The sequence below is a fragment of the Choloepus didactylus genome, chromosome 17 (assembly GCF_015220235.1).
Source record: "Choloepus didactylus isolate mChoDid1 chromosome 17, mChoDid1.pri, whole genome shotgun sequence".
Classification (NCBI taxonomy): domain Eukaryota; kingdom Metazoa; phylum Chordata; class Mammalia; order Pilosa; family Megalonychidae; genus Choloepus; species Choloepus didactylus.
The window spans coordinates 53,808,604-53,879,677 of NC_051323.1; the positions used below are offsets into that span (position 1 = coordinate 53,808,604).

A 71,074-nucleotide genomic window follows, 5' to 3' on the forward strand; every position below is an offset into this window, starting at 1 on the left:
GCGGTTGCTGCTAGCCTATTGTACACGCTTGCGTACTGCCAGCACATTGGTTGTAACTATTGTATATAAGAAATTACCCGGGCTAGCCTCGGGGAGACAGCCCACAGGGAGCCGTGCCTGACGGCCGCATAGAGGTTGTTCTCCCACGGGGTATAGGGCCTCGTGTGGAATATGTAACAGAGAAAATTTTCTTCCTGGCTCCAGTAAAAGGCTTGCATTCACTGCCATTGCGTACCTCAAGTGTCAGTTTGTCTGCGTCTCTCCCTCTTTCCCTCTGTTCTCCTTGCCGGCCGAGGACAGGACGCGCGGGACCGAGCGAGAAGGCGCCGGACATTCAAGTATGCTTCCTGTAGTGCAAAGACTGGTAAGCCAAAAATTGCATCATCCAGACTCTCTTACTGCTAAGTTTCATGCCCCCATGCAAGATTTGGAAGACTGTTTCTGCTAATAGGCATAGTTGTGGAGGCATGGTTTTATTTATTTATTTATTTATTTATTTATGTATTTATGTATTTATGTATGTATGTATTTATGTATTCCTTCTGTAGCAGTTGTACCAGAGTTCCTGGTGTTCAGTCATCAGTCATCAGCTTTGTGGATGTCAGGAAGCTTTGTGGTGCATCCATTTTGCTGGTGCAGATTACCTGCAGTCAGTATGGTGTGCTGGAGCTGTGAAAGTGGCAGCTTCGTGGTCTTCATGGCTTCCAGACTGTGGCTATGGTGGTATGGTTCTAGAGCTGTCAGTTTCTTGGTGAGGAAGAGCACAGCTCTTCTGGTATCCCAATTACAAGGTATGGTTTTGGGAGTCATTCTTTTGGTCCTCTCAATTATTTTTTAAGTCATTTTAATACTTACTAATTAGAGTGGATTCTGTTCCCTGCAACTGAACTTTGATATCATCTGTTCTCCTTGTTTTCAGGATCACTCATGTAGTCATTGATTTATTTAGCAAATACTTATTGAGGGTCTTCTATGAACAAGTGTTGAGATATACAGTGGATAAATATTCTTTTTCAGAAGTGAAAGACCATAGTTTTAGTTCACATGAATTATCAGTTGATACCTATTTATCCCCAACTAGGAAAGTAGTTCCATCCAATCTAATTGGCAAAGAAAAATTAAAAATTCCAGTTCCAATCTAGTCAGCATAGATAGTTCATATGTCCTCACTGGTATAGTGAAAAGAAGATGGGAATTTAGATATGAAAGATTGATCTTTTCTAAACTTCCATTTCTTCTGCCAAATGGAGACAGTAAGGACCGGTTGTGTCTACCTCATAAGCTTTCAGTGAGAATCAAATGAGGCAATGTATGTGAAACTGCTTTGTACATAGTAAAGTGCTGTACAGTGCTGGTTATTTATTTACAATTAGTAGTAATAGTAATTTTATTCTATAAAATTTTCAACATCAAATGCTTATGATAGCACTCTTTTTTTTATTTACTTTTTTTATCTTCATTTTATTGAGATATATTCACATACCACACAGTCATACAAAACAAATCGTACATTGAGTTGTTCACAGTACCATTACATAGTTATACATTCATCACCTAAATCAATCCCTGACACCTTCATTAGCACACACACAAAAATAATAATAAGAAGAATTAAAGTGAAAGAGAGCAATTGAAGTAAAAAAGAACACTGGGTACCTTTGTCTGTTTGTTTGTTTGTTTTCTTCCCCTATTTTTCTACTCATCCATCCATAAACTAGACAAAGTGGAGTGTGGTCCTTATGACTTTCCCAATCCCATTGTCACCCCTCATAGGCTACATTTTTATACAATTGTCTTCGAGATTCATGGGTTCTGGGTTGTAGTTTGATAGTTTCAGGTATCCACCACCAGCTACCCCAATTCTTTAGAATCTAAAAAGGGTTGTCTAAATTGTGCGTAAGAGTGCCCACCAGAGTGACCTCTCGGCTCCTTTTGGAATCTCTCTGCTACTGAAGCTTATTTCATTTCCTTTCACATCCCCCTTTTGCTCAAGAAGATGTTCTCCGTCCCACGATGCCAGGTCTACATTCCTCCCCGGGAGTCATATTCCACGTTGCCAGGGAGATTCACTCCCCTGGGTGTCTGATCCCACATAGAGGAGAGGGCAGTGATTTCACCCTTCAAGTTGGCTTAGCTAGAGAGAGAGGGCCACATCTGAGCAACAAAGAGGCATTCGGGAGGAGGCTTTTAGGCACAGTTATAGGGAGGCCTAGCCTCTCCTTTGCAGCAACCGTCTTCCCAAGGGTAAAACCTATGGTAGAGGGCTCAACCCATCAAACCACTAGTCTCCTATGTCTGTAGTCATGTTAGCAACCATCGAGGTGGGGTAGGCCAATACCCCTGCATTCTCCACAGACTCCTCAAGGGGGCACTACATATTTTTTTCCTTTTTTTTTTTTTTAACTTTTTTTTTCTTTTTTAAATCAACTGTATGAGAAAAAAAAAATTAAAAAAAAAAACACAAAAAACAAACATACAATAAAAGAACATTTCAAAGAGACCATAACAAGGGAATAAGAAAAAGACAACTAACCTAACCAACTTGTTCCTACTTTACCTCAAGAAAGTTACATAATATAGCAACATTTCTGTGAACTTGCTCCTACTATATCCATCAGAAATTAACAGACCATAGTCATTCCTGGGCATCCCCAGAACATTAAATAGCTTATCTGTTCTTGGATTACTGTTCCCCCTTCCTTAATTGCTCTCTATTGCTAGTTCCCCTACATTCTACATTATAAACTATTCGTTTTACATTTTTCAAAGTTCACATTAGTGGTAGCATATAATATTTCTCTTTTTGTGCCTGGCTTATTTCGCTCAGCATTATGTCTTCAAGGTTCATCCATGTTGTCATATGTTTCACGAGGTCGTTCCTTCTTACTGCCGTGTAGTATTCCATCGTATGTATATACCACATTTTATTTATCCACTCATCTGTTGAAGGACATTTGGGTTGTTTCCATCACTTGGCAATTGTGAATAATGCTGCTATGAACACTGGCGTGCAGGTATCTGTTCGTGTCACTGCTTTCCGATCTTCCGGGTATATACCGAGAAGTGCAATTGCTGGATCGAATGGTAACTCTATTTCTAGTTTTCTAAGGAACTGCCAGACTGACTTCCAGAGTGGCTGAACCATTATACAGTCCCACCAACAATGAATAAGAGTTCCAATTTCTCCACATCCCCTCCAGCATTTGTAGTTTACGGTTTGTTTAATGGCAGCCATTCTAATCGGTGTGAGATGGTATCTCATTGTGGTCTTAATTTGCATCTCTCTAATAGCTAGTGAATCTGAACATTTTTTCATGTGTTTCTTGGCCATTTGTATTTCCTTTTTAGAGAACTGTCTTTTCATATCTTTTGCCCATTTTATAATTGTGCTGTCTGTACTACTGTCATTGAGTTGTAGGATTTCTTTATATATGCAAGACATCAGTCTTTTGTCAGATACATGGTTTTCAAAAATTTTTTCCCATTCAGTTGGCTGCCTCTTTACCTTTTTGAGAAATTCCTTTGAGGTGCAGAAACTTCTAAGCTTGAGTAGTTCCCATTTATCTATTTTTTCTTTTGTTGCTTGTGCTTTGGGTGTAAAGTCTAGGAAGTGGCCGCCTAACACAAGGTCTTGAAGATGTTTTCCTACATTATCTTCTAGGAGTTTTATGGTACTTTCTTTTATATTGAGAGCTTTCATCCATTTTGAGTTAATTTTTGTGTAGGGTGTGAGGTAGGGGTCCTCTTTCATTCTTTTGGATATGGATATCCAACTCTCCCAGCCCCATTTGTTGAATAGACCATTATGACCCAGTTCAGTGACTTTGGGGGCCTTATCAAAGAACAGTTGGCCATAGATCTGAGGGTCTATCTCTGAATTCTCAATTCGATTCCATTGATCTATATGTCTATCTTTGTGCCAGTACCATGCTGTTTTGACAACTGTGGCTTTATAATAAGCTTCAAAGTCAGGGAGTGTAAGTCTCCCACTTCGTTTTTCTTTTTTAGAGTGTCTTTAGCAATTCGAGGCATCTTCCCTTTCCAAATAAATTTGATAACTAGCTTTTCCAGGTCTGCAAAGTAGGTTGTTGGAATTTTGATTGGGATTGCATTGAATCTGTAGATGAGTTTGGGTAGAATTGACATCTTAATGACATTTAGCCTTCCTATCCATGAACATGGAATATTTTTCCATCTTTTAAGGTCCCTTCTATTTCTTTTAGTAGAGTTACGCAGTTTTCTTTGTATAGGTCTTTTACATCTTTGGTTAAGTTTATTCCTAGGTACTTGATTTTTTTAGTTGCTATTGAAAATGGTATCTTTTTCTTGAGTGTCTCTTCAGTTTGTTCATTTCTAGCATATAGAAACATTACTGACTTATGTGCATTAACCTTGTATCCCGCTACTTTGCTAAATTTGTTTATTAGCTCTAGTAGCTGTATCGTCGATTTCTCAGGGTTTTCTAGATATAAGATCATATCATCTGCAAACAATGACAGTTTTACTTCTTCTTCTCCAATTTGGATGCCTGTTATTTCTTTGTCTTGCCGGATTGCCCTGGCTAGCACTTCCAGCACAATGTTGAATAACAGTGGTGACAGCGGGCATCCTTGTCTTGTTCCTGATCTTAGAGCGAAGGCTTTCAGTCTCTCACCATTGAGGACTATGCTGGCTGTGGGTTTTTCATATATGCTTTTTATCATGTTGAGGAAGTTTCCTTCAATTCCTACCTTTTGAAGTGTTTTTATCAAAAAGGGATGTTGGATTTTGTCAAATGCTTTTTCAGCATCTATTGAGATGATCAATTGATTTTTCCCTTTCGAGTTTTTAATGTGTTGTAATACATTGATTGTTTTTCTTATGTTGAACCATCCTTGCATGCCTGGAATGAACCCCACTTGGTCATGGTGTATGATTTTTTTAATTTGTCTTTGGATTCGATTTGCAAGTATTTTGTTGAGGATTTTTGCATCTATATTCATTAGAGAGATTGGCCGGTAGTTTTCCTTTTTTGTAGCATCTTTGCCTGGTTTTGGTATTAGATTGATGTTAGCTTCATAAAATGAGTTAGGTAGTGTTCCCTTTTCTTCAGTGTTTTGAAAGAGTTTGAGTAAGATTGGTGTCAGTTCTTTCTGGAAAGTTTGGTAGAATTCCCCTGTGAAGCCATCTGGCCCCGGGCATTTATTTGTGGGAAGATTTTTGATGACTGATTGGATCTCTTTGCTTGTGATGGGTTGGTTGAGGTCTTCTATTTCTTCTCTGGTCAGTCTAGGTTGTTCATATGTTTCCAGGAAATTGTCCATTTCTTCTACATTGTCCAGTTTGTTGCCATACAGTTGTTCATAATATCCTCTTATAATTTTTTTAATTTCTTCAGGATGTGCAGTTATGTCACCTTTTTCATTCATTATTTTGTTTATATGGGTCTTCTCTCTTTTTGATTTTGTCTGTCTAGCTAGGGCCTTGTCAATCTTGTTGATCTTCTCAAAGAACCAACTTTTGGTGATATTTATCCTATTTTTTTTTTTTTTGTTCTCTATGTCATTTATTTCTGCTTTAATCCTTGTTATTTCTTTTCTTCTACTTGGTTTAGGATTGGTTTGCTGTTCATTTTCTAGCTTCTTCAGTTGATCCATTAGTTCTTTGATTTTGGCTCTTTCTTCCTTTTTAATATATGCGTTTAGTGCTATAAATTTCCCCCTCAGCACTGCTTTTGCTGCATCCCATAGATTTTGGTATGTTGTGTTCTCATTTTCATTCGTCTCTATATATTTAGCAATTTCTCTTGCTATTTCTTCTTTAACCCACTGATTGTTTAGGAGTGTGTTGTTTAACCTCCAGGTATTTGTGAATTTTCTAAGTCTCTGATGGTTATTGACTTCTAATTATATTCCACTGTGGTCAGAGAATGTGCTTTGAATAATTTCAATCTTTTTAAATTTATTGAGGCTTGTTTTATGTCCCAGCATATGATCTATTCTGGAGAAAGTTCTGTGAGCACTAGAAAAGTATGTGTATCCTGGTGATTTTGGATGTGATGTTCTGTATATGTCTGTTAAATCTAATTCATTTATCAGATTGTTTAGGTTTTCAATTTCCTTATTGGTCTTCTGTCTGGTTGATCTATCTATAGGAGAGAGTGATGTGCTGAAGTCTCCCACAATTATTGTGGAAACATCAATTGCTTCGTTTAGTTTTGCCAGTGTTTCTCTCATGTATTTTGTGGCACCTTGATTGGGTGCATAGACATTAATGATTGTTATTTCTTCTTGTTGAATTGCCCCTTTTATTAGTATGTAGTGGCCTTCTTTGTCTCTCAAAACATCCCTGCATTTGAAGTCTATTTTATCTGAGATTAATATTGCTACACCTGCTTTCTTTTGGCTGTAGCTTGCATGAAATATTTTTTTCCATCCTTTCATTTTCAATTTCTTTGTGTCCCTTTGACTAAGATGAGTCTCTTGTATGCAACATATTGATGGTTCATTTTTTTTGATCCATTCTGCAAATCTATATCTTTTAATTGGGGAGTTTAATCCATTTACATTCAACGTTATAACCGTGAAGGCATTTCTTGAATCAGCCATCTTATCCTTTGGTTTATGTTTGTCATATATATTTTTCCCCTCTCTCTATTAATATCCTTTATTGTACCCATACCGAATCTCTTTAGTACTGAACTCCAAGTCTCTCTGTCCTTTCTTTGTTTCTCTGTCTGTAGGCCTTTCTTTAGTATCTCCAGTAGGGCAGGTCTCTTGTTAGCAAATTCTCTCAGCATTTGTTTGTCTGTGAAAAATTTAAGCTCTCCCTCAAATTTGAAGGAGAGCTTTGCTGGATAAAGTATTCTTGGTTGGAAATTTTTCTCACTCAGAAATTTAAATATGTCATGCCACTGCCTTCTTGCCTCCATGGTGGCTGCTGAGTAGTCACTACTTAGTCTTATGCTGTTTCCTTTGTATGTGGTGAATTGCTTTTCTCTTGCTGCTTTCAGAACTTGCTCCTTCTCTTCCGTGTTTGACAGTGTGATCACAATATGTCTCAGAGTGGGTTTATTTGGATTTATTCTATTTGGGGTTCGCTGAGCATTTATGATTTGTGTATTTATGTTGTTTAGAAGATTTGGGAAGTTTTCCCCAACAATTTCTTTGAATACTCTTCCTAGATCTTTACCCTTTTCTTCCCCTTCTGGAACACCAATGAGTCTTATATTAGGACGTTTGATAGTATCTATGATATCCCTGAGATCTGTTTCGATTTTTTCAATTTTTTTCCCCATTCTTTCTTTTATGCTTTCATTTTCCATTCTGTCATCTTCCAGGTCACTGATTCATTGTTGAAGTTCCTCTAGTCTTGTACTATGAGTGTCCAGAATCTTTTTAATTTGGTCAACAGTTTCTTTAATTTCCATAAGATCATCTATTTTTTTATTTAGTCTTGCAATGTCTTCTTTATGCTCGTCTAGGGTCTTCTTGATATCCTTTGTATTCCGTACTATGGTCTCATTGTTCATCTTTAGTTCTTTGAGTAGCTGCTCTATGTGCTGTGTCTCCTCTGATCTTTTGATTTGGGTGCTTGGGCTTGGGTTATCCATATCGTCTGGTTTTTTCATATGCTTTATAATTTTCTGTTGTTTTTGGCCTCTTGGAATTTACTGAACTTGATAGGGTTCTTTTAGGATGTGTAGACCAATTGAAGTCCTTATCTCTAATTTATCAGATCTACAGCTTTGTGGAGTACACTTTCTCTAACTAACCAGCAGGTGGCGTCCACGAGCCACCTGTTCTCCACAAGCCAGTTCTCCCCTGCTTAGCCTTTGTCGTGAGTGGGGGAGTGAGTCTTGTGGGGTCCAATTGGTGTACCAAGCTTGTGTGTGTAGTTGGTGTTGCCCGCCCTGTATATCGGGCGTGTTTCTGGGTGGTCAGGGAGGGGGGTGGCTCTAACAATCAAATCTCCCTGGTGATCCTGGAGTTTCAAAGCTGCTGCAATAGTCTAATCCTTCAGTTCAGTCCTGCCACAGTTTGTCTCTGTCACTGACCCACAAGTCCTTGGTATTGGCATATGGCTCCTGAGACTTGCGAGTTGGTCCCTCTTCTAGGCCGTGCACCCCCTGGTCCTCTGTTGAGGGATGACTGTGCTATGTCACAAGTGAGTGCCGTCCCCCCAGGGCGGTTCTGGGCTGCTGGGCTGTGTAGGGAGGCTCCCAGTCTGCTGAAATGATGGCTGAATGGGGCTTTGTTAATTCACACTGCTCCACCTTCCCAACTCTGGGACAATCAGCTGAGGTTGCAGGGAAGGCTAATGTCCATGCCCAGTTTTGTGGAGTGTGCCTGTTATTTGAAGCACTTCCGTCACACTGGGTTGTGTGGGGCAGCTCTGGGCTATGGGGCTGGCGATGGGCAGGAGTGTTTCCTGTCCACCAGGATGATGGCTGTGAGCGGATACCCCCCTTTTCTTGGGAAGTTGTGGTGTTTAGTGAAATTTCTCAGCCACTGGATTATTGCCTTTTGTCTCAGAGCTCTCTTAGTTCTGCTCTTGTCTTGACCTGCCCAAATTGCAAGTCTTTGAAGCTTTCTGTATTGGGCTTCTTAGAGTAATTGTTTTAGAAAAAGAAAAAAGGATTTAAAAAAAAAAAAAAAGGGCCCTCCTCACAGATCTAATGGGTTATTGAAATGCTAAGAGACAAAGCAATTAGGGCCATTAAGGAAAGTTCCACAGGGCAGAGAGATCAGCTTTTCTTCGGGATTTGCATATGAGCCTGAGGGCCTGAGCTCTGCCCTTCCCCTTTCTATGTTCACCAGAACTTCAAAAATCCTCCGCTTTTATTTTGGAGTTTTTCGTGCTGTTTTTTCTATGTCTGTCTCCTCTCTGCTGTGCTGGCTGCTCTCAGATTCTCTGGTGTCTGGTCTCAGTCTATCTATGGTTGGAGTTTGGATCAGTAGAATGAGTTTCCGATAAGGGCTGCCACTGCAGTTCTCCCTTCTCCTTCCCGGAGCTGACAGCCCCTCCTCCCACGGGACTGAGCCTGGCAGGGAGGGGCGCAGGTCCCCTGGCCGCAAAAACTTACAGATTTCGCTGATCTCAGCAGTTCCACGTTTTCATGAGTGTTGTATGAAGTATGCCCAAAGTCAGATTGGTCTGTTGTGTCCAGTCCACGCAGTTCCTGGCTTTCTACCTACTTTCTTGGAGGAGTAACTAAAACATACAGCTCACCAGTCCGCCATCTTCCTGAATCTGCCCCTGATAGCACTCTTAAAGAAAACTATTTTTGTTTGCCTAATTCCTCACTTCAGTGCAAATTCTGATCTTCATATAATGGTATGTTTAAAGGTAAATCAGAGTGACTACTCACTTTGCAAGAAAAATTTTTACTTCTGAAAAATATCTACAATAGGGAATCTTCATTAAATCTGCCTCTTCCACATTTAATACAATTGGTTGATTTACACATTTAAATTATACACATTTTGGTATATTCCAGCACATAAAACAAGCCATGCCTTTAGTTTAGTTTTTTGTAAAATGGAAATATATTTTTAAAATGATCTCATTTCAAATATGGGTGAAGACTGAGGCTCAGCGCTAGAGCTCAGCAGCTATGAATGTCCATATTACCTCATACAGCAACTGTTAAAAAAGATGAAAAAGAAATCAGACTTAAATTAGAGATATGGATGAAATGGATCTGGTGAGGACTAAGGCAAATCAGGCCAAAGGGTAAAGGTTGGTATTGACTGTGTTTTAAACCTTCAACTTCTGTGTGAGAAGGGAAGAGATGTTTATTTGATGCAGGATCTATATTGTCTGTAGCACAGTAAGTAATTTAACTTGTACGGTCAGTTTATTCAAACACCATAATTACATAGAACTTTGAATAGGAAGTGAGATCTGGTAGGTTTGTATAGGGTAGTCTGAAGTTCCAATACATCCCAAAATAATTTGGGCAGAGAATATAAATGTATTTGCAGGCCTCCCTGAGGAACTGGGGAAAAATTGGAAATATTAAACTTTGCCACCTGGGGAATCAATGATATTCTCACAAGCATTGGGAATTACCAATTTAGATGGCCAAGCCCTCAATCTTGGGGCTTACTCTTATGAAGTGTGTTGCTGCAAAGGAGAGGCTAAGCCTACTTATAATTGTGTCTTAGAGTCTCCCCCAGAGAACCTCTTTTGTTGCTCAGATGTGCCCTCTCTCTAAGCCAACTTAGCAGGTAAACTCACTGCCCTCCTCCCTACATGGGACATGACTCCCAGGGATGAGCCTGGACCCAGCATTGTGGAATTGAGAAAGTCTTCTTGAACAAAAGGAGGAAGCGAAATGAAACAAAATAAAGTTTCAGTGGCTGAGAGATTTCAAATGGAGTCGAGAAGTAATTCTGGAAATTATTTTTATATGCTCCATAGATATCCCTTTTAATTTTTAGAGTATTGGAATAGTTAGAAGGAAATAACTGCAACCCAATAGCCTTGATTCTTGAAGATGACAGTATAACTATGTAGCTTACACAGTGTTACTGTGTGATTGTGAAAACCTTGTGGCTCACACTCCCTTTATCCAATGTATGGACAGATGAGTAGAAAAATGGGGAAAAAATTAAATGAAAAATAGGGGAGGATGGGGGGAATGGGATTTTTAGGAGTTCTTTTTTACTTCTATTTTTATTTTTTTGGAGTAATGAAAATGTTCAGAATTGTGGTGATGAATGTGCAACTATATGATGGTACTGTGAACAGTTGTACAATCTGGATGATTATATGGTATGTGAATATATCTCAGTAAAACTGAATTTTTTAAAAAAAGAATACAGGTTATAGAATGCAGCTGAAGAATGGGGAGCTGTTGCTTATTATGTGCAGAATGTTTAACTAGGTTGAACTTAAACATTTGGAAATGGATAGAGGTGATGGTAGCACATTATTGTGAGAATAATTAACAGTGCTGAATAGTGTGGTGAATGTGGTGGAAAGGGAAAGTTTAGAGTCATGTATGTCATCAGAAGGAAAGTTGGAGGTTAAAGAATGGGATTGTATAACACAGTGAATCTTGTGGTGGACAATACCTGTGAGTAACTGTACAAATATTAAAAAGTTCTTTCATGAACTAGAATAAATGTACACTATTGCAAGGAGATAACAGACAGGTATATGTGAAAAAATGTACCTATTGCAAACTATGGACTATAGTTAACAGTAATATTTTCATATTCTTTTATCAACAGTAACAAATGTACCACACCAATACTATGGGTCAATAATAGGGGAGGAGAAGGGGTGCACGAAGATTTGGGTTTTCTTTTTTATTTTTATTTCTTTTCTGGAGTAATGAAAATGTTCTTAAATTGATCATGGGGATGTATGCACAACTATGTGATGATACTGTGAGCCAGTGATTGTATAGTTTGGATGGTTTTTATGGTGTATGAATATATCTCAATAAAATTGCATTTAAAAAATGGGTGAAGAGCAAATCAAATTACAGCTCAGTGTTTAAGATACCTGCATAGATATAAACTGAAGTTTCCAGGTCTGTGTTGCATGCTTCTTTTTCTTGAGTCATGAGAAAGAGAAGCTTAATTTCAACAAACACCTAGTTGGTGTCTACTGTGTTTCAGGCACTGTTCTAGGCATGAAGACACAAAGATGAGTGACACAGTCATTTCCTAAACTATGGTCCAGTCCAGGGGTGTCCAATGCTGTAGCAAGTTATACTTGTGGCTGTTGATCCCTTAAAGTGTAGCTAATGTAAGCAAGGAACTGAATTTAAAATTTTATTTAATTTTAATTAGTTTAAATTTAAAGAGTCATATGGGGGCTTGTGGTCACCATATTGAATAGCTCTGTTCTAGGCCAAACCTAAGAGCTGACTTGTGGTTACCAAGGAAAGGATATGTAGGCAAAACACTTTTCTTCAGTCTTAAAGTAAATGTGGCCTATTAATTTCCTGGTCTTAGGGATGGGGATGGGGAAAGCACTGCAATGGTTTGGGAAAGTAAATAGCAATAAGAGAAACAATTATAGAATTCTGCTAAAATCTGTTCTCTTTGATTCAAATGTCCCCTGACATATTCAGAATGCAAAAGCATTTCCAGGCCAAGAAAGCTGAAGACATAAAGGTGAAAAAGCTGAGGTCTAAAATAACTAATATATGTGTTATCTTTAACATAAGTCATTTTTGTAGCAGTTTCCTTGGTCTTTAGCGTCAAAGACCAAGAAAGTAGGAAGAATGAGTTAATAACTTGCTTATCAATGATACTTCTTTGATGGAATGGGAGTGGGGCATTTCCAGTATATTTGTATTTTGCCCAATTTAAGAAAGATAGAAAAGAAGAATCCAGAGCTTAAAACATCGAATTCTTTTTCTTTAGGAGAAACAAAATGAATTGAGTATTCTGTGAAATAACTGGGAGTGATCAGTACTTAATACCTTTTGTTGTTAAGTGTGAGCAACTTAAGTATTTTAGTTTTATTTTATCTATATTTTCATATGCAAGATGAATTTACTTTGATAAGTTCTATTCACTCCTGTTGACAGAAATGCTATGACATTACTTTTATTGATTAAAAGTATTTTAAAATGTCTAAAGCACTAGAAATTCACATGAGCAAGAGAAAAAAGTGAAAATAATTCAAATATTATTTCCAAGACTAAGGGCAAATGATTATAACCAATAACAAGAGTCTGCATTTTACCTGTCGTTATCTGGTGTGAGTAAGCACTTTGAGGGGTAATCTTTTAGTTTTGCAGGTTGATCACAAATTTTCTTTTTACTTTTTAGAGGTGCCCAACATCATGGCAGTTCAAGCCCCAGGGCAGATGTGCATTATCTTAGCACGGAAAGAGTAGACCGCTGTGGTTATACATGACTACCCAGGGAGGTAATAGTGCTCAATGCACTTCCTGCAGGGCTTATCTTCCTGGAACGGTGGCTTTTCACTGTATCTAACCAAATGTGGGGTTAAAGTAAAGGGGCTAGTTTGGGCAACAGTGCCACAGAGCTCTTTCTTAGTGATCTCTGTCAAACAAGGAAAATGGTATAATCAAAAACAGTGTGCTACGGATTTAACAAAGTTTTAAAGGAACTAATTGTTTCTGAATAACCTGTGTTCTAAGGTGGACTTCATGTTAAACACGTTGCCCTTGATTATGATGCACCTCAACAGTTCTAATCCTTTGGAAACGTGGCTCACATGTAAGGTGCACGTGAAGGTTTTATTCTACTTTTGCAGGAGCTGAGCCAGGAAACAAAAGTTTAGTATATATGATGAAATAGCAGCAATACTGAACATTGAGTTTGGGTATGAAAAACAATTTGCATTGCTAGTCATTCAAATGATGAAGCCATCAGAAAATGCTGACAATTTTCACACGATTTCTAGGCCTTTTTAAAAAATAGGTATTAAATTTAAAAATTAGCACTAAAAGAGTGGATAAACAAAATGTGGTATATACACACAATGGAATACTACGTGGCAGTAAGAAGGAACGAGGTTGTGAAACATATGACAACATGGATGAACCTTGAAGACATAATGCTGAGTGAAATAAGCCAAGCACAAAAAAGAGAGATATTGTATTTTACCAGTAACATGAACTCTGTGAAAATGTAAAATAAATGATTTAGAATGCAGGGGACCTAGCGATAGACAGCAAATAGTGAAGGGGGACTGATAATCTAAGAAGAACAGATAAGTTATGGAAGGTAAACTTAATGTTATAGGAATGCCCAGGAATGACTATGATTTGTTAATTTTGGGGGAGTATGGTAGGAACATGTTGGAAGCAATGTAGTTATTTTAGGTTATTTGTTTTTTTCTTATTTGTTTTGGTTTTGTTTGAAATGGTTTTTTTATTGTTTGTTTTTTAATTTTTTGATAAAGTTAAAAAATAATGCTAAAATTGTATTTCCAATTTCTTATGGAGGTGAATTGAATTTTCATATACCAGTGAAAATGATGACAACTATAATTTATTTACCTCTTCCCAGAAGTAGAGCTGGATAAACCCTGGTAGAAATTAGTGAATTAGTATCATGATAAGATGCTATAAATTAGATTTATATGTTCATGGCAGTAAATACACAATAATTTAATCAGCAGCTGAAAAAATTCTTGAAGCTTTAGGACACATACCTGAAATAAGTGGAAACTTCAATGAACAGGTTGTTAAGTTAATAGAGATCTCTTGTTTCCAAAGGAAAAGTGTAGAATAAAGTAGTTTTGTGTCATTAGGAAAATGAAAGACTGCACACAACATATACCACATTCTAGAATGCTTGTATTTATTACCAGGGTCATCCTTAGAGGTGAGTGGCCCAGGGAAACTCAACCAGGGCTAGGTACCCGAGATGACTGTACTTTCAAGGAGACCCCACTGTGAGCATCTTCCATAGGACCCTTGAGATAATCTTAAAACCATTTTATTTTTAAACTTATGGGCCCATCATTAAACTGGGAATCCAGAATCCATCAGCTCCTTACATGAGCCAGATGAAAGAGCAAGGGAGTGAAGCATCGTGAATTAATAACTTCTCATAGCCCCTCAGAACTGGGCCCCTAGAGTACAGGGAGGACGAGCTTATTTTACACATATCTCTCACACCCCCCATCTATAAATACTATTGAATTCTTAAGAACTTTTCATTTGAATTTGAAGAAAGCTTAAATGGGGGCTCCTCTAAATGTGATTCTAACATGTCAGCTGTTTGGTCACAAGACAGACATTTTAATGATTTTAGAAAAGAGGAATAAGGGACAGTACCCTCACAGCAAGCACAGACTCTAAGGCTGTTACCACAGCTGCCCTCCCTAACCAAGGGTTGACCCCTTTTCCTGTTGTCTCCTTCATGCCTTCATCTCCAGGGAAGCAGTACTATTCTTCGGGTACAATCACAAGCCAGCCCGAATATTCCCTTCTTAATTCACTGTATCACATGTTGAGGTTAGTGATTGAATTATCAGAAATGGCAACTTCTGCCTGCATTAAGTGGTAAAATCTTTCATCTCAAATAAGCTTCTAAGCAAGAGTTTCCAGATGCCAGAAAACCTTTGTAGGCTATAATACCTGCTGGTTCCTGTCTCCTTCCCAGATGTTAGAATCATGGGAACGTTTGGGTGTATCACCTGGGCCCTGATTTCCCACAGAGACAGAAGGAGCAACTTTCTCCCTGCTTGTGTAAAGAAATCCCAAAGTCACACTTGAAAATGGCGGCAAAAAAACTGAGGAGAATTGGAACATTGGCATTTAATGCTTCATGTGTTAAGCCAAACAAGCCAATCTTAGAACATTCAGAGGTTAAATAACAACTCAGAATTTAACTAGCTCTGTGTCCTTGGTGGGCAAGTCAATTTTCTCTCTGGATTCAGCTTCCTTGTCTGAAAAAAGAGGGAGGTTGGATAAAAGGATTACTAAAGTTATTACCAGTTCTCTGTTCAATAAAATCACTCAGAATGTGTCTAGGGACTTGAAGCACAAATAGTTATGCTTTTAATTGTAATCAGGTTTAAGCTGATAGCAATTTTTGGTCAAATTTTAATTTTATTTGGGTGAAGCCACTTTAATCATTTGGCTTGTATGTAAAAAAAAGTTTAAATTAGTAAAAAACATAACCAAAACATTGATGAAGCTGATGCTCTAGATCTCATGGAATTCTGGCAAGGCAAAGTCTACTGCGTAAGTGAGGAACAGTTACCAAACAAGTTGGAACTGACAGTCATCGCCACTCTGCAAAACTTGAAAACAGGACGATGTTTGGCCCCTGATCTCATGGTGAGAGATCATGGGAAGGCAGAGAAGTCACCTTTGATAAATCAAAGGTTATTGAACCTAGTGTTTTGAAATCTGTTAAAAGGTGATAAGGAGGGATACTATCTAAATGAATTTCATCTACCATTCAGGACCCAGTTGTGAAACATTTCCATAAAATCTTTAATCTCTCTCTCTCCTCTGAATGCCTACTACATTACTGCCCTTATTATTCTTTTGATGGAGAGTACTGTCTCTGGAGTTAGACTGCTTAGTTTCCAATCTTTGCTCTTCAGCTTACCAGCTGTGACTCTAGAGCAGATTTCTTAACGTCTTAACTTCTTTAATTTTACAATGGACATAGTAATAGTTATGCCTTTGGTACAGGGCTTCTGACAGAATTTATCGTCATGACCCTTGTAGTGGTTAGCACAGTGCCTAGCTGATGGTAAGTGGCTGTTATTATTATGGCATGTGTATTTTATGTGCTGTTTCCCCAGCTTGACTTCAAGTTTTGAGAAGGTAGGGATCAGCTCATACTTTTCTATTCCCCTCACCACCTAGCACAATGTCTTATAAATTAGTTCAATAGGTCAGTAATAAGAGATAAAACTCTCCTGGCAATCTGGGACTAGATTATGAAGGATCTTGATTATTAGTTTCCCTTGATCTGCTCTGGGCCCATCTTCTACTTTAGTATAACCTCTGAATCCACTTTGAGTTGACAATGTGAATTCTTGACCAGTGTGACTCCATTCAACAACAGCCAATTCAAGCCTTCAGACAAAATTGGCCAACAGCCTGAGGCTGTAGTGCACGAGGTCTCAGATGGCCGTGAAGTTTAGGAGCTGTTTGTAATTTTCTTAGGCCCTTTGGCCTACTGGCAGTATGTGATTTCTTTATCTCATCTAAGTTAAATCACTCTGAATACAATTTATTCCCTCCTCTTTTAGATCTTCTCATGGCATAGAGATGCGCTAATGAGCATTTCCCTTATCAAGGAATCTATTTTCTCTGTTTGAACATCTTATTTGAAATGAGCTCAAAGATCACCCATGTTCAAGGTACTGACCTATGTCCTCTACAACTGCTTTCTAAATTTTACTTCTTCATTATATGTTTTTTCAGTTTGATTTGAGCTATTGGGAAAATGAATAAAGCCTAACTCTGATGCATATTGACTTGTACCTACTTTTAGTGAAGTAAATGCTTAGTACAGCAGCCTTGGTTTGGCAAGGCTAGGTTTCCTTACTGATTGGTATGAGAGCAGCATTTTAACCTGTCTTAACCTACCCATGGGTTGAATGCAGGGCTTTGAGAATTTAAAATATTCTCATCATCACAAAAAATATTTGGAAAGTTTGTATAAGGCCCTCCGATTCTCACATCCCTCCCAATGCTCTGCCAAGAACATTTCCTCATCTGTAGCTTGCTCTGCAGCTGCCTCATCAGTGTTTCTTCTGTCCACTTCCATTTTATCTTAATTTTGAAATGAATTTCTATTGTTTTTTTTTAGTTCTATTTTGTCAGTGTACACCTGCAGCTGCACACAAATTTGATTATAGCTGTACAGTGTTGTGAAAAAGCTTGCAATTGGATTCCAAATGAAAGGCAGTGTAATTTATAAAGTACAAAACAGTGTATGGTGAAGCACTGTCAGCAATAAAAAGTCTTTTTCAGAGGAAATAACTTAGGAAAAGAGAACTAGGCTGAGGGAGGAAACAGTCCACACGGTTAGAAAGGAAGACTCACATCTAGGTAAGCACCTGAAGGACCAGGTCCAAACACTTGAGACTCTTGAGCCCAGGCAGTCTTCCAAGGGCTATAATAGAGGGCAAGGAGGTTGCAGTACAGGTTTGCCAGTTTCTCTCCAGAAATAATACTGGACCTTTATTTCTCAAGGACCCTCATTCAGCATTTTTAAGTACCTAAGTTGTGCTGGGGACTGTGCAGATACTGGATTTAGAAAGATGGGAAGAGCACTGTTCTTGTCCAAAGGCGCTTCTAGTCTTTAAACCAGAAAATCCTAAGAGGGAGGACTGCAAAAAGAGTACAAGAAACAAGCAACTACAAGATTAAAGAGTCCCCAGGGCTCCACAGAGGAAGTGAGCTGTGGTCCGATGGCCAAACAGAATTTTGATGGGTTCTCTTATCTATAAAAAAATCACTGATAACTTGAAACAGATCGTGCAGAAGAGACAGGGTTGGGATGAAGGATGAGATTTTATAACGAAGGATTAAAACACGTTTAGTTGGAGCAGGGACTTAGACAAGACCCTATAACTGTCATTAAAGAACGTCCAAATTACAACCGAGTGTAAGTGAGCAAACTAACATTAGCCCGTGTGGAGCGTCTTCTACAGATTTGCACCTTGCTGGCATTCAGTAAATGTTGGCCGCTATTCTTGACTATCCTGTTAGAGGCGGGGAGACAGTTCTGTCAGATTTCGCACAGAACAGAGCGGGGAAACTAATTTCACGGTTCCTACTCCCCCGACCCTCCCCGGCAGTTTTAGGGCGTGTGTGTCTGTGTCTGTGTCTGTGTGTGTGTGTGTGTGTGTGTGTGTGTTTGGGGGTGAGGTGGTGGGTTGTGTGCAAGGATTTTACAGGTTTTCCTCATCCTCTTTTGAAGAATAAAAACATTTAAATTAGCGGGAGGGCGGTTAAAACCCGCAGCTCGGGCCCACGGCACGCCTCAGGGCCGGTCGCAGTTCCCTCCGCGATTCGCTTCGCCTCGCCTAAGGTGGCAGCCTAACAGCGCTAACGGCCTCGGGCAGCAACGGCTCCCGGGAGGCGCGCGGCGGGCGTTGCGCAGCCAGGACTCGTAGGCCAGCGGCAAGTTCAGAGAGCTCAGGGAGGGGGGAGGCGAGGCCGGGCGGTGGGCAGCTTCTGACGAACAGCCCTGAGAGCCAATTGAGAGCCTGGTCGACTTTTCTCCCTGCCAATAGGGAGGGAAACCTGGGCTGGGGGCGCTTCCCGCGGGCTGAGACTGGATTTGAGACTGGATTTGAGACTGGATTTGATCCTGCGCGGCGGCGGCGAAGGCGGGCGCGGAGGCTCGGTTTGGGCGGCGGGGAGCGGATTAGGGGAGGAGGGAAGACCGGAAGCTACGGTCGCGTCCCCATCCTTAGATTCGCTCCCTTGGGCTGGGAGCGGAGACGGAAGAGGGGGGAGGCTGAATGTTGTGTCTGTAATAAAGGGGAGCGGTCGCTCCTGAACCTCTTCCCGGGGCGCCACCGTCATCCCGCCCGCTCTCCGCACCCACTCGGCTCCCCTGGTTTCCGGGCGCACGGACCTTGCGGACGGCTGTACCGCAGAGGCTTTCTCAGAGGGGCTGCCCGCGGCCGGGACTGGCCGGCGGCCTCCGAGGCCCGCGCCTCGCCGCCACCCCCACCCGTCTGCCTGCCGGCCCCTCCGGCCGCCGCCATGTCCTCCTCCTCCTCCTCCCCCAGAGAGACGTATGAGGAGGACCGGGAATACGAGAGTCAGGCCAAGCGCCTCAAGACCGAGGAGGGAGAGATCGACTACTCGGCTGAGGAAGGCGAGAACCGCCGGGAAGCAACGCCCCGTGGCGGGGGCGATGGCGGCGGTGGCCGGAGCTTCTCACAGCCGGTAGGTAACAAAGCGCGGCTCCCTGAACGCTGTGCCTGGTGGCTCCCGGGAAGCAGGGCCTGGGGGCCTCTTACCCGCCTCGTTTCCCTTTTCTGCTGTGCTGACGGGGTTGGGAAGCGGCGGCTTTCCTCTTTAGGGCTTTTATTCTTTGCTTGCTCGTTTTCCCGCATCCAGAGCGAGAACGCTGCCCAGGCCTGGCCTGGGGCCCTGAACTTGGGGAGGGTCGCCGGGCGTGGGCGGCGGGTAGGTGTAGTTTCCGCTTTGCGGGACTTCAGTACGCAATTTTCCCTTCGTTATTTTGACTCTACCCTGTGCTAGCCGACGTCTGGACTACCGACTCCCTCAAGTCCCTCTGCCCGCAGCATCGGCGCCCTGGTGCGACCGGCGCAGTTCGCACGATCGCAGGATGGTTGCGTCTGTTGTTCTCCGAGGGCTCCTTTTGCCTGCGTCTTGAGCGCGGTCACAAAATGACAAATTACGCCCTGACTCTCACGCTAGTCTTCCTGAAGGCTTAATTTAAAAAATTTTTACTCTGCAGGCATGGCTTGCATGCTTTGCCACAAAGTTTCAGTACAATTTTTTGCTCTTCAGTTAAAAATGTGTAGGTAGGTGTGTTAGTACACCCTTACTTTAGAACAAATCTTAAAAGCAACTCCGTTTTCTTTGGCAGTTTACTCCAAATTTGCCCCACAAAAGGAGGAACTGAACCGAGGACTGCATTAAACACACGTTCCTAAATTCTTTCTCTCGTCGAAAATGTTAGTTGGAGGCAGAAGGAATGTGAAATTATTTTATCTACAGCAAGTAGTTTTTCAGCTTTAGTTGGATGGAGACTTTAAGGAGACAAAGCAAACAAAGCAAATACTTTCACTCTTTTTTGGTGTACTTTAACTGTTTTAATGACTTAGATGTTCTTTAAACATTTAACACATTTTAATTGTGATTAAGTCAGCAAACTTTAACCGAAATTTACGAAACTGTAAGCATATCCTGTTGTTAGATTAAAACGCTTTTGACATTTCCTTTTATAAAAGGGAAATTAGAAGCCTTGTAGCTGTTGTTTGAATTTTTATGTAAAAACGTACGATTAATTGTTCCAAGTGTTAGAGTTTCCAAATACGATAATGTGATGGGTAAAGTGACAGCACATTTGAAAAAGGAACATTTTGTTCCTCTAAAGAAAATAGTTTCCTCATAGCTTAGCTATTACTTTTTTTTTAAATTAAGTTCAGTTTTATTGAGATATATTCACATACCATACAGTCATCCATGGTGTACAATCAGCTGTTGATAGTACCATCATATAGTTATGCGTCCATCACCCCAATCTATTTTTGAACATTCTCCTTACACCAGAAAGAATAAGAATAAATAAAAATAAAAAAGAACACCCAAATCATCCCCCCCATCCCACCCTATTTTTCATTTAGTTTTTGTCCCCATTTTTCTACTCATCCATCCGTACACTGGATAAAGGAAGTGCGATCCACAAGGTTTTCACAATCACACTGTCACCCCTTGTATTAGCTATTTTTATTTTGGGGCTTGGCTATTTGAAGTATTCAAAATATAACTTGGAACTGTGAATAAAGGAAATGCATTTCTTTCTAGGAAGTATCTGTTCAAAGCCAATTTCATTGTCTTTAAGATTATGGAAACAGGATTATTAGAACCCATATTTAAATGTACTGGATTAGTGCACCTCTTTTGCTAAAAGTTTTGCTCTAGTTTTTTGTGCAGCAGGTTGATATGTCTTCCTTTAAGTGTCTTGGGAGGATACTTAATTCAGTTTGTAAAACTTAAAAATAAAAAAACCTTTTGTTAAAGTATTAAGCCAATATTATTATTTTGGTTGTTGGGAGGAAAATAATATGTAATTTATATATCCAAATTGGTTTGTGTAGTAGTGGAACTAGCACTTAAGCTAGGCTTGGGGAGGGTCAGGAGTATATAGTCTTAGCCTGCAAGCTGTGTGCTTGAGAAGGTCAGTTAATTTCTTTTCTTAGTTAACTGACTTTAAGTTCTCTTCCTTAAGTCTCCAAAACAGGAAAGTTGAACCACATGCCTTCTGTATTGAAGTTTTAGCTCTGTGATTAGGCAGGAATTAATATATGCAGATTGAATAGTAAATTCTAAGTTTTGTTTTCTTACTGCTATGTTTCTTGGGAGAGGGTGAATTGCTTTTAAGACAGAGCCAATATTAATGCAACAAGATCTAATGAAGGCTTATTTTTCCTGTTTTAAAAAATTTTTTTCTTCATTTAATTTTTGGTACTATTTTGAAATCTGTGCGACTATGGAAACCTGCACATAATAAAATCCTGCTCTTGGGATAGGAATTCATTGGATAGGTCCAGTCTAGTCTTTCATCACCAGAAATATGGAATTCCAACTGAAAAGTTTGGCCCAGCTTCAGTGGTCTTTGAGCACAGAGGAGAAAAATCTTTGTGTTCAAACAAAGTAAATGGAGATTAGGTACAGTGATGGACAATCTTCAACTCTAGTTGGAAGTTTGTAAAGTGCAAAGTAAGAATGCAGAGATTTATATTGCTTTCTTTTCATAACTAAAGTATTTAAGAACATTCTACAAATGTTCCTAACTTAAAGGCAAATAGATCATTGTGAATGATCATGATGTTTTAAGGTATGAAGAGAAGTGGAGAGTTAGTACTTTGGATGTGAGAAATGAGACATCCTAAAATACGTATCTTCTGGCACTTGCTTTGAAGAGCAAAAACTCCCAGTGTTGTTCAGATTCACTTTGCATTGTGGAACAAGGCTTGATGATGGAGGTTTGTGCCTTGTATTATGCAGTTACTTTATTCTTGTGGATCAAATGGTGTGCTTAAATTTAGTAGGCACGACCTTCAAGATTATAGTAATAGTGAAATTTTGTATCTGCTTTTAAGAAAGCAGCTTGACTTCTGAATATTAGGGCTTTATTTGGCAAAACCAATTGAGAAATTGAATTGGGAGATTATGTAGAAAAGATGAGCTTTTATGAAGGCTGGTAGTAAAAATTATGGAGTGATAATTCATTTTGGAGATTTTTGAGTTTTTATTTTATTCTCTTCTGCTGATGAGGAAACAGGGAGGTCAGAACTTGTTATAATGGTTTGTTTGCTGATGAGGTAAAAATTTTGTTTCTCAACTTTTAATATATAGACTTGCAGGATGGCAGAATGCCAAGAGAAAAATGTAATGTTAGAATTTCCAAACAAAGAATTAGCTATTAGGTAGAGTAAATCCAGTTTGAATTCAAGATGTACTTTAGACTTGGGTGATCTAAACTACAGAAATTATATGAACATTATGATGCTTTATTGGATGAATGTGGGGTGGGAGATGGGATGAGGTCTCATTGTTAGCTCAGCTCCCATAGGTAAAGTGAGCATAGTATCTGTGCTCCTGGGAATAAAAGAGTTCAAGGATGTGTGCCCCAGAGGTAACTGCCAGAGTTTGAGGCTTTTATAGAGATAGTGTCCTTTGTTCCTCTAGCTAAACTGCTGTGGTAGCTTGAGGATTATTTATTTTTAGGACTAGTTTGGGGAAGGAGGTGAAAAGTGGTAGATTTTATTATCTTTTGGTTTTAATGAGTGACTTTCTTGGTGTCATTACATATAATGAAAAAAGCTGTTAATAGGATGAGAAGCACAATCAAGACAAGTGTCTTGGCTCTGCTACCAGCAAGCTTTGTGACTTAACCTTATCGGCTTCAACCTTATGTGACTTACTTAACCTTTTTTGCTTCAACATGAGATGGTTGGATTGGAAGATTTCCTTTGACCTCTTAACTCATTGAGAAATAGTGCTTGAGCCCTTACCATGTGCTAGGTTCTATTTCTAGGTGATGGAGATACAATAGTGAAAAAATACTCCATATCTAAAAATCTGTGAGTCTACATAATTTAGTGCTTTTTTTTTGCTCCATGAAATTGAATATAACTTTCAGGGCTTGCTGTTGCAGCCACAGAAACTCAGATGAGCTTAAGCACAACAAAAAGTGCGTAGGGAGAATTTATTAGCCAATGTCACTGGGAAAGCAAGTTGTGGCACTAGTTTCAGGCATGGCTGGATCCAGGGATTGAGATGCTATCATAGGGACTTGAGTCTCTTGTATGTTTCAGTTCTGCTTTCCTCTATGTTGGTTTCATTCTTTATGGTAGTGATGAAGGTAGGTGTATGTTCTTACACTTACTAAATCAAGAAAACATCCTCCCACTCCCATTGCCCATATTTATCCCCTCAGATCAACCATTTTTGGAGAAACAATGATTTTTAGGTCATGATTTCCCTTTCTCTCTTCAGCTAATCACTGGGCAACCTCTGAAATTGATGAGGCATGATTGTGTGATTGGGAATATTATTAAAGTAACAGTGGACTTGAGAAAGTTATTTTTTCTTCTTCTTCACTAGAAGAAGAGGGAAGGGATTTTGGTAGGCAAAACCAAATAGTTACTACTTCAGCAAAAAAATAAAACTTATTTTTTAAAAAGTTATTTGAGTCATGTGCTTCTTTTTAGTCTTTCTTATGTGCTCAAATGTACCTAACAACTTTGGACAGGAAAGTTACAATGTTTCTCACATGTTTTGGGTCTGCTGTACTGTTTCTTTAAAAAAAGAAAAGGCCATGTGAAGAGGTATAGTTGTTTAATTTAGTATGAAGATTTCATGTAAGTTAACTCTAAGCATAGTATGGGTTAGAATAGTATTTGCAGCTGCCCCTTAAAACTAATTTGTCCTTGGTGTACATGAAGTTTCTAAAGTAAGGGAGAAGATCTTATATCTAGAAATACTGTACTTACTTCTTTGCACTACGTTGATAAATTCTAATGTATCCAGAGAAAGGTTACCAGATGGAGAAGGCATTTGCAATCAAGTTATAAAAAGAGTGGTGGAAGAATCTTGGGGATATTCAGCGTGAAGGGTAACTTAGGTGTGACAGAAGAAATCATTACAAGTAATTAGAAGATTATTATGTGAAGGAGGGAAATGCAGATGGGGGGTATAGAGTGCTAACTAACTTTTATTGAATTCTTGTTCAGTAGCTGTTTCTACCGCTGTGCTTGACATTTTATATATGTTCTGTTTATTGTAATCTTGGAAGATAAGGATTTTGTTGTTTTTTTAAAGAGAAACTGAGGATCAGAAAGGTTAAATTAGCCCCCAAATCATTGAGCAAGTAAGTGTCCAAACAAGAATTCAAATGATCTGACTCCAAAGGCCATTTTGGATATGAAACTACAGGAAGACAGGTTTAGATGCATATTACGAAGAATTTTCTAAAAATACAATGGATTGTCTCACGTGTGTTTCCTGTCATTGTAGGTGTTTAAGGATATACTAGATAATTGTTTGGTAGTGGATCTATCTGTATGTGTGTGGGGGTGGAGAGTGAATTAATGAATCTGAAGTTCATCTTTTTCAATCCCATAATTATAGGATAGTAGGAAAAGTCATTCACTAGTTGTTGAGCACGTGGTGTGCATGGAGATGTCGGAAAACAAAAAAAGCTTAAGAACATTGTCCCTGTCTTTTGTGAGTTTACAGTTTAATTGCTTTATTATATAAAGATGTGTTAATGGTGAATAGGAGTTTGATTTATACTCCCCTGAGCTTCCCTTCCTTTCAGTGGAACCTAGTTGCCAATGTGCAGTAGGCAAAGTTAGTGTTTAAGATAAATATTATTCGAGTTCATCCTTCAGATAACCTTTGAGGGGCTGGCATTTGGAATGGTTGTTATGACTGTATTCGTACTAGAGCCTGCAGTGGGTACTGGATAATATCTCCATTATGGTTGATCCAATTTACCTAGAGAAGGGATTAAGTAATTTTTAAAAATGTATGTGTCCATTGCAAGTACACCTTCCTTTACTGGATACTCACCTGGAATATTGTTTTCAGTTTGATAATTAATAATTGTAATAGATCAAGAGAAAGTCTAGTTAACTAAATATTTGAAATGGAAAGAACATTAGGTCTTTTGTATGAGAAAATTTTAGAAAGATTCCTTAGTCTGGAGAAGACATGATCACAGTATTAATATATGAATGGGATAAACAATACTAATTTGTCTGCCAATTTAGGAATCAGATGCAAAGTATGATGCTTAGAAGAGGTAATCTTAAGGGTAGGTAAAAGAGAAGCTGCACAGAGAATTTCAAATTTTTATCACCAGTATATAGTATAGGTAGAGATAAAATATTAATATAAGAAGAGTGTTAGTATTTTGGGCAAAAGAGGGATAGAGAACTGTCTAAGCTTCATAGTTTGAGAAAAGCATCTTTAATATTAATTAGTTTTATGTTTGGAAACAACCCTAGGATTTTTTTTTTCTTTTTTCTTTTTTTTTTTAATAAAACAGGCTACAGAAAGGATGAGAAATTTTGATTTTATGCCAGAAAAACTATGAAATTATGAGAGGAAGATATATTTCCAGTCATAGCATATTCTTTGTATCTTTTTTTTTCTAAGATTTTCTTGGAAATAGAATTAAGTTATTAAAGAAGTGATTTGTACCTCCTATTGAGATAGGAAGCTAGCTCCTTTTTTACAGAAATGAAAAATTTTAAACCAAATGTAATTGATTTTGCTTTCAAGTCCTTTTGCTAACTAGTGAATTGGCAGTTTGGTTTGGGATTTTTTTCAATGTCTGCTTTTTATTGCAGAGTTGAATTTACTAAAAGATGCAACTTAGGCTTTAAAGGTTTTAACTGGAAATTATTTTCTTTTGCTAGGAGGCAGGTGGAAGTCATCATAAAGTTTCTGTTTCGCCTGTTGTTCATGTTCGAGGACTCTGTGAATCTGTGGTGGAAGCAGACCTTGTGGAGGCTCTTGAAAAATTTGGGACAATATGGTAAGGACAGTAGGGACATTATGCAGATTGAAAACAGTATGGTACAACATTTTGCTACAAGCCTTGATGTTTTGACATAAGTTTGTCTATGATTATTTCTTTGGAATGTTTTAAAATCTGCTATTTTTAACCTTCCCAGGGTGATACATAGAAGTACTTTTCTGGGTCCATGATTACCTCTCACTCCCCAACCAGAGAATGTAAAATTGCATTTTTCATCCAATTTTCAAATGGGTCCATTATTCCTTCTCAAATACTGCTTTAAACCGATTAGTTCATTATGTCCTTCATCTTCAGAGTTTCAGGATGTGGTATTTAATGCCTTTTTGTTGGCTTGTTTTGGAATATTTGGAATTATTGGCAACTAAGAAAGGATAGATCAAAGGTAGACATCATTTGCTTAGCAGCTTGTTGCTGAGAGTGCTTACAGATCATGAGCCATTGCTTCATCCTAACTTGTCTTCCTTTTGTTTCTACTTCATCTTCCTACAGCTGGTGTGTGCCTGAGAATGTTGACTTAACTGAAATATAATTAGAAAAGTGAATCTGCTGCCAACAATAGCCACTTAAAAATTCTTTCTAAATTATTTTTGGAGGTTGCCTGGCTGTTGCTCTCTTATATGGATAATCTAGAGTTTATTTTGTTATTTTTTCCTTGATGACTAGATTAGAGGTTTTTGCTATAGGCACCTGAGACAAACCAAGTTGAAGTACATAAACTAGAGAAGAATTTCAACTTTTTATTTGCTGAGATAGCTTGCTTGCTTCAGTTTAATAAAAAATGTATGTGAAATTTTTTTTTTTTAAAGTATTTAAAGGATGCTACACAAATAGATAGTGACGGAGTACTCACACATAACCCACAGCAATGGATCATTGTTCCAAAGGAGGAGAAATAATGTTAGATGACACCTTCCATATGGCAGTGTTTTATTAATTTCTTCATTGACATCATTAAGAGGTGGATGACTTGGCAAACCCTTTGCCCTCATCTTCTGTATTTCATATTGTTTGTCCTTGGAGATACAAATTGAGAATCCAAACAGACGTAGAAAAACTCTTAATATATCACTGAGATGCGTATATCAATTCTCCGTCCTTTGGAGTCTGTTTGGAGAGTTATATGTTGAGGCAGACTCCTTAGGTTTACTTTAGACTTGTGTGTTGGCGCTAGACTAATCCCACACCATAAGGACCTTCTAATGGTTATGTAAGTAGTGCGTTGTCCCATGGAGTTATATAAAGCATTGTTTGTTTATTAGTTATAAAAATAATCTGCTTTATTTTACTTCTGTTCTTATATATTTAAGGCTTTTTAAGTTACTTTTTTTTAGTCAAGAAATACTGAGGCAAATGTCAGAAAACAAAATGATTAACAAATACAGATAGAAATTTTAGGGAAACAATAACTGTTTTGGTATATTGATGTTACTTCTGACTGGCAACTGAATGTTGGGGATTAAAGAAATAGAACAGACTCTAGACTGATATTTAGTCCATGATAAAGTCTTCCATATAGGAAAGTCATTTTGTTAATTTGCATAGTACATACTTCTGCCATGGTAGTTTTGTGGGTAGTAAAGTCATGAAATAATTGGGAAAAATAGTGTATAATTAAGAGATTAATTGGCATAAAAAAGTTCAATTATAGTTTCAATTATATGAAATGACTTGAATAAGAGGTGGCTATTATGAAAGCTGAAAGAACCATGAACAGCCCCCATTAGAGGCTTTGCTTCAAAATGTCACATTTACAGGATGGGTTTCCTACCATCCATCCATCCGTCATCTATCCCCATGTATCCATCCATCCGTCTATCCATCTATCCATCTATGTATCTAATGGGGTTGGGGGATTATAAAGATTATATAGAAACTGCTCATATTTAAAAAATGGATTACCAAGTTAAATATGTCCTAAGTTTATATCTGAAAACTAGATGCATGGGAAAGAAGTTCATGAGAAAGTATAACAAAGTATTAAGAATGGTTGTGTTAGGTTAATAATATTGCTGTATTTTTTTTACCTTTTTTGTCGTTATTCTATGGTGTATTTATGTATTACCATAAAAGAATATTTAATTTATGCTATGTAGTACTTTTTTCCTCCCTGTTAAAAGAGAAGAGGCTTGGTAGTGATTAGCTATACTAGTTTAAAGTTTTAAAACAAGGAAATTTTTTGAACCTACTGCTTTGTGCAGTAATGAAAGCTGTTGCCACCTATTTTTATTTAAAAATTAGTAAACATTTTTCAATATTGAAAGACTAACCCTACCATGTCCTTGTTTCTTTATCTTTTTATCTCTCTGGCTTTCCAAAAATATAAATGCTTTTATTATTGCTTTTTATTAATGCTTTTAGAAGATTTTTTTAATATTTTGTGCCATACATTTTAAGCACATTCTGAAATACCTGTGGCATTCAAATTTTTTCTTTCTCTATCCCATATGATGTGTTCTCCATCTTCATATGATGCTATTCTTTTTTCACTTGTAAGTCTGAGCTTCTAGTTTATTTCTTCATATATATATTTCATATATATGTTATATATATATTTTTAGAGAAGTTGTAGGTTTGCAGAAAAATCATGCAGAAAATACAGAGTTCCTATATACCTCCCTTATCATTAACATTTTGCATTAGTGTGGTACCTTTAATACAGTTGATGAAAGAATATTATTGTAATTGTCATGTTAATTGTAGTCCATAGTTTACATTAGGGTTCTCTGTAGTCCTGTGGGTTTTTTTTGTTGTTGTTACTTTTTATTCTAGTGACATATATACAATGTAAAATTTCTCCTTTTAATCACTTCAAATAAACAGTTCAGTGATGTCAGTTGCATTCACTGTGTTGTGCTAGATGATGTTGTCCCACAGTGTTGTGGGAGATGTTGATCTCCCACTGTCTATTTCTAAAATTTTTACACCATCCACACAGAAATTCTGTACCAATTAAGAATTAACTCCCCATTTCTTACCCCCATCCTAGCCCCTGTTAATCTGTATTCTAGTTTCTGACACTGAGTTTCCTTATTTTAATTATTTCATATCAGTGAGGTCATACATTATTTGTCCTTTTGTGTTTGGCTTAATTCCCTCAACATGATGTCATCAAGGTTTATCCATGTTATTACTGTATTAGAACTTCATTCCTTTCTACAGTTGAATAATTTCCATTACACACACACACACCACATTTTGTTTATCCGTTCACTCGTGGGTTGTTTCCATCTTCTGGCAATTGTGAATAATGCTGCTGTGAACCTTGGTGTGCAAATATCTGAGTCCCTGCTTTCAATTCTTTTGAGTATACACCTAGGAGTGGGATCGCCAGGTCATATGGTAATTCTATACTTAACTTTCTGTGGAACTGACAAAGTGTTTTCAGTAACAGCTGCGCCATTTTACATTCCCACCAACAATGAATGTGTGCTCTGTTTCTCTGCATCCCTGCCAAAGCTTATTTTTCCTTTTTAAAATAGTAGCCATACACCCCTTGAGGAGCTGGTGGAGAATGCGGGGGTGTTGGGCTTCCCCACCTCGATGGTTGCTGATGTGCTCACAGACATAGAGGACTGGTGGTTTGATGGGCTGAGCCCTCTACCACAGGACTTGCCCTTGGGAGAACTGTTGCTGCAAAGAGAGGCTAGGTCTCCCTGTGGTTGTGCCTAAGAGCCTCCTCCCCAGTGCCTCTTTGTTGCTCAGATGTGGCCTTCTCTAGCTGAGCCAACTTGGCAGGTGAAATCACTGCCCTCCCTGCTACATGAGATCTGACACCCAGGGGAGTGAATCTCCCTGGCAATGTGGAATACGACTCCTGGGGAGGAGTCTGGACCTGGCATCATGGGATGGAGAGCATCTTCTTGACCAAAAGGGGGATGTGAAAGGAAATGAAATAAGCTTCAGTGGCAGAGAGATTCCAAAGGGAGCCGAGAGGTGACTCTGGTGGGCACTCGTATGCACAATATAGACGATCCTTTTTGGGTTCTAATGAATTGGAATGGCTGGCAGTGGATACCTGAAACTATCAAACTGCAGCCCAGGGCACATGAATCTTTAAAACGATTGTATGAAAATGTGGCTTATGAGGGGTAACAATGTGATTGGGAAAGCCATGTGGACCACACTCCCCTTTGTCTAGTTTATAGATGGATGAGTAGAAAAATGGGGGAAGAAAAAAAAAAGGCACCTAGTGTTCTTTTTTACTTTAATTGTTCTTTTTCACTTTAATTTTTATTACTATTTTTGTATGTGTGGTAATGAAAATGTCAAAGATTAATTTTGGTGACGGATGCACAGCTATATGGTGGTTCTGGGAACAATTGAATGTATGCTTTGTTTTGTATGACTGCACGGTATGTGAATGTATCTCAATAAAAATGAATTAAAAAAAAATAGTAGCCATACAGTGAGTGTGAAATGGTATCTTATTGTGGTTTTGATTTGCATTTCCCTGATGACTAAGAATGTTGAGCATATTTTCGTGTGCTTTTTGGCTATTTGTATATCTTCTTTGGAGAAATGTCTGTTCAGGTCTTTTGCCCATTTTTTAATTGGATTGTTTAGTTGTAGGATTTCTTTATATATTCTAGATATTAAATCCTTATTGGATATGTGGTTTCCAAATATTTTCTTGCATTGAATAGGTTGCTTTTTCTTTGACAGAGTCTTTTGAAGCACAAAAGTTTTTAATTTTGAAGAGGTCCCATTTATCTTTTTTCTTTTGTTGCTTGTGCTTTGAGTGTAAAGTCTAAGAAACCATTGCTTACCACAAGATCTTGAAGGTTCTCCCCTACATTTTCTTCTAGGAGTTTTATGGACCTGGTTCTTATATTTAGGTCTGTGATCTATTTTGAGTCGGTTTTTGTATAGGGAACTGGATGTGGATATCCAGTTCTCCCAGCACCATTTGTTGGAGAGACTATTCTGTCCCAGTTGACAAAGACTTGACAACTTTGTCAAAGATCAGTTGGCTATAGATGTGAAAATCTATTGCTGAACTTTAAATTAGATTCCATGGGTCAGTATATCTGTCTTTATGCCAGTATCATGCTATTTTGACCATGGTAGCTTTGTAATACGCTTTAAAGTCAGGAAGTGTGACTCCTCCAACTTTGGCTTTTTTTCCCGAGAGGTTTTTGGCTATTCAGGGCCCCCTTACCCTTCCAAATAAATTTGGCAAGTGGCTTTTCCATTTCTGCAAAGTAGGCAGTTGGAATTTTGATTGGGGTTGCAATGAATCTGTAAATCAGTTTAGGTAGAATTGACGTGTTAATGATACTTAGTTTCCAATCAGTGAACATAAAATGTCCTTCCATTTATTTAGGTCTTCTTGGACTTCTTTTAGCAGTGTTTTGTAGTTTTTTTTGTGTACAAGTCTTTTACATCCTTGGTTAAATTTATTCCTAGATATTTGATTCTTTTAGTTGCTATTGTAAATGGAATTTTTTTCTTAATTTCTTCCTCAGATTGCTCATTAGTGTATAGAAACATTCCTTATTTTTGCTTGTTGGTCTTGTGTCCTGGCCACTTTGCTGAGCTCATTTATTAGCTCTAGTAGCTTTGTTGTAGATTTTTCTGGACGTTGTTTATAGTTGATCATGTCATCTGCAAATAGTGCAAGTTTTCCTTCTTTCTTTTGAATTTGGATGCCTTTTTTTCTTTTTCTTGCCTAACTGACTAGAACTTCTGGTACAGTGTTGAATAACAGTGGTGACAATGGGCACCTTGTCTTGTTCCAGATCTTAGGAGAGAAAACTTTCAGTCTTTCACCACTGAGTATGATGTTAGTTGTGAGTTTTTCATATATGCCCTTTATCATGTTGAGAAATTTTCCTTCTGTTCCTAACTTTTGAAGTGTTTTTGTCAAGAGAGGATACTAGATTTTGTCAGATTCCTTTTCTGCATCAATCAAGATGATCATGTAGTTTTTCCCCTTCTACGTTAATTGAATATCTTGTGTTGAACCACCTTGTATACCTGGGATAAAACCCACTTGATTTATAATGTATAATTCTTGTAATGTGGTGTTGGATTCGATTTGCAAGTTTTTTGTTGAGGATTTTGGCATCTGTTTTCATTAGAGAAATTAGTCTGTAATTTTCTTTTCTTATAGTATCTTTACCTGGCTTTGGTAATAGGGTGATAATTGGCTTCATAGAGTGAATTAAGTATTGTTCCCTCCTCTTCAAGTTTTTGGAAGAGTTTGAGCAGAATTGGTATTAATTCTTGGAATGATTGGTAGAATTCATCTGTGAAGCCATCTGGTCCTGAGCTTTTCTTTTGGGGAAGTTTTTTGATGACTTATTCAATCTCTTTACTTGTAATTGGCCTTTTGAGGTCTTCTGTTTCTTCTAGAGTCAGTGTAGGTTGTTTATATGTTTCTAGAAATTAGTCCATTTCTTCTAGGTTGTCTAATTTGTTGGCACACAGTTGTTCATAGTATCCTCTTACGATCCTTTTTATTTCTGTGGGGTCGCTAGTAATGGCCCGTCTCTCATTTCTGATTTTATTTGCATATTCTCCATTTTTTTCTTTGTTAGGGTAGCTAAGGGTTTGTCAATTTTATTGATCTGTTCAAAGAACTAACTTTTGGTTTCTTTTTTTTTTTTTTTATTCTCCATTTCATTTATTTCTGTTCTAGTCTTTATTTCTTTCCTTCTTCTTGCTTTGGGAATATTTTGTTATTGATTTCTCTTGTAATTTCTTCTTTGACTCACTGATTAAAAGTGTTATTCAATGTTCATGTATTTGTGAATTTTCCAGTTCTCTGCCTGTTATTGACTTCTAGCTTCATACCATAGTTGTCAGAGAAGATGCTTTATATAATTTAAATCTTTTTAAATATATTGAGGCTTGTTTTGTGACGCAACATGTGTTCCATCTTGGAGAATGATCCATATGCACTTGGGAAGAATGTATATCCTCCTGTATTGGGGTGCAGTGCTATATATATATATATATATATATATATATATATATATATATATATATATATATATGTTATGTCTGGTTCATTTATCATACTATTCAGGCTCCCTGTTTCCTTACTGATCCTCTATCCAGATGTTCTGCCTATTGATGAGAGTGGTGTATTGAAGTCCCCAACTATTATTGTAGAGGTGTCTATTTCTTCCTTCGTTTTGCCTGTGTTTGCCTCACGTATTATGGGGCACCATGGTTAGGTGTGTGAATATTTATGATGTTATTTCTTCTTGGTGGATTGGCCCTTTTATTAATATATAGTGTCCTTCTTTGTCTCTTGTAACAGCTTTTGTCTTAACGTCTATTTTATCTGATAATAGTCTTACTGCCCTAGTTCATATTTGGTTACTATTTGCATAGGATGTCTTTTTCCATCCTTTCACTTTCAATGTATTTGTGTCCTTTGGTCTAAGGTGGTGAGTCTCTTAAAAACAATATATAGTTTGATCATGCTCTTTTATCCATTCTGCCATTCTCTGTCTTTTGACTGGGGAGGTTAATCCATTAACTTTCAGTGTTACTACCATAAAGGCAGTATTTCAGTCATTTTGTGCTTTGGTTTTTAATATGCCATACCTTTTTTTCTTTTTTTTTTTGTCTCTCTTTTCCTTTATGTGCATGCACGTCTTTTTCTGTATAGTTGGTCTTTTGTGATGTATCTGAATGATTCCTTTCTCATTTTTGTTTCTGTGTTTTTAAAAAATACTTTCCTTGTGGTTATCCTGGGTTTATATTATATAAGCTACATCTATAAGCTACTTAGTTGAAAAGATACCAATTTAGTTTCAGTAGGACACATGCTCTCTGCTCCCATATCTGTTTCCCCTCTTTATGTTGGTTTGGTCCCACATTACCTTTTTATATTTTACATGCCCATTATCGGGAAATATCCCTTTTTCTTGTTCTTTTGTGTTCTGACTCTTACAGGAATTAAAGAGTAGACTTGTATATGGAGGTTGCAGTACTATTGGTTTTGCATTTACATTTACCGCCCCTGTTTTTTTTTTAAACCCTTACTAAAAATCTTCATTTCTTCCTAATCCAAGCTACTCTTTCCTGTCTTTTCCTTTCAACCAGCAGAAGTCCCTTTAGTAGTAATTCTTGTAGGGGGAATCTTTTTTTTTTGACAGTGTCTCTCAGTTCATGTTTATCTCTGAATATTTTAAACTCTCCCTCATTTTTGAAGGATAGTTTTGCCTGACAAAGAACTTTTGGCTGGCAGTTTTTCTCTTTCAGTACCTTAAATATATCATAGCCATGCCATCTCACTTCCATGGTTTCTGATGAGAAATCGGCACTTAGTCTTATTGAGGGTCCCTTGTATGTGATGAATCACTTTTCTCTTGCTGTTTTCAGAATTCTCTCTTTATCTTTGGCATTTAACATTCTGATTAGTATATGTCTTGGAGTGGGTCTGTTAGGGTTTATTCTGTTTGGAGTATGGTGTGCTTTGGACATGTGTATGTCTTTCATACGAGTTGGGAAATTTTCAGCCATTATATCCTCATATTCTTTCTGGCCTTGTTCCTTCTCTCCTCCTTCTGGGACACCCATGACACATATGTTTGTATTCTTTATGCTGTCACTTGAATCCCTGAGACACTGCTCAAATTTTTCTGTTCTTTTCTATGTCTGTTTTTCTGACTTTTTGATTTCAATTGTCCTGTCTTCTAGTTCACTGATTCTTCTGCCTCTTCAGATCTACTGTTATATGCCTTAGTATATTTTTAATCTCCATTGTTTTACCTTTCATCCTCATAATTTCAGTTGTTTCTTTTTTTAATGCAATTTTTTTGAGATATATTCATACAGCATAGAAACCATTGAATTGTACAGTCACTGGTTCACAGTATCATCACATAGTTGTGCATACAGCCCCATGATCAAATTTAGAACATTTTCATCACTCCAGAAAAGAAATAAAAATTAAAAAAAGAAATCCCTAATCCTCCCATACTTCTTATCCCCCATATTATTGACCCATAGTATTGGTGTGGTACATTTGTTACTGCTGACGAAAGAGTATTAAAATATTACTGTTTACTATAGTTCATAGTTTGCAATAGGTACATTTTTTCCCACACACCTCTCTATTGTTATTTCCTTATAATAGTGTCATACATCTGCTCTAGTTCATGAAAGAACTTTTTAATATTTGTACAGTTAATCACGGACATTGTCCACCACAAGATTCGCTGTTATACATTCCTGTTATGTTCCTTTTTAAACTGTCAGATTCTTCCTTATGCTCACACATGGTCGTCTTAATATACTTAAATATATAAGATAAAGGCATATTTTCCTTTATCTCCTTGAATTGATTTAGATTTATTTGAATTTCTTTTATCAGTTGTTCCAAATTCTGTGTCGCCTGTGAAGTTTTAATTTATTTCCTTGACTGACCCATATCTTCCTCTTTCTTAGTATGGTTTGTAATTTGTTGCTGATGTCTGGGTACCTGATTATTTTGATGTGTTAACACTGAAGGTCAGTTTCTCCCTCTTGTTTAGGGTTTTATTGTTAATTGGCTTTGTGTTTTAAGGCTTTTCTTTGACAGTTGATCCAACTTATTCTGGACTTTTGGAGTACCTCATGTTGAATTATTCAGATTTTCTCAGCTCTTCATGTGTTTCTTGCCCTGGATATGTGGTCCAATTTTTAAGCTTGTGCTTTTTGTGCAGTTGTTTCACCTCCACGAGAAAGTTTCCTTTTCTCTCTCTCTCTCCTCCAGAAATCTTGATCTGCTCTGTGTGTTTTTATGCAGCATTTTCTCCGCAATTGCTATGATTTCAATTCTCTCCCTCACTCAGTATCCCTTTTTCCTTACACTTCTCAGTTCTGGGACCCATTCTATCTTACAGCAGCTCACTCCCACCCCACCCCTCTTTTTTTGTCCCTCCCCCCCCCCCCACCCCATTGTGGCTTTTCTGCCTCTCTCTTCTTCTCCATTAGGGTATCCTGCCTCAAGGATCCAGATGGGGTCCATCCAAGGAAAGTCCATTTTGCTTTTAGGTGGTCGAGCAAACAGAGACAGGATTGAGGGAATTCACTTCTTGCCAACAGTTCTCCCCTGGATCTCATTTTTTTCTCTCTCTTGGGGCCCTTTTGTATGTGGCACTCCTCAGTGGCTTATGTTTTCCCAGGTTCTCTGCAGACTTGCGTCCCTGTGCATGAATAGGTACGGGGTTCTAACTTGCTGCTACGTGTGGCTCTGTAGTCTGCATCTGCACTAGGAAGGATCTGGGCTGTGCTGCCTCTGTGCGACTTCCAAATTACTCATGACTGACATAAGGGGAAGGGGTCTGGACTGGCGGGTCCGGGAAGAAAATCTCCTACCTGATTATTTTTCATTTTCTTTACTTCAGCATTTATGGACTTCTCCAGTCTCTATTGTACTCCAGAATTCTAAGCAAGTGGGATTTGTCCTTTTATTAGTTGATTCTGAGAGAGATTTTTCCGGGAGGTGTCTTCTGTTGCCATGTTGATGACATCACTCAGTTGTTAACTTTTATTCATTGCTTACAATGTGTCAGAAACTCAGCTAAGCAGTTTGCATGCAGTAACTCAAATCTTGACAACAGTTCTCCAAGTTTTATAAATAAAGAAGTTTTATAAATTTCATAAGAAATTACATAATTTATCAAGTTCCAAGGTGATCTGTTTCTTGCTAATGCTATACCATTGTTCAGTTTCTAAAGTGTAGCAGTAAGACCTGGATGTCTGATGAGAAGCATTGCTGTCACTGAGTATGTGACCCAGTGTGATTTCTTTAGCTTTCTGTTATTGTAAAAACCATGGTAATTAACATTTTAAAGTTCCTTGTTCCATTAATTAGAGGACCTGTTGTTTTCCTCTATGTGATCCATGTACTATGATTTCTCTCTTCCTTCTTGTCATTTCTTTATTCATCATTTCATGTATTAAAATAAATTCCACAAAAAGAAGGGTGGGGTATACAATGAAAAGTAAATACCCCACCATCCTGCCTCTGAGCAACTGTGATTACCAGTTTTTACCATATTCTAGTATGGTAATTCATTTTCATGAATTCTTTAACATTAATATTTAAAAATATTTGGAGGCGATTTATTCATTATAAACTTGGTCAATCTGCAGTTGTTTCTACATACTTTTTAGTTTTGCGTTTGTTTTTAGTAAGATAAATGAAAATACAGTCAGTTCGTAGCTGTAAGTGTGAGCATTTACTAATTTGAAAATTCAGGGAAGGTAATTGTTTCTGCTTTTTAAGTAGGGGTCCTTTCTGCTAACCTTCTGTTGATTTTTATCTCTGTTGGTTTCTGTCTCTTGACGTTTTCTAATGTTGCTTTAGAGTGCCATTAGCAATAGCACATTGTGCTGTAGGGGATGAGGTGGATAAGCTTTCAATCAGGAAAATAAACTTTCAAATGTGTATCACGTATGTGGTCAACCATAGTTTCTCTGGATGATTTGAGTTGGCTTACACTGGATACAAGTAGTAAAGAATACTGATCTGACACAGTGATTTGACAAAGTTTTATTAAAGCTCACTTTTACTTGACTGAGATCAAATAATGTTAATTGGACTTACTATATTCGGGTATTCCCCCTTTCCAGCTATGTGATGATGATGCCATTTAAACGTCAGGCTCTAGTGGAATTTGAAAACATAGATAGTGCCAAAGAATGTGTGACATTTGCTGCGGATGAACCCGTGTACATTGCTGGTCAACAGGCATTTTTCAACTACTCTACAAGCAAAAGGATCACTCGTCCAGGAAATACTGATGATCCGTCAGGAGGCAACAAAGTTCTTCTGCTGTCAATTCAGAATCCTCTTTATCCAATTACAGTGGTATGTATTTTAGTGTTTCTAACTAAAGAAAAAGTGATTTTGAGTTTGCCTCGAAAGTGATCAGCGTGTAGTTTTCTTCACTGCCATCTAGATAATTTGAAAATAGTTTATTTTCAGAATTATTAAAATTAATCTTAATTTTTGACTCTCAGATTTAATGAACGAAGAAAAAGTGATCATTGAAGCTATAAGGTCAAAAGCACAGTTGTTATAATTAAATAGGCACATCTAGTAATTTTTATTCTTTAGCATCAGTGTCACTTCTGTTTCTAATAAGAAGGGACTAGACAGACTTGTTCGAAGTTGTCCAAGAAATCTTCTTTTCATAGGCAGCACATGTAGTAAAGGCATCTACTAGATAATTACAGAATTTCAAAGTACAGTAAGATCCACATGTCATCATTATAAGCTGTTTGAGATAGCTTGTTAAAAATCTGTTTTTTATTTACTTAAACTTGCCTGCTTCTTCACCCTTGAAAAAGTAATGTTAGTAGAATTCTTAAAAAGGATTTGTATCTTGAAACAGTTTTCTACTTCATAATCACATGTTGTTTCATAAAAAGCTAGAGAAAAGGGAACTTGATTTGTAATGAATAGAATATCACAGTAAGGGAAGTTTCAATTGGTATGATTTCTAGAATGAGTATATGCTATTGGGGCATCAGCTTAAAGCAAAGCATAAAATACTTATTTAGATTTAATTAAACATTATTATCTATTCACTTTTTAATGTTATAAATACTTATAGTTTTAATATACTTACTATATTTGGTGTTTTGGGGGAAATAGTCTAGTACAATTACTTTGATATGTTTATTGTTATATCCCTAGTACTTAATAGGGTAGCTATGTAATTAATTGTAGGTGCTCAAGAAATTTCTTGAAAGTTGAATAATTGTCCCTAAGGGGGTATTTAGATTCTCTGTTAGATGACTGAGCTGTCTTGTTTGGTGATATCTTAGATTGTATGATTGATCTACCTTGGGTCTTTTCTTCACAGTAAATACAATGTCTTCACTTGTAATTATTGCCATTGTCCCTAAAATGTTCTATTACTCCTTACTATTTATTACTGTAATTGAAGCGATTACACTATTAGACACTTCAAAGTCACATTTGGAAAATTAAACATAAATTAATTGGTTACAGTTTTGGTTTATTAATTATGTAATGTCAGATTATTTTAAGTACCTCTTAAGAAAAAAATTGAGGATTCATTTAGGAGATAAAATAAGTAACAGTGCTTCTCAAATGTTTCATTGCAACTTTTCTAATGTTGGTATATTATGAAGGGGAGGAAATAACTTTAGATTAATTGAAGTGCAGCAGTTTTAAAAATTAGTTTAATTAGTAATTAATAGAAATGACGTCTAAACAATTGTAGGTTTTTAAGGTAAAACAGACATCAGAGGATAGCGTCAATGTTTTTCTAAATATAAAATTGATGAAATCTTTTGTTCCTTCATAGGATGTTTTATATACTGTATGCAATCCTGTTGGAAAAGTGCAGCGTATTGTTATTTTCAAGAGAAATGGAATACAAGCAATGGTTGAATATCCTTTATTTGCAAATTTTTATCAGTGTATTAATACTGTCTTAATTCATATGAATCTTATTTTTACTTGCTTATTTCTGGATATAAAGGATGTTTTACTTTTTTTCTATATAAAAATCTACTTAGTTTCTATTTTAACAATGAAACTGCAGTTCCCATAGAGAATTTTACTATTTATAAGAATAACTTGTTACCTGAAACAGTCCAGTGCTTAATTTTGCAGTATGCTTTGCCTTTGTAATGGGGAAAAATAACTGTTTGATAATATGTATATTTGTACATTTTAAAAATTTACCACAAATGAACTTTTCTGAATCTCCTGTTAAATTGGTAGTATAGAAGTACCAAAGCTATAAGAGCAGTTGATCCTTTATTACTTTTCTTAATGTAACCTTCTAAAATGGTCATTAAACTGGTCATGTTTTATGTAAGCACCACTTCTCTATGTAACTTCGTTATACTTTGAGTAAAAAGAGAAAGCTGTAGAATACTATATATAATACAATCCCATTTGTTAATAAATTAATAATTTTTAAAAACCTAACCTATGTGTGCATGTGCACACATTGAAAAAGTTAGGATTATGCAGTAAGTTCTTAACAGTACTTATTTCTGGCAAGAGTTTTTCAGTTTTTGTTTTTTTTTACTTGACATACTTTTGTGCTTTGATTTTTTTTTTTTTTTTGCAAGTATGTACTTAAAATGAGGATAAGTAAATGATCATAAAACCCTGCCTTCTCAGAAATACATAAAAATCAGATACTTGTTTTGCATTATTATTCTTTGTCATGTTCTTCCTACTTTAAGAGTAAAGTATTTCCTGTTTAAAGGTAGCAAGTTACCCTTTGTTACAAGGGAATGGAACCATGTTCCATTCTTTTTCTTATCAACTTAAAAAGTACCCCTGATGACCTGAAAGAATTGATGTAGATAGTTTGGTTTTATTATGTTTTATTTGGAGCTCTTGATCTTAAAAATAAATTCTCCTAAACTTCCTCTAGAAAATTTATTTAATAAAACATTTCCAGAAGTGAAAGAGTTATTTCTGATTTTCAGTCCTTTTCTTAGGGAGTGGATAATGATTAAATGTTGGACATCTTAAAACAAATTTCCTTAATAGAGTTTATGTTTGAATCAGTCCTTTGTGCCCAGAAAGCTAAAGCAGCACTCAATGGAGCAGATATATATGCTGGATGTTGTACACTAAAAATTGAATATGCAAGGGTAAATATTTTTCTCAGCATTTCGTCGTAGAATATTTATGCTTTGGATATATAATTTAAACTCACTTTCTTTTTAATCTTAACAGCCAACTCGTCTAAATGTTATTAGGAATGACAATGACAGTTGGGACTACACTAAACCATATTTGGGAAGACGAGGTAGGTATTTTATGCATTTTAGAATGTACCTACATCTGATAAATGTTTACATATAGTTAGATTCCTCTTTCCTAAGATGAGCTAGTAATAGTTCAAATGAAAACCTTGTTGATGAATGCTTTTGTTGCAAAAGGCCATGTTATGTTGGAAAATAACCTTGAACATTAGTGCCCCCTACTGATATGTACTGAGCTATTTAGTTCAGCAAGAAGCCCACACATACAGGCACGCCCGCAGTTCAAGGACTTGCATTTCTCCAAGCAGCTCTCTCTCTTTGGAGGAGAGGAAACTGATTCAGAATATTCCTTACAAACTGCAAACTTGCACACTGCTTCTCTATGGAAAGGACTTTTCCCCCAAGCTGGACGAGGCATTAAGAAGGATAGAGGACTCCAGCAGGCTGACTCTACACTTCATCATGCACAACATCGGCATCAGCAAAAAGCCCTCTGAAAAACTCAGACTTGCAATTCACCTTGACTGCATACTGCATGCACCACCACCCCAAGTTTTTAAAGGAGGACACTTAACAGTACTTCAGACTTGCATGGGATGAACACCATGATAGACTGTGCCCATTAACTCAAGTTGTATGTATATATTGGTCTGATTTCCCTTAAGGTTTCAGTTGTAGAATTTAAGACTTTAATCACTTATGAAAAACTAGACTTTTTCTACAGTGTTGTAAATCTTAATGCCCATTAATGTAATTGTTTGCAGCTTAGTTTCAAATTGTTAATTGGCAAATAACCAGGGCCAATTATCTATAGGCCATGGGAATTGATAATGCTCAACCAATCCACACAGGTATATTAAAGATAAAAGGAATAGAAAAGTGCACACTTGCTGCACTTGTTTACTTTTTGTTTTTTCTCAATTGTGAATATTGAACAAAAATTCTAGCATAATAATAAAAGGGTACATTTTATATGTAATATACATTTTTCTGTGTGGTTTGAATCTTGTAAAGTGGCTGTTTATAAGTTGTCACTTTTGTAACAATTTAAGCTTATCACTCATGTTAATTTGTGTAACTAGAAATTTTGACATTTCAAATGTAGGTGAAAGTAACATGTCTGTTCAAGGTAGAATATATTTAAACTTGATAAATCTGAAAATAAGAACATTTCATTTGAGATGCATTTTCATTTATAACCTATAAATGCTAAATTTCATGAGCCTAGATTTGACTGATAAAATTGTTTAACTAACTTTGTGGCAATTCTGGAATTTACTAATTAAAATGTGGATCCTGTAAAAACAAGGGGGCTGCAGTATTGGCTACATCTCAACTGCAATATCAGTATTAAACCATGTGTTGGAAAAACTTACCAAGATGAGCATGTCTGTAAAACTCAAGAAACTAGAAAACTTTTTTATGAAATCTAAAGTATTTTCGATAGTAGGACCTCTGTAGTGCATGTACTCTAGCAAAAGGAGAAGAAGCGTGATGATGCTTTATGTGCATGTTCAAAATATTCAGGACTTCTGGATGATTGGCCCCTATAACTCAATTCCCAGTAATCATTTTGCCTTATTCATGGTATTGCAAATGGAGTTGTTTTGTAATACAGCTTTGACTAGACCCCATGTTTACACTACTTACAGAATCTACTTGGTGTAGACTTGGTGCGGTTTAATACACTATTGGAAAATAAAACCTTAGTACTCAAACAACAGGACAAGTGGTTGATGAGAAACTCGTCACTTCTGTCAGTGTACAGTAGTTACTGAATACTCAGGTTTTTTTAAACTCATTTGAAATAGTGAATTTTGATTACATTTCTCTTACTGTTTCTTAAAACATTTATAGATACGCTTTTTATTTTAATGTGTTAAATCTGTTCTTGAAAAAGAGTCTTAAGTTTATACATCCAGCATAGATTAGTTTTTTATATGAGGAATTATAGTTAGGTGAGTTTAGAAATGTGTTAGGTAGATATTTAAATAATGAACTATAATTAAAGGAAGTAAAGTAGAATTTTAGTTTATGCTTTCAAGGAGAAAATTCTTGTTTTCTAATTTCTTACAGATGGATATTCATGTCTGCCAAGACTATAAGCAGTTTGTTATTGTTTCTGTATTGATCTCAGCTTGCACTTAAGGTGGTAGGAAGATACTGAAATTATTTAGCTGCTACCTCAAAATAAAGACCCTCATATAACTTTTTCTACCAAATAAGTAATCCTTGTAAAAACATAGACCCATTAAAAAATTGTTTTTCAGCCCTAATTACATTTTAGTGCATAGAATCCTTAATCTAGACTCCATGTAACTCCTCTAGAACCGTTAGGCAGGACTTGTATGTAAGTGCATTTTTCTATGGAGAAGGTCCACAGCTAAGGTCCACAGCTTCCATCAGTTTTCAGATGAATCCATAAAAGGTTACATACCACTCTTTTGAAACTGATATATTTAGTGTTTGACTCCTCTGCTCACTTCTTCTGTTTTATGTGACCTTATATTGGGTAGTGAATGCCTCAAATAAAGAGATTTATTAATAATGAGAATGTTTGAAAGAGACATTGGAGATATCTACTCTGACTCCTTCATTTTAAGAATGAACATAGTGACTTTCTGGGATTATATAGCAAATTAGTAGTTAACTTGGAATCTTCTGATTCCCAATCAGGTGCTCTTTCCTTTTAGTACACTGTTAACTGTAACTAAAAATGAGCCATGAAGACATTTGGTTTAAAATTCATAGATCAGATACGAATTGTATTTAGTGTTCAGTGGCATGCTTAAGTAGAGGAACTTAGACAAACTGTATTGATTCAAGAAGAGTGAGACCTAAATGATGAAATGTGCTAGAAGCTGTGTAATGGAAGGAGGGAACTGAATATTTGGTCTAGAAATGACTTTGGGGGAGGGAGGCCATTATAACTTTTCAAATATTTGAAAGGTTCTCTGTGAGAAAGACAAAGTCTGTGTAGCCCCAAAGGGAGTGGAATATTGGTAGAGGGTAAATTTCTATATAATATAAAAATTAATTTTCTCATGCTTTAGAACTATCTGAAAATGAAAATATAGGGGAAGGTAGTGAGTTTCTTGTCATTGGCATTGGTTAAGCAGCAGCTAGATGGTACCAGCTAATGTAAAGAGAACTTATACCCTGAATAAAAGTTGAACTAGATGACCTCTTAGGTCCCTTTTAATGCTATGATAACTCGAAATAGGTAATTAAAATGATGCTACTCTAGACTGAAGTGAAAATTAAAGTATTTCTCATCTCCCATAAACCTTATTTGTTTAGGTGACTAAGGGTATATGAAAGCCTCTCTCTTTGAATTTTCAAAGATTAGAATATCCAGAGCCTTAAGATGCATTTAGAAAACAAAAAACAAAACAAAACTAAAAACCTTTATTGGGCACTATTATTTGATCAGCAAACTTTCTAAAAGTATTGTACAATGATTTTAAAAACTTACTCACCAATGGGGGAAGTACCATTTTAGAAACCTACAAGTAATTTTTTGTTGTTGATGTCTCAGGTTTGGGAAAGTTGCTGTGCCTTCCCTGGAAATGTAACTAGATTAAAAATTATTCTTTAGGAGTATTGTAGTACTCTCATCCAATAATGTAGCCCCCTTGGTTAGTTTTATCTTGGCATAATTAAACTTTGGGGGTACTCATAGTCGTGCCTCGTGTTAAGGTGTATAGACACTGACTAATCCATGATACAAAATGGGCCAGTGATGTGCAAATTTCCAGCTCTCAAGTCAGTAGGTGTTTGTAAATATGTGTATATACATTATAAAATACTCTGTGTTTACTGATTGTGAAACCATGTAATACAGGTTGTTGTTGGCTTATGCTGAAACTTCTTGAAAGAAGCCCACTTTGAAAATGTGTTGCTGTTGAAGCTAATAGTATGATTCAGGTACTGTCTTTCAAAAGTACTGCACTTAAAGCTTGTTTTAAAGACATGTATTGGTAAAAACTTCTGTACAGTGTCAAACTCTAGCATTGTGTACATTAACTTTCTGAAAAGAATCCATTCTTCCCTTAAATTTGAAAGCGTGTTTGTATTTGGCATTTGCCAAAAAGATATTTTCAAGTTAAGTGGAATTTGTTAGATAGTTATTTTCCTAAACTGTTGGTGTTTGTATTTAAATTGGATGTGAATGGATGTTTAAAGTTAACCAGGAATCATATTTTTTATGAATTGTAATGGATGTTTTGAATGGGTATTTCCCATGTGAGAACTCTGCTAAGTACTTCAGTCAAAATTTTTAAAACCATGTTTCTACTTTTGTGTCAGATAGAGGAAAGGGTCGCCAGAGACAAGCCATTTTGGGAGAACACCCTTCTTCGTTTAGACATGATGGCTATGGTAAGTTTGCCAAGGCAGAAGGAAGGTAGTACAGGTGAACTATTAGTTTGTATTTCTGATGAAGAATGGCACATTTCTTGTTTATTTTTGCTGTCTACTTGATTGGGTTTGTATGGTGTCAGTCCCTTTATAATGTACTTCTCTAAAGAGTTGTCCCAAATCTTGTGTTTTCTTAGGATTTGATATATCTAATAACCCTTGAGATAAATGAGTGATGGTTGGGGATTGAAAATTTTTGCCTTTATGTTTTGTTTTGTTTCGGTTTTGCTTTGTAATGAGCTCTGGCCTGTTAGAGAACCAAAAAGAAGTATTGTTGTTCAGTAAGTGTATTTTTTTCCTGTTCTAGAAATTATGAACAAAGAGGAATTTTGAGTAATAAAGGCAGACAAGAATGGATATTTGTCAAAAAGGAAACATATTTCTGGATCCTTTTTTCTCTTAGTTCTAGAGTTGGTATTTTGACTTTGGTTAAATTTGCTTGTATTTAATTCCCCTATTGCAACTTCTCAGCTGTTAACTGTTTACTATTAAACTGTGTTGATTAATTAAGGTTATGAAACCTAGAATAATAATCTTCCTCAGTGAAAAATTAGGTACTGGATCACTGTCCTTTTAAGTGGATGTTGAGAATTGCTGTTAAGACTTTTAGCTAGTTATAAATTCTGTGTTTTTAGGTGTTTTTAGTTTTTAGTGGTAGTTATCGATCCCACCTATTCTGTGATTTGAAGTTGAAATACAGTACTATTAAAAGCAGTAGGAAATAGAAATTGACAATTTGTACTCCTAGGATTTATCATCAAAAAGTCCCCAGTGTTGCTTCTTCTCTGAAATGTTTTAAAATTGCCTACATATTTACTTTACTGACCATTCTTAGCTGTGAGTTTTTGCTTATTCCCTATTCTTTTTGAACACCAGGAACTTATTACCTTTTGTTTGTTCAGTGTTCCCTAGTAGTCTATATGGCAAAGAGACTGAAACAGTCTGTATGTTATGTCAAAACAATCAGTGTGGTATAGATTGAAAATGTTATTATAGTCATTGATTGTGTTTCTTGGTCATGTTTCTTAGTTGTTACTGTAACAAAGGAAATATTAAATATGGTTGTATAGGTAGTTCTCCTGATCCTGCAGGAAAGCACTACTTATTGGGAGCCCACTGTGCTTTGCTTAACGGAGGGTGACAAAAGAATTACTAGTCACAAGTGTAGTCTAGTTTGGAGTAAAGTATGTCATGGCAGTGAGCTAGAGGCTAAAAACTGATCAAATGTTTTGCCAAAAGAGGCTAGAAAAATCTATGAAAGAATAAATGAAGGACAAGGAACTCTACTGTGGTAGTGCTAAGACGGATTGTTTTCTCAGTATAGGTTTCCAGGCTTGCTTTCCTTTAGAAGATACATCTTACTGAAAAATTGTTCAAACAAAAATACATTATATGTCTTAGGATCATATACTGACATTAAAAAAGAAACCTATTGTGAAATATTTTTGAAATTTTGGACTCTAATTTATTCACTGTGTATGTATATATAAATTTTTAAATGTAAGCTTACTTGCAAAGAGGTGCAAAATTCTTTGGGGTTACAGTTGTTAAATATGGATCACTCATGCTCTGGAGAGTCCTGCTGAGAAGGAATAATTGTGGTGGGTTCGTACGGGGGCATCTATTCTGGGTTATGTCCATTGACACATTAAACAGAGAGGATAATTTGTTCTACTGTCCTAGGGAAATAAGCAGAATGGGATATGGGAGGCGAGAGAGAGAATTATGAAAAGAGGTGGGGAAGAGACGTAAGATGAGGACATGGGAAAAAAAACAGATGGGGCAGTGTTGCTACTGATATTGAGCCTTTTTACAAATTTTACCACTCACAGCTATATCCCTTCAAATTAGCAGTTCAGCAAAACAGCTTCATTTGCATTTTGAAGTCCTGTCGATGTTTTTTCCTGTGTTGATGGTATGTGAGAAAGAAAGAATAGAAAAATACAATTATGGTTTAGGACCCATAGATTCCACTAGGTTAAATTTATTCATCGGTTTATTATAGTAGTATAAATCTCTAATTATTATTAGGATTCTTTTAAATCTTTTAGTTTGGGAAAGCCCAGCCCTATGAAATGAACACCATAGAAGCTGTCAAACTTGAACAACAGCAAAAATGAATATACAGATTTATTTGCTGTGAGCCCAAGAAAAATTTGTATATTAATTTCTAGCACCTTTAGATATGGTTACTGGGTCAAAGATTTTTAAAGTTCAAAGATGGAAGATGCCTTGAAATGTTAATAATGCCATTTTATTTAGGTAGCATTTTCCCACATAAGTGAATTTTTTAAATACCTGAACCATTAATTTTGTTAAGAACCAAAACTTTTTGCATTAACCATTTTAGTTTAGAAAGCTTCTAAAAGACTTCTGTTCTTTCCTATCTTCTTATATAATGTAGTTAACAATTTAAATAGCATAGTTGACCTAATTTAATCCTAATGGCTCAAGATCTTAATTATAAATATCAGCTATTATCTTGCACTGAATTTGGTTGTTACCTAGGGCAGTGAAGTGCAAGGATTTTGGACTTTGGCCAACTTAAGCAGAGTGAAAGTTTCCACTGCCTACACATCTTTCTTCTCTCTGTGAAAAAGAAAACTTAGTGGTAACAGTGAAGAATCGTTACTGTAGGAGCAAATGGCAGTACAAGCAAATGGTGGTGGGAAAGGGACAATATTTTATATATATACACTCATACTTTTGCAGTAGGAATGAGAATGATTGATCTTTGAACCTCAGTACATGTTGAACAGTCTAAATTAGAGGCCAAAAAATATATAGGTATTAAAAAGTAACTCACTATGGGATATATTGAGTGTTTGATAAACTACCAGTTATCAGCAAGAAGAGCTGTTGAAACCCGCAATCAATTTAAGGCAACACTGATGATGATGCATTGATGAAAAACATTCCTCCTTAAAATAGTAGAAATTCAAACTGTGTTTACCTGTGCTCAGTGGTAGTATTGCTGTGTTTTTATTAATGGCAGCTGTATTTAGAGTACTGAATAGTGTTCTAATTTTAGTTACCGAACACCAAAATTTAGTAGTCATTAATAACTTGCTTGGTAGATAACAGGTGCCTAAATAATAGGCAATGCCACTGTTTTTCATTTTCATGTAGAACTAAGCTACATAAAAATAAAAATCAGTGGCATTGCCTGTTTGCTTTTTGAAAAATGGAAGGACTTGGGGTTTAGGATTGATTTCTTGCACATCAAGAGACCTTTGCATGACTCAAGGTTGTGCTTCTGTAATCACTAACTCAGGAATTCCTAAAATGTATAGTGCTTGGGATTCTCAACTCCATGTCTCCAGCTCGGTTGCTTCCTCTGAGTTCTTATGCCTCTCTTCTTGCTGCTGTAAATGTCTGCTTTTAGGATCACAGTTTATCCAGACTCCCTCACTTCTTTCCATTCCATACACTCTAGCTTTATTTTTCTTGTTACTACTTCTAATTTCTTGTGGATGGAAAAACCAGATAAAGTTGTTTGGAACTACTCTAAAGTTAGCAAAATTGGATCTTAATGAGGGTTGTTATATAAGAGACATTAATTTGTGTGTGTTTGGTGGGGGGTGGTGGTGTATGTTTCTGTGACATTTTCAGCTACTCAGAGCATTATTTTCCTCTGGGTTCTTGACATTTCGAAAGTTGGAGGTTGCTGCATAATAAGACACCTGGTGGGTAGGTGAGGTATTTTATTAACTAAGCTTTGGGTTTTAGTTTCCTGAATTAGAATTAGGGGAATAAAATACTAACTTTCAAGCTCATTATGGTAAAATATATTCAAGGGGATGACTTTATAGTAGAATTAAATTTTGTTTTATGTGTATAGAGACAAAGAAGTAGCTTCCTAGATTTTACTGTACATTATATTGTATTATTCTCCTAAAATCTACTACCTTGGCAGAAGGTTTTTTTTTTTTTTTTTCAACTTTATTGCTAATTTATTTTTTTAATATGAGGTATAATTTATATACATTGGTAGAAAGTTTTACATTGATCGCCACCCCCCCCATAGGGCTAATCTCATCTCATGCTTTTTTCCAGGTAAATAAATATTTTTTAAAGATAAAAACGTGTAGCCTGATGTATACAGGTCAGTGTTTATTAGACCTGGTACAAATTTAAGCCTAGATTTTCCACAGGTTATATTGAAATAGTCATGTTTTAGTTTTCCTTGAACATACATCAAACTAGCTGAGTTTATTTTTTTGTATGGTGAAGTGTATCTACTAGAGTATTTACAAATGGGTTCTCTATGTATGTTTTGTTTTTTTAATCATTTTTATAGGATCCCATGGCCCATTATTGCCTTTACCAAGTCGTTATAGAATGGGCTCTCGAGATACACCTGAGCTTGTCGCATATCCATTACCGCAGGCTTCTTCCTCTTACATGCATGGAGGAAATCCCTCTGGTTCAGTTGTAATGGTTAGTGGATTACATCAACTAAAAATGAATTGTTCAAGAGTCTTCAACCTATTCTGCTTATATGGAAATATTGAAAAGGTAAGTCTCACTTTATATATTATATTAATTTCTTTTGCTAGGAAATCTAATAAAAAATTCTGGAAAGGCTGCAAATATGAAAGTGTCTTCTTGTATCAGGAACATCCAAGTTCTTTCAGTAGTGTACCATATGCACTAAAAATCCATTCTGTGAGGACTCCAGAAATTGTTTTTTATTGGTAAGTGATAAGTATAGGTTGTTGGTATTAACGATATTTTGAAAACAATTTTATATAAAAATAAGTCCAAAATAATAGTTTAATCAATTTTAGTATAAAGGCATAGAACCTATTATTTTTGATCATTTCAGTGAGACTCTAGCATTTAACATGTTGAACTGTGGAAATTGAAAGAGCAGTTACTTTCATGGAGCTAGGCATATGTAAACATGGCTGATAACTTGGCCACAACTCATGAATTTTAGGATAGTTCTAGGATTTATACACCTGCCTCTTAGATACTTGGTTTTAGTATCTTCTGAGGAACAGTACATGCTTAGCTCACACAGTATTTGAAACTGAGCCAGTTTGATGGTATGTGTCCAAACTTTTTGAGTGGAGATTTGCATTCAAAAAGTAGCAAAACATTTGAAATTTACTGTTTTTGTAGGTCTTTAAAAATTATAACTTTATCTTTACCAGATAGCTCTGTGGTTCCCCCAAATCTGTGATGTTTTGTTCATTGATACCTCACAAATACTTAGACTAGTGCCTGGAGCATAGTAGATGGTAAAATATTTTCTGAACAATCATGGAAAAGTTTACTGGGGAAATAAATGAGTGGTAGTCTGAAGTTTACCATTTGTTTGATATACTTGCTAATTTGAGTTTGAATACTGTAGTAATGTTGTCTTTCCCCATTGTTTTAGGTAATTTTAGTGTTTTTTACATAACAGTAAAAAATATAAGAATGAGTTGCAAGTATGTAAGAGGGAGAAAACAAGCCTTGAAAAGTTGGTACTCGCAGTTCTTTAATTATAAAGACTCCTTGATCTGAGGAAGCAACTTGGAAAGTCTCTGAAAATTTTCTTCAGCGTAACTATTTGATCACATTAAAAAATAAATAAAACAAAGATAACTCCTCTTGTGGTCTGGGGATAATGTACGGGATATTTCTGGTTAAGTATCTGGCCAAGAATACGTGAGACAGATTCAGCAACATTGGGAAAAGTGGTTTAGATTTTCTCCCATTAGACATTTCTCTTAGACCAGGTGTTTAGTTAAGGTCTGGTAACTACATGATTGTTAATAAATGGGCTTTCAATGTATATTTTAATTTTCTTTTCATGGTGCTACTTTTCTGTTTATGCTTTTCACATTTGTAGGCCATCAGAATCAGGCAGTTTAAATTGTTAGTAGATCTTTGACTTTTGTGTTATGAACTAATTGTCTTACATGATTTAGAAACCCAGATCACCTTTTCTAATAAAACCTAAGTTTTCTGTTTGTTATTTGACCAATTCTACTCCCCTTGACTCCACATCTCCTCCAAAGTTTTAAAATATTTTAAAATGATACATTATGATACGTTAAACTCAAGCTATCATAGTCCTTTAAAGATCTATATTGTTAATTTTTCCTTTTTTCGTTCTGAGATTTAGTGTACAGGAACTTGATATTTATCATAAATTTAGTCACTATTAGATTTGTAGGTTGTTACTGGATTAAATCAAGGGAGAGGAATTTTGCCCTCAAAGAGATTGGTGATTTCAAATAGAGCTGAAAAATCTTGCTGTGACTGAGTTTGTTTCAAGTACAGTAGTAGTATAAAAATGCTAAGATAACCCATTAAAAATTATAGTTACAGTAATCAAAATAAATGCTGTATTGCATTTGCTATGTAAATACATTCTTAGTGTTTCTTTGAGATTGATAGATAAGGAAATATGTCCAAGGAGCTCACGTATGTTAATGGTATTTAATAGCCACTGCTGATAGAGATTTTCCAAGAGCTAGGCACTGTGCCCCAAATGATAATCATCCTATATCCCATCTAACCCTTACAGAATTATATGCTAAAATTTGAGTCATAGGAGAGGATGAGTATGGCCTTTGCCTAAGATGTCATGAAAACTCATAAAGTATTGCCTCTTTTTTTAAATGGCCTCTACCTTGCATTAGGCCTTTCCTGACCATGCTACCTCAAGGGCATTTATTAATATTTCTTGTATAGCATTTTGTTTATTGCTGTTATTAACAGTACTCTGCATAGTTTGTAATTATTATTTACTGTTTATTTTTAAATTTCTGACCTAACTACTAGCATATAAGCTTCAAGAAAACCATGTGTGTAGATAATTCACCGTTAAATTCCCAGTATCAAGGGTGGAGAATGAGCAGTTGATGCTTCAGGTGTACAGAATTTTTAATAAGGTTGATTGTAAATGTTTGGAAATGGATAGAGGTAATGTCAGTGAAACAGTGCAGAGTGTGAATATGGTTGAAAGGGGCAGTCTAGGCACTTGTATGTCACTAGAAGAAAAGCTAGAGGATAATACATGGGACTGTGTAACAGTGAAACCTGTTGTGGACGATGACTATGGTTCATTGTACAAATGTAAGAAAGTTCTTACATGAACTAGAACAAATGTACATCACTATTACAAGGTGTTAACAATAGGTGGTATATAGGAACAATACAATTAATGCAAACCAAGGACTGTAGTTAATAGTAACACTGTAATATTCTTTCATCAGTTAACAAAGGTACTGTACTAAAGCTAAGTGTCAATAATAGGGGGGTATAGGGATATGGGATTTTTTTTTTTTCTAAGCAGTGAGAATGTTCTCAAATTGATCGTGCTGGTGAATGTGTAACTGATTATATCAGGAGCCATTGATTGTATGCTTTGCATGGATTGTATGGTATGTGAATAAAACTATTAAAAATAAATAAATAAATCTCTGGTACCTAGCACAAATGCTTATGAAAACATATTAGGCCCTTAATAAATAATTGTCACATGAATAAACATTGATGAGTTCTGCCAGATAGTTACCGTTATCTCCCTTTTACTAGGACAGTCTGTGGCTCAGAAAAGTTAAGTAAATGGCGCTAACTCACAGAATTAGTAACACAGCAAGGATAAGCCTGTGCTCTTCTTCAGTGTGCTACACTGTAGTTAGAATTATAGTCTTCCATTTTACTTGATTGAATTTTGATGAGTTAAGGGTGTCTGATAACATAGCAGAATAAAGTTAAGATTCTAGGTGATCTTCTGTATTTGACTTTAACTGCTTAAATCATGCTATCTTTAAAAAAATATTACGGTAAAAAGGATTTAAATGCTTACCTTTTCGGGATTTTGTATTCACAGGTAAAATTTATGAAGACAATCCCAGGTACAGCACTGGTAGAAATGGGTGATGAGTATGCTGTAGAAAGAGCTGTCACACACCTTAATAATGTCAAGTTATTTGGGAAAAGACTTAATGTTTGGTAATTATCTTAAGTGATAAATTTAAGAATATATTTTGTACTTTTTAATCTTTATCCTTTTGATTATAGATATTTATGTGGCTTCATAATATTTTAATTTAACTGAGAGGACATCTGAAACTAGCATTTCTAAATATTGTCACATTAGACAAAATATTAAGGTCAAATAATTCAGATTTTGTTTTTTTTTACCTGTACCCTGTTTTTAGTTTTATGATCATAAAAAAAACCTGTTAAAATGAACCAGTTTTATGTAGTTTTCCAATATCAACATATATTCATTTTCTTTCTAATGTTCAAAAGTGATTGATTATAACTCAAACTAAATACTATGTTTAAATAGCTACATATGCCCTTATTTGTTAAGACTGATGCAGGCAAAATATGTTAGCATTCTGAGACTGACTACTTGCTGCTGTTTATCTAACCAGGTATGTTCTCAATGTTTTTCCTTTCCAATCTTTAGTGTGTCTAAGCAGCATTCAGTTGTTCCAAGTCAAATATTTGAGCTGGAGGATGGTACAAGTAGTTACAAAGATTTTGCCATGAGCAAAAATAATCGCTTTACAAGTGCTGGCCAAGCATCTAAGAATATAATCCAGCCACCCTCTTGTGTGCTGCATTATTACAATGTTCCGTTATGTGTCACAGAAGAGACCTTCACAAAGGTAGGCACCGACTACTAACATACAAATGTGTGTAGAATGTTGCCATTTCTTTTTTAAAAATATATCATATTTTAGCCTCATTTTAAAGTCCACTTGCTCTCTTTGTCTTCTACTTTTGATATTAATAGTATTGTGTTACTTATTTGGCACTTTATAGTTCATCTTTCATCATTGTGTTTCTCCAGCGTCCATTCTTCATTGGTCTTCTGTTGCTTTCTGTCTGAATCCTTTTGGAGAGAGTTGACATTAGCTTGAGATACTCATACTCCTATATTCAGAAAGTTCTTTTACCATGTCCTTAAATCTCACCCATAACAAAAATTTGTGTATCCCTGCCTTATTTCCTGACTCTAAGAAATGCTTCAGGAGAGAACTGATATTCTGATACTCTGCTGCCTTCCTTAGATACTAGGTAAATCCTGATAAACTCTGAGAATACATACTTCAGTTACAAATCTGTGGTTTTATTGCTCAGCAATAATTTATTTACAAAATTTATAGCAATTCATTATTTTTAAATTCATTTTTTTATACAGCTTAACATTAATCTTAAAACATACTTGATTGCCAGACTCAAAACTTAAATCCTGCAATCATGTTACTTTCTAAAAAGAGTGAGAATATTATTGCGGCCATATCTTTAATGAATTTTTACATTCCTTTGGCAGTTGTGTAATGACCATGAAGTTCTTACATTCATCAAATATAAAGTGTTTGATGCAAAACGTAAGTGAACATTCCTTCTTTATAAGTTTTTTGGTTAAATGATGACAAGCAGTCAACAACTGGATTTGTGTTTCTTTGTTTTTTTTTTTTTTTTATTTTAGCTTCTGCCAAAACGCTTTCTGGGCTGTTAGAATGGGAATGCAAAACTGATGCAGTAGAAGCCCTTACAGCACTTAATCACTACCAGATAAGAGTTCCAAGTAAGTAAAATGGTTTATTTATACCATAATTATTATGGGAGTTACCTTCCGAGACATTGGGCACAATTTTTAATATTTACAAATTATGTAAATGGTAAATGAATTTAAAATATTATAAAGATATTTAAATAAAAGTATAAAATGAATAATATTAATTTTTTCTTTTAACTCAGAAAAGTACAAAGGAAAAAAAGAAGACATATAATCCCACAGCCCAAATAATCCCTGTATTAATTACCAAATTTAGCAGTTTAAAACAGCAAACATTTATTATCTCATGGTTTCTGAGGGTCAGTAATCTGGGTGCAGTTTAGCTGGGTGGTTCTGACTTAAGGTATCTCGTGGAAGTTTCAGTTTTCTTAGTTTGCCATGCTGCTATAACAAATATCACTCTATGGGGTGGTAAAACATTGGGAATTTATTGTCTCATGGTTTTGGAGGCTAGAAGGCTTGTTTCCTCATGGGGTCAGTAGCGTTCTGATGCTGGTTTGCTGCAGTCCGTGGGTTCCTTGTCTTTCCTCTCATATGGCGCTGTCCCCTATTTTCTCTTCTGGATTCTGTTGACTTTTCGCTTCTCCCTGTGGCCTTTTCTATCTCTGGCTTCCAGTTTCTTTCTCTTTATAAGGCTTCTAGTAATCTGGATTAAGACACAACCTCATTCAGTTGGGCCACACCTTAAATAACATCTTTAAGAGATCCTACCTACAAGGGGTTCACACCTGCAAGAATGTGGATTAAGATTAAGAACATCCAAATTGGGACACGTATTCAATTTACCACAGCAGTCAAGCTGTTGGCTGGGTCTTCTGTCATTTAAGGGCTTGACTGGGGCTGGAAAATCCATTTCCATGCATACTCTTGCTGGTTGTTGGCAGCCTGGGTTCCTTAACACAGGGGCCTTTTCCTGGGAGCTGGCTTCCCACAGAGTGAATGAACCAAGGGAGATGAGAGCAAGAGACCAAATTGGAAGCTTCAGTGTCTTTTATAACCTTATATTGGAAATGACATATCATCACTTATGCTGTATTCTGATGCACTGTGGTAGGGAACTACGTAAGGGTGTGAATATAGGAAGGAGGGATCATTGTGATTGTCTCGGAGGCTGGCTTCCAGAATCCCTTGTGACCATTTTAGAAGAAAGCAATACGTATATGGTTAGAAAACCCATAAAGGTACAAAATGAAAAGTTAAAGCTTTCCATAACTTCCAGCTTTTTTTGTCTCCTCTTTTGTTCTTCCTTCCAGTATGTATATATCCATTTTTTTTAAAGTTACACAAAATAGTTCTTCTATATATAATGTTCTTGGCTTTGCTGTTTTCACTTAATTTATCTTGGAGTTATTTCTATATCAAAACATGCAAAGTTAGTATTTTTTTTTTAAAGCATTTGCTAGGGTATTTATTCATAGTAGAGATATACCATAGTTTGTTTACCCATTTTCCTACTGACAAACACTTTTGTTGCTTCCAGTTGTTTTTTCTGATACTGCAATAAATATCCTTATAGTTGCACTTTAAAAAGTCAATTTGTAAGGCAATTTCCTAGTAGTGGAGGGCATAAAGGTTTGTATTTTGGTAGATTTTACTGGATTATTCTTTGGAAAGGTTGTACCAATTTGCATTTCCATCTAGGATACATGAGAATGCACATTGTCCAACATTCTTACCAATACTGAGTATTGTCAGACCTTCAATTTTTGCCAGTGTTATTCATGAAAAATAGTATCCTGTTTTGGTTTGTGTAAAACGAAATTGTCACTCTCTTTGTTTATTTTCTTCATCCCATGCTGTCCTAAATTTGAATAGTAAATGGTCTCTTATTTACTATGCAAAGAACACTCAAGTATCTAACTTTTGAGACTTTGTGGTATGTAATTTACTTTGATCCTAGATATAAAGGGTATTAAAACTACATTTTGTAAAATAATAGGGGGAAACTATTCATTTCATTGGGTAAAATGATGGGGTGGTGGTTAAGACAACAAGAGGAAAATGAACCCCGAAGGATTTATGATGGCATAGCATGTGAGATTTGCTTTAAAATATTCTAGCCCCCAGAACGTGGGGGGTGAAACAAGACTGCCAAATGTTGATAATTATTCAAGGAGGAGTGATAGGTATGTGGGGGTTCATCTATTCAATATTTTTGTGCATGTTTGCAAATCTCCTTAGTAAAAAGCTAAAAATAAAATCAGTAGTACCTCCTCTCATTTTACTTTGGGTCACAAAGTAAATTTGAGTAGTGAGTTAGCCTTAATTTTTGATAGAACGTGTTTTCTAAAAAGCTTTGAAATTGTATGCATATTTGACAAATACATTCTAACGTAGTGTATGGATTGTAAGTTCCTTAGAAAAGGGGACAGTTGTTTAGCTTTTTATCCTCTGTAGTATTTTGCAAATACTTATTGATGAATGTGCTTTTTCCCTTATGCTAATTTTTTTCCCCTACGGAGCATTAACTTTTAATACTAAAATCCTGGTACCTTAAGATACCACATTTTTTTCTTTGCTTTGATTTCTCATATAATCAATTGATGAAGAGTTCTTTCTGTAGGCTCTGAAAAGTTACAGGAAAAGAAAATTTGTAAAATAGAAGTATTTTGGTAGATAATACCTAAATTTTTTTTTTTTTTTTGCTAATTTCAGAATCTGTATGCCCTACTGATGATCTGAGATTAGTAGATTTCCTGGAACCTTTTGGGCTCGTACTCCCTTTTCCCTGCCTACCAAGCTGCATTTGAATTGGCTTTTATAGGGAGTTTCCAATGGCAATATTTTCTTCAAAATGAGCTTTGCTGATGGTTGTAGTCCTGATTCTATACTATTTATCTTTAGTGATTAATTCACTAAAAAATGAATGCTTTTGGGGTGCCAGATAATGTTTAGAAGGGTAGGATGTGGCAATGAACAAAAATCCCTGCTTGGGATTTTAACTTAACCTTAATGGAACTTAACCTTCTAGTAGCCATGAACAAAAGTAATCTTCCCCACACCTTAATAGAAATTTCCCTTCTTTATATTTATGCTTCTAATAATAATAAAAAGGTGAAATAATTCAAGGTAGCCCTGAATGTTTGAAGTGAACTACTATTAACTTTGTTTTTAAATTTTTACAGATGGTTCTAATCCCTACACATTGAAGCTTTGCTTTTCTACGTCATCCCATTTATAAGAAGAGAAGAGCATGTTAAAATTCATGTTCACCTTTATTACAATTTTAAAGCTATACTTCATTTAAAAATCTAAAAGTGGTTAATCTCATGTTGCCTTGCTTATTTGATTTATTCTGTTCTGTAATAAACAGATATTTGCCTTGAGTAAATTTGTTGTAAACTTTTAAATATTGAATTGTTTTCATTTAAATATAGAATATCATAATTTAGACTATCTACAGCTTCATTGTAGATTATGCAAATATGATTTCAAACCTTATTACATTTTTTTCTTCCACAGTGAAAATATATTTGCATTCTTAATCTAATTATCTGCAAGTATTTTTCCATTATGTATGAGGTTAATGCAGGTGAAAGTATTGCATTTTAATATTGTAGAATTCCTATTTATGTTTAGATGTTTAAGTATGTTGCAGTTACTCATATTAAACCTAACTTGTATTTATTAAGTATTTTAATCAAGTTTGAGAATAACATTGCACATATTGAATTTTAAGTACTACAGATTTAGCTGATTTTATATTTCTGAAAGGCTTACAGACATATGGATACACTTGTACAGTATGCACTCAAACTTATTTAAATTGGTGTTTTTTTTTTGTTTTTTTTTTTAAGTCATTGTCCATTTGTATTGACATGCCTCTATTCGTTTCTAGTTTCAGTTTGGAAGTTTCATAAAGTTACAACAATGAGTTAATGTGTTTATATTCGTTGATTGCATGTGACTTAATCTTGAAATTGCATCTAGTATTTGCATTGAGACTTTAATAGAAGTTATGATGACCAGTTTCTCTTTTAGATAATGATCTGAGATCCATGGATGGGCTTTAGGGAGTCTGTAAACACCCTACAATTGTATGTAGAATTTTGGGTATTTGCATTTTTATTTTTTACTCCTGGAACCATCAGTAATATATGTATTTTTCTATATGGTGCAAGGTGTAAGGATCTAATTTTATTTTTATTCCAAACAGATAGCTATTTGTCTCAACCTCACTTATTAAACATTCTTTCTCCCACTAGATCTGTTTTTCTTTTTCTTTTTAAAATAATGTATCTCTTAAATAGGGAAATACAATTTAAAGTCTAAACATTCTATAACACGTGTTTTCACAGGTTCACAGCTTTTTTATAATAGAAATCTGGTGTAACCATTTTATTTTCATAAAAGAAGGGAGAATATGTGTCATCTATCTAGAATAACTACAAAATCCATGAGCAGTTTTGTGATCTTGAGACTTTTAAACAAATGTGCAAATAGAAATTCCACTTAGATTTTTATAAAGGCTTTATTTTGGATTTTAATGTTAAAAAGACAGTTTTCCTTGACCAAAATGAGTCAGGGGTTTAAAAAAATTAAAGAGCTGTTGAAGAGAAAGGTTAGATTGAAACCAGACATACATTAACATTTATTTCCCCTTGAAGAAAAAAATTTTTTTTTGCAGTTTTAAGATAAATTCACACACTATACAAACTATCTGAAATATACAATTCTGGCTCACAGTATCATCACATAGTTGTGCATACAGCTTTCCGCATGAATTTTGACAGCAGTGGACCATAGTCCCTATAGCTCTCTAAAGATCTAGAAAATTTTTAATTCAATCTAGAGGCATTTTATTTTAGACTCTTAAGGGACCCAGTCTGTTATGCCAAGGGTAATTTGTATGTGTACTGTAAATTTATGACACTGGGCTATGTATGTTCCTTATTCATTGCCAATTTTAATACCTTCATTTACCTAACTTTACAATAAACAAAGCTTTTCCCCCTTATAAATACTTTTCTACATTTGTTGCAAAATTGAAATGTTCTAATTAAAACAAACAAACTTGTGGGTTTATGTAATGATTATCTCCTTCCCTTCTCCTCCTTTGAAAACTGATACTCTTTCTCAGTATTATGGATATTTTGTGCCTATGATTTTAGAAAACAAAACGGGATAGTGGCAGGACTTATTTAATGTAGAACTTGCTTTGTGTTGTACTGACTTTTAGATAGGAGCTCTGTCTTAATACTCTTTCCCTGCCCAAAGGCAAGTGAGTTTCTTAGGAGTAAACTTGTTGGTAAATGGGGATTTCCTGTAGTGATCTGTGCACTGGTGTGTCAGCCCTGTACGGCTGCCGTCACTGATGTCTTTGATGGTTTACTGGGGCATGGCTGCTGTAATGGAGTTTGCTTTGGCAACACTCCCTCTTTCCATAGCGTTGACAACATTCTTCCCTGTGTTATTGTTCTGTTTTTAGGAGACCAAAGAAGAGAAGATTTTAGAGCTGTGAAGAAATAAGTACTAGTATTGAGTTTGTTTATTTTTTTTTTTTAATTGAACCAAGCTCCCTATCCAAATACCATTAATAATTTGATAATAAATCTGCCAATCTGAGTTATGGAATATGAGATGCTTTTTTTATAATCCCCACTTTCTTGAAATTATAGCAGACATGAGACATAGCAACATCCTAGTGATTTGGTTATCTATATTATATGTCTTAGGACAGAACTGAGAGAAAAGGATAAAAATGACTAAATGGGGCCCATTATGTTCCATATTTATTTACATTGCTATCTGCAGGGACAGATAGGTTGCTAGGTAACTGCTTTTCAATAGTTATCAGTGATATTTGAATTTTTGCTGGAATAAAGGAATTGTGAGTACAAAATATTACTTCATAATGAGGACTCTGAAGCCCAAGGGAGCTTTGCATCACTTTAAAAATCCCACAGGTGACAAAGGTCCTCATTAGCAAGGTAACTGCAGTAACTGCCTTCCTGTCGCGAGAGACTTTTAGTCCATGGAAGGCCCATGTGAAGAGTAGTGAGCCTTTTTATTCTCAGTACTACTGGTTTGCTTATGGAGTTAAGCCATTAAAACAAAACAAAACAAAAAAAAAACTATGTTGTTAGATGAAATGAAACAAAAAGTTAAGACTCAGAGGTTCTATCCCTCGGTATGTTTTATTACTTCAGCTTTTTTCTTTTCTTTTTTTTTTCTTTTCACTATGATGATTTCCAAAGAGTAAGTGAATGCACAAACATGACTCTTGTTTAAGCCAAAGAAGTTATTTGGGATCTTAAATCTAAATGATATTTAATCTGTGATGTCACTGCTTTTTCCTGAAGCCTAGCATTCCACCAGATGGATTCAAGAGTTGATTAAAACTTGATGTCTTATAGAAAATTTAGCTAATCACCTTCCTAGGGAACTCAATTTTAAAATGCTTTGAACTTGAATAAATAAAATGGACTTTACTAGTAAAAGTGGCTTCTATATAAAGCCCTTTATCTGAAGGAACTCTTTTAAAACTCTCTTAGTTTTAATTTATGAATACGTTAGTAATGTTGGCTAATGTTGCGCTCCACCCTCTACTATACAACCTCCCCTGTTTTGTAGCAGTAATCAAGGTATGCGTGGGCCTCATTAGTCCCATCCCTCTAGCCCAGTGGCTCTTTTTTTTTTTTTTTTATTAAATTCAGTTTTACTGAAATACATTCACACACCATACAGTCATCCATGGTATACAATCCACTGTCCACAATATGATAACACAGATATGCGTTCATCACCACAATCTATCTCTGAACATTTTCCTTACATCAGAAAGAAGCAGAACAAGAATAAAAAATAAAAGTGAAAAAAGAACACCCAAATCATCCCTCCATCCCATCCCATTTGTCCTTTAGTTTTTATCCCCATTTTTCTCCTCATCCATACACTAGATAAAGGGGTGTGATCCACAAGGTCTTCACAATCACACTGTCACCCCTTGTAATCTACATTATTGTATAGTTGTCTTCAGGAGTCCAGACTGCTGGGTTGGAGTTTGGTAGTTTCAGGTATTTACTTCTAGCTATTCCAATACATTGAAACCTAAGAGGTGTTATCTATATAGTGCATAAGAATGTCCACCAGAGTGACCTCTTGACTCCACTTGAAATCTCTCAGCCACTGAAACTATTTCGTCTCATTTAGCATCCCCTTTTTGGTCAAGAAGATACTCTCAGTCCCACGATGCCGGGTCCACATTCATTCCCGGGAGTCATATTCTGCATTGCCAGGGAGATTTACACCCCTGGGAGTCGGGTCCCACGTAGGGGGGAGGGCAGCGAGTTCACCTGTCGAGATGGCTCAGTTAGAGAGAGGGCCACATCTGAGCAACAAAGAGGTACTCGGGGAGACTCTTAGGTACCATTACATGCAAATTTAGACTCTCCTTTGTGGTAATGAGCTTCATAAGGGCAAGTCCCATGCTCGAGGGCTCAGCACATCAAACCGCCAGTCCCAATGTTTGTGACAACATCAACACCAGTCCAGGTGAGGATGTCCAACACATCCGCACCTTCCCCCAGATCCTCGGGGCTGTAGCCCAGTGGCTCTTAAGGGAGATACTGCTCCTTGAGAGATTTTGACAGTTAGTGGGGAGGGGTATTTTTTTTTCAGTGTTTGAGGGATACTATAAATATTTGGTGGATATTATCTTTTATCCTGCATGACTTTCCACTGTCCCATCAGATATTCATATAGGTAAATAACTTATTTTTAATGATCTGATCCTAGAACATAACTTTTGTGTATATAAACACAAAGTATTTTTATGTAGTTTTAATATATATTAACACTGCATTTTCTAGGAATACAGCTGCCTTGTAAATCAAGGAAAGGTAACTTTTGTTTCGGACCTTTCCAAGAGCTGTTCAACATTTTGGAAAATTATATTATTGAAGTATTTGAGTTGCCTTTACAACACATCATCATCAGTTTTCATTTGTAGCTGTGATATTCGTCTCTTTATAGCTTCTGTTATAGCCACACATAAGCATTTACACATCTCAATGAAAGTTTTGTTGTAAATTTTATTTCTCTATTATATTATAATTAGGGCTTTATTTTCCTTTTCAAATCAAATATATTTATGTAAGTATTATCTAGGGATTTTATTTCAGGATAATAAAAGTATCAAATTGCCATGGTTGGGAACCATTGCTGAAGACAAGATAAACTGGTTCTGAGTTGAACCAGGTAACCTGGGTTGGTCTAAAGATAGCTTATTTGCTTTGTTGCTGAGTGGTTGAGGAGATGCTATTCCAAAGGAGTATGATCTTCATGTTGCCAGGTAGGTCTGGGACTGCTATGGCCCATTTATAGCCCTTTTGCTGTCTTGAGGGAAAATAGCCTGTGGGGAGAGACTGAGACATAGAAGAGGGTAGGAACTAAAGGCACTCTAATTGAGTGAGACATTAGCATGTGGAAACCACCTTTAGGGTAGGTTATTTTGATTGATTGGTAGCCAGTAAACCCTTGTTACCAAAGTTCTCTTTTTAGTTTGAAACTAACAACTTTAAGGATTCCTAATGGCCTAAATCTCACCTTGAACTAGTGGTTTCTTTTAATATACAAACAACACAGTCAAATGAAAGACAGCAGTGAGAATTGTTTGACAGAGAGCCCTATTTTTAAACCTGAAATATTTTTGTCTTATTGCCAGTTGTAGGCTTAAGACCCATCTTAAGACCCATTCTCTCACATTTAATCTTTTGTCCTAAGTACTATCACAACTTTAAACAGGTACGATATTTCTGGATACTTCTCTGCATTGAAAGTATACTCTGGATTTGTTAGTCATCATTTTTAAGAACGTAAAAATTCTATCTGCTTTTTAATCTTAAATCCTTTTATGTAGAATCATACAGAGCTGTCAGTTGAATTAAATAACAGATCATTGAATTAGTGGCAGTTCCTGATTTGGAAACTTACGTAGCTCCCATGTGGTGTGACACAGTAATTAGGTAGGCTAAGTCGCTGAGCAGTCTTGAAATGTTTGCCTTGAGATGAATTGATAATTTGGTTATCATTTCTTGTCCTCCCCATCTCCCATCCCCAGTAAAACCAAGAGAAATCAAGAAAGCAAAACTTTCTGGGGAGTAGTTATGGTTTATTGAGAGCTTGGTAAATAATCTGGTAAATGGCTAGAAAAGTTAAGATTGTTACCATAATTTTGGTGTAGTTTATTAGGTACCTAAATACCCGTGGAATAGTTTGAGGGCTGTAAAACTTGATTATGAATTTATTACTGTGAAACTTTTAAGTTATTAAGATTATTTCTGGATGTGGTTTTGGTTATTTGAGTTACCGTTTTCCTTAGAGAGTAGGAGAAGGAAAAAGACAAGGTAGATAAGGCCTGTAAGAATTGTGATATTTAGCAGTGATTCTCAACCTTAGTTGCATGTTAGAATCACATGGGGAGTTATTTAAAAAGTATTGATACCAGTACTGACATGCACACACACACGCGCACATGTTCTCTCCCTCCCTCCCTCCCTCCCCCCCCCCTCTGTCTTTACTAGTCAAAGCAAATTATACATTTGGAGTTCAGTTTGTGATTTTATGATGTCACAAATCATGAATATAAAGTAGATAGTTATTTTTGTTAATAACAAAGGAAAAATGATGGCTTGTACCAAAAAGTTTTTCAGCTTTTACAAAAACCATCCCAGAAGTGGCACTTGCAGCCATTTGGCTTCTTGGACATTTACCTCATTTATTCACCCAACATCTATCAAGTGCACACAGTGTGCCAGACAGTGTAAGTTTGGACAAACTGTTAGCTTTGATAAGTCAACAGGTTGAGTTTATAAAGGAAGCAACAGAAAGATAGCAAGGACAGTTTTCCAGATATGAGGCAAAACTCTATATCCTAAATACATAAGAGGACTAAACATTGATTAGTGAATATAGAGTAATATAACTGAAATGTTTTGGATTTATGAATTCCACTCTAACATGGAAAAAATGAGGTCAAGGAATGATTAGCAGTGCACAGGGGTAGAGGTGGAGGGCAGAGAAGGGGGCAGAAAGCAGGTACAATAATTCTCTTTCACAAATTAGCAAAGAGACCCAGATTTTGTGATCTGCTCAAGCTTAAAACAAATTCATAGAAAAATTATGACTTGAAGTTGTTTGTCTTTGACTATAGATGTTAATCTTCAAAATTTCTTATACAAATGAAAAGCTCTTTTGCTTCACTGAAATAATTGGCCCTTCTCAATGACTGCAATTAACCCAAACTGTTAATAATTGCTCTGCGAAATGGATAGACAGAAAACAGATTAGTGGTGCCAGGGGCTGGGAAAGGGAGAATCAGGAGTGACTGTCAGTGGATATGGAGTTTCCTTTTGGGGTGATGTAAATATTCTGGAACTAGATATTGCACAACATGGTGAACACACTCAATGCCACTGAATTATGCACTTTAAAATAGTAAATTTTATGTTAACGTTTTTTACCACATACGTGCATACACACACATAACGGTCTAGCTCATTAATCCTTCACTTTCAACAAGGGCCAATACAGTGCTTCAGAGCTTTAATGTAGCTGGTTAGATATGTTAAGGAAGGGGGTATAGGGGGAATCTGTTGGTCAGTTTCACCCCCACAGCAGATGTGATTCTAGGTCTGGCTTATGACTATGTTACTGCTGTATGGCTATTTCTGTTCCCCTGGACTAAGTGACAAAGAGAGTTGGATTCAGGGAAGAGAGCCCAGGGTGGGGTGGGGGTGGGGGTTCTTGTGTACAGCAGTATTTAGGAAAGAGGATTTTGGGGTGGGAGGTGGAAATGATTATATGAATAGAATTTTTCTGTGCTTCTAAACTGGAGTAAATACAGTGGCTGCTCAGTTTAGGTTCTTCTGGGACTCTCCCTTACCAGTTTTGAGCTACCCTTACAGAGTTTCAGCCTGCGGACTAGCATATTCATGAATGCACTCAAATTTCTTTGAAAAATTAAGAGACTTTCCTAACTAAACTACCCAGTTTCATTTCTACTTTGACCCATATGCTAACATGCAGAGCTCCTTCAGTCTTGAAGAGGAATTCAATAAGAGATTGATGGATACATATGTAACAGTTGCATAAAAATAAAAACATTTTATGTGTGTAATATGTTCATAAATGCTTCAGAGAGATTTAGGAGATCTTTTACCTAAAAGGTGATAGCTGATAGCTAATGCATTTTGTTTTTTCCACCTGTATGATACATGATATAAACCTGAGTTTTAATACAAAATAGAGAGGACTGATACCTGTATTGACCTCAATACCAGACTGTTACAGGGATAAGCAGCATTCATAGGGTGTTGTCAATACCAATCCAAGCTCGTCCTTCAAAGGCCTAATGTGATTGTCTCTCTAATTCCACAATATTTCTCAACAAGGTGCTGGTATTTTAGCCTAAATTTCTGCCACTTGACCAAAAATACTGACAGTTCCACAGCCCATTGCACTACCTCTTGCTGTACAGTAACGCTTTGCTCCCTACAGTTCCCTGCTCTAAACACTAATCTCAGATTGAGTAAAACCTGTTATTTTCATTAGTTGTTTCTGAGATTAAGTAGAACTGCTTTGGGGGATTATTGCCATTATGTGTGAATGAAGGCCACAAGGTTTATAAATTGTAGAGCAACATGCTGAAAATGCAGAGTGAAAATATCTTGGAGTTGCATTGTCAACCTGCTTGTACCAGGTGAGACACACTGGATGGAGCTGTTAACTCAGCTGTTACAGGCAGAGATGCTCTTCCAGTGAAGAGCATGTGACAGACTGGTCTAACACAATTCACTTCCTAGGTCTAGTTCTTCAAGCGTGCAATGTGGGGGTTAGACTAGATGATATGGATTGTTCAAGAACACAGTTCTTTTTGATGTTGATTTTTTCTGATTCTTTTCTGGCTCAGCAGTTTACACTAGTGAAAGGGGCTGTTGAAATTATTTGGATAAAATAAGTAACATTGTTGAGAAAAAGTTGCAGTCTTTGAATTATCCAGACATTTCTTAAATCAACCAACTTAATCTGTTATTCTTACTCTCTAGTAATTTTGCTCTAGTAGCAGTGGTTTATTGAATAAGGGAAAGGCTTTGGCTGCCTGTCAGTTCCCCACATCATTAAAGTTCTTGGATGAGGATCCTTAAAACTGGTGTAAGTCAGAGATAGCTTGGATTGGGGAAAGAACTTTCTACCCCAGCTTATGGGAAGATAGCTGAGAAGGTTGTTGCCAAGCAACATTGGTTCTATTCTATGGGATCCCCAGAATGATACCACCCATCTCCCTTTATTCAAGTTGTGGGTAAAGTGGATGTGGTCAGGATGTAGGTTGTGCTGCTATGATGGAGGGACGGGAATGATAGTGTTGGCACGCCTAGATACTGGGTTTGGATAGCTTGAAAGCCATGTTCTACAAGTACTAGTCTTTCTGAGCTTGAAGAAATAGGTAAGTATCCCAGATCCTAATTCTGAGACTCAGAAAAAAGAAACAATATTTAGAACTTTGATTCCCACCCACCCCCACTCCCCCACCCCAACCCCTGAAACCATGTGGTTTTGAGAAAAATTGAAAAACTGAGCATTTGTGGTAACGAGAAAATCTCACTGTGTACCATTGACCATCTAGTGCTGAGAAGAAGTGATCACAGGCACTTTAAAAACAACTGCATTAAATTGAAGAGACCTTGCTTGGAAAATCTTGGCTTCATACAGTCAACCCAAATCCTGCTTTGATCTTCAAAAGCATCTTCCATCTCTCAAAGAGTCTTAGGAGAAATACATTTTTTTTTTTTTTTTTAAGCACATGGGTGACTGGATATACTGCAGGAGAGAGGTATTTTTCAGTTAAGACACAGTTACACATACCCTGTAAGATGTGCTCAAGTTAAGAAGGGACAGAAACAGAACTCATTACATTCTGGTCATTTTGTGTGAGTAAAACGTAATTCCCAATAACTTTGTGTTAGTATTGGGTTACACTGGGTTAGAACTGGCTTCTTATCCCAACTTGACCTCTAATGAACTTTTTGACCTTGAACAAGTCATTTAAGGGAAACTTCATACCTTAGTTTCCTCTTGTGAAAAATGGGAACAATATAATACCTGATCTAATAATATATATAAAAGTACTTTTGGTGATATCAGTTCATCCTCCAGTACCATCTCCAGCACTTCCATTTGAGGGATCGTATACTGTGGGATTGACGCTGACCCTCAGGAAGGAAATGTAGGCTGCCACACTAATCACTGTCATTGTGAATCCACGCTCAGCTGCTCCTTTGAGATTTATTCAGCAATACAAATGGAGTCTTTAGATAAAAAGTAGTGTAACTCAAGTACTAGAAAATCCAACAAATTGGTGATTCAAAATAATTCCAGTTTACCTGGACAGCGTTTTTTCCCCAAAGACTAAAGGCAGGCCAAGTTAATGTTCCCTTTAACAGTTAGATCTCAGGGAAATTTATGATAAAATTTTACATTTATTTTTTGCATGTATATAAATTATATATGTGTACACAGCTTCTAGTAAATAAAGATCCCTTATATAACCAGGATGTAGGTAAACCCTTTTATTTTTAATGAATGCAGTTTCCTAGTTATAATCCTGGATTTTTTAATACAGTGTTGACCCTATTTATTGTTTATTTGACGTGATACCTCCTTGGTCAGCACCCACCCCTCATCATACTCCAGTTCATAGGGGAAAACAAAATTAATTCCAAACGATCCAATTAATGATTTTTTCCAGGAACTCAATGGCATGAAGACTGCCTGTCCAAATGCTTCTGGCTAGTACTACTTCATGGAAGCATAATTTGATGAGTTTGTTTTGTGCTCTGTGAAGACGTACTTTACAGGAGTTTGAAAGGTGCCAAATAGATACAGGAAACAGTCCCTATTCATCTTATTTCTGTGGTATGGATTTGATAGTTTTTTTCTCAAATGTACCATTTCTAGACTGAAGAGTCCCAATTTTTTCCCTTTCTTTTTTCTTTTCTTTAAGTTCTAAGTAGCTCCTGTTTCTTCAAAGGTCCAAGATTTCTTCCATCATCTAATTGTCTCCTTTGCAGAGCTTTGGGCATTTGCAGTGGTGGAAAACAGAACTATGTGCCAGCTGCGGACCCACCCTAGTTATAGATAAGCATAGGAAGCAGTTTGCCATTTTGGTTTCCATTCCCTTGGAAGGAAAAGTGCTAAGGGGAAAGAGCATAGGATTTGGAGCCAGCAATCCTGGATTCTAGTTTTCACTCTGCCCTTTACTAGCTATATAATCCGGTGCAATTCCTTTAAATGGTCTATGCCTTGGTTGTTTATTAATCTATTAAATGAGGATGTTAATCTCTTCCTTAGTTCTTGTGTCCATTTAAAACCAAATTGAGGGGCATAGAGTAGGCCCTGGGCACCATTGCAGTGCCTGTACCCCCACCCCCACCCCTCATTTGTCTAAACAGCCATTGAACTGTGAGCTCCATAAAGGCAGGGACCTTTGTATTTCCTTTTCCCTTCCTCTCAGTACCTCAGTACCATTTACTCACGGTCTCCATATGAAGTTGTTTTCACAGATGAGGGCTGTCTCCATTGGTGCAAGCCAAGGTTTGACCTTTGCCTGTCTGTGATTGAGATGATAGAGCAAGCATGCTTATCAAGAGGAAGATAACACAAATCAAAAAGGAAGTTAAAATTCTGAGGACCACAGAATCAAGACTAAAAACTATCTTGACAGGCTGCACCCTTGGGTTGAAAACATTAAGAGAAACTTAACCAAGAAAAGAAAAGATTGCTCTTTTAAGCTTAGTATTAATAATGATAACATGTATTGAGCCCATATGTATGTTATCCTGCTAAATATAGGTGTATTAATGTAATTCTTAAGATGCTAGGATGAGGTAGATAGCATTATTATAAAACTGAGGAATTTTAGAGTAACCTGTCAGAGATTGCTCAGACATTAACTGGTGGAACCATGATTCTAACCCCTTAGGTTTGGTTCCAAAGCACACATTCTTAGTGTTTTGGGGAGCTGTGGCGATTTCCCAAAGATGTCCACATCCTGACCCTGGAATCTGTGAATATATTACCTGAAATGGCAAAAAGGACTTTGCAGATATGAGTAAGGGAATGGACCTTTAGGTGGAGAGAATATCCTGGATCATCTGAGTGGGTCCAGTCTATTCACATGAGTCCTTAGAAGTGAGGAACTTTTCCCTTCTGCAGTGAGGAGACAGGGAGTAGGAGGAAAGATTCTAAGCATGAGTAATACTCAATGCTGCTGCTGGCTTTGAAGCTTAGGCCTACCAAGGAATGTGGGCGGTCTCTAGAGCCTGGGAACAGCCCTCGGCCAGTGGCCAGCCAGGAGAGAGGGCTCTCGAGAGGAATTGAAGTCTTCTAACAACCCAAAAGACCAAGGAAATGTATTCTCTTCTACACCCCAGAAGGGAATGCAGCCCTGCTGACCCTCTGATTTTAGCCAAATGAGACAGATGTCCGACTTCTGACCTATAGAACTGTGTGACAAATTTATGTTGTTTAAGCCACTAAATTTGTGGTAATTTGTTATAGCAGCAATGGAAATGAATATGGTGCATATAGGATGACAGAAATCTGGTTGGGAAGCTGGTTTTTTTATTAACCACAGGCTGAATATGAAACCATAGTGAGGTGAGGCTGAAACAAAAGGAAAAGGATTAGAAGCATTTTTCAAATCATGGAGAAAAAAAGTCTTACTGTACTTTAGATGGCTCAGACTATTTTTGGAATTTTGGGCCAATTCTGAATGTCATGTTTTGAGAGTCATCAGCAAATTAAAGTGAATCAAGCATAAGATTGGTGAAGTGATGGGCCTTTTAATATTTTGGAAATCAGTGCATTTTGTGCAATCTAGCTTTGTCCAATATCGTCTGAGGGCATTGATATATCCCATCAGGATATATGATAAAGAGTTTTCTTTGCTTATTGTTTTTCCCCTGATTTTAAGGGTAATCAGACAAAATACAAATATCCCCCAAATACAAAACAAATAGAAGTCCACTGTAATCCCAATTCCTAACCATTATCATAGACTGTAGGGCCTTTTTCCAAACTTTTTGTTTATATGTATATTTGTCCACATACATGTATATATGTGTATATTTTTTTGAATAAGATCAGATCATAAGGCATATAGAATATGAATCTTGATTTGAAAGACAAGACC

General features: G+C 36.4%; 1 protein-coding gene across 1 annotated transcript; it reads left to right on the forward strand.

Moving 5' to 3' along the window:
• Positions 1-18,553: 18,553 nt before the first annotated feature.
• On the forward strand, positions 18,554-60,456 carry HNRNPLL (heterogeneous nuclear ribonucleoprotein L like). The gene is made up of 13 exons (XM_037806780.1): positions 18,554-19,354; positions 26,092-26,210; positions 37,791-38,028; positions 39,497-39,582; positions 40,712-40,808; positions 40,894-40,966; positions 45,231-45,302; positions 49,642-49,859; positions 53,176-53,297; positions 53,764-53,965; positions 54,634-54,691; positions 54,793-54,891; positions 58,008-60,456. Exons 1-13 carry the CDS (start codon positions 19,169-19,171, stop codon positions 58,061-58,063), a joined length of 1,626 nt encoding a protein of 541 aa, XP_037662708.1. The 5' UTR covers positions 18,554-19,168; the 3' UTR covers positions 58,064-60,456.
• Positions 60,457-71,074: the final 10,618 nt, after the last annotated feature.

Bases quoted from the DNA above. Each gene is read 5' to 3' on its own strand.
- HNRNPLL (XM_037806780.1), top strand. From the start codon at position 19,169: ATGTCCTCCTCCTCCTCCTCCCCCAGAGAGACGTATGAGGAGGACCGG. The intron at 19,355-26,091 runs GTAGGTAACAAA...TTCTTTTGCTAG, and splicing joins GCCGGAGCTTCTCACAGCCG to GAGGCAGGTGGAAGTCATCA. The intron at 40,967-45,230 runs GTAGGTATTTTA...CTTTTGTGTCAG, and splicing joins ACCATATTTGGGAAGACGAG to ATAGAGGAAAGGGTCGCCAG.